Source organism: Equus caballus, chromosome 15, assembly GCF_041296265.1.
Source record: "Equus caballus isolate H_3958 breed thoroughbred chromosome 15, TB-T2T, whole genome shotgun sequence".
Classification (NCBI taxonomy): domain Eukaryota; kingdom Metazoa; phylum Chordata; class Mammalia; order Perissodactyla; family Equidae; genus Equus; species Equus caballus.
The window spans coordinates 27,479,547-27,550,608 of NC_091698.1; the positions used below are offsets into that span (position 1 = coordinate 27,479,547).

Here is a 71,062-nt window from a genome sequence, read left to right on the forward strand (position 1 = left end):
GCGTCACGTCTAGGAATAGCCTCGGAGTCAGGCCAAGTCATTATAGACGATGAGTAATCCGGTTAAGTCATTTCTCTAAACACCATTCCTTGTAAGAGAATTAAAATATCAGCTTACATCAGGGGCGAGGCGGGCTCCGGGGACCCGGCGGGCGCGCAGCCACGAGGGGGCGCGGCGGGCGCGCTCGGCCCTGCCGGGGGCGGGGCTGGGCCCTGGGATGGGGCCCGCCACAGCTCGCCTCAGTTTACCTCGTTGTTCAGGGCTCCGGGGACAGTTTGGGGCTGCCTCCTCTCCGGAGAATCGGTGTCCTCCGTGGGGGCGGCCTTGTGAGGTGAATGAGACAGAGGGGACTAGGCCAGGCGGGGCTGGGGTTCCCTTTTATTCAGTGTCCCCGCTTTCTCCCGTATTCCAGAGGCAGTATCTGGACAGCTGCGGGCCCGCTGTCAGAGCGAAGGGCTGGGGAACGGCCTGGGGACACTTAGAGAGGAGAGAGGGGCCCCAAACCTCCTGGGAGGTGCCGATTTCCCTCTAGACTTGCAGAAAAGTCGTCGGGGGACGGGTGGCCACCAGCGCAGCTTCGGTGTCCTGAGGGCAGGCCTGTGAGGAATCGGGGAGGGCGAGCTGATCAAGAAGCAGCCTGTCCGCCTCTGGAGCCTGCCCTCTTAGCCGCGAGATGGGTCCCAGCCCCAGCCGTGAGCTGGACACAGGTACCATCCCACTCCCGGTGGTCCTAACCTAGACCCTTGCCAGGTCGGTCCCCTGGGGCCCAGAGACTTCCCACTGGCTTCCCCCACTGGTCCCCTAGGCAGCAAAGGAAACAGTGACTAAGTGCTTGAGGTGGCCTTCGCAGCTCTAAGCTCTTTACACACATCCAATCTTGCAATGTTAGGTACATTTTAAATTCCCTTTTTACCAAAGGGCAGAGGCAAGCACAGATAGGTTCACAGCTTCCCCAGGAGGCAGTACTGGCCCTCAGCCAGTCCGCTGGAAGAAGACCCCCCACCCCGGAGCCAGGCCAGCTGCTTCCAACCCTGCACCCTCGCTGACAGGTGACCTTGCATGAGTTCCTCCCCATCTCTAATCCTCAATTTCCCCACGTGTAGAATGGGCTTAGCAATACCTATCTTGCAAAATTAGTGTGAGGGTTAGAAATAACACAGCCCTTCCACAACTGATCACTCTGTTGTGTCAGGGGTATCCTCTGGCAGCCTCCAACGGAGCAGACTTGGTGTGCTTCTGAGCCTGCGCAAGAAAAGAGGAAAGGCATAATACTTAAATAAACCCTCAGGGACCTGACCATCTCTTAGCACAGCAGGCATCCTCCTACACCACAGGACGGAGCCCTGGCTGCACAGCTGGCCCGTCTGCACAGCCCTGTCCTGTGTGTGCCCCAGGGGAGGCCAGGCTGAGGCCCCAGACCCTGGCCTTGGTGACCTAGGGTAGCTTTGAGACTCCCTGCCTGATCCAGTTTTCCAGGTTTTCAGGTCGTGGCTTCAAAGTCCCAGGGTCTTAGGGTCTGGCCAGGATGGCGAGAGGAATTGTGGGTAAGGTAAGTGATTCATCTCCAACCTGAGTGGGCCCCTCAACCCTTTCAATCCTGGAAACCCAGGCTTCGGGGGGGGGCAGTGCTCTAATTCCTGCTCCCCAGACGAACTCATGGGACTTTACTGACATCAAAACTAAAGCTTCCAGCCCAGGAGTTGTCTGGGGCCCCCTGGCTCCAAGAACTCAAGATCCCTTAGAGGTTTCACGCTCTCCCCACACCTGTCCCCACTCCCACTCCCTTACCTGAAGGCCAGGCCTCTGATTTCGTCATCTGGGTATTATCCACCGTGCGACTGCCACCGGGGGGCCTGCGCTCGCTTCCTGCCTTCCCCAACAATGTTTGTTTGAAACGGCACCTGGTAGGGAGGACCCCAGCGGAACTCGGGTCTAAATGGTCTTGTCTCCACCCCAGGCTCTCCTTCCTTCCTAGTCTGCCAACCAAGGGCTTGAATTCTCCCCACGCCCACTGCACATCCTTTCTGGAGCATGTCTGCAAATCTGTGTACACACACCTGTGCATTTGCATGTGCATCCTGCGTGCAGAGGAGCCCATATCTCACACTGGGAACACACATACATATGTACGTACTCAACTAGAACTCACTGGAGAGCCCGCAGCCCCTACGGCTTCCTTCTCCCCATCTGGGGCACCACCTTGGCCTACCTTGGACACCCTGAAGGGGATAGATGGTTGTCCAGCATCCCCTGCCTCTCCCCAACTGCCTACCTGTGCCTTGGTTTCTTCAGCCATAGGGCTGGCCTGCTTCTTTCTGGATTTTGGATTTTGCTTTGTTACAACTGCCTTCCCTCCCTGTGTTGGCCTCGGCAGGCTCTTCTGGACCTGCCTGGGTGGTACTGGACACAGCTGAAGGCAGAGGGCTGCATGCAGCTGGCCTCTCTGGGTGTTGGGCCTGGGGTAAGGACTGCTCTTGGGCATGGCGGTGGCTTGGCATCCACCCCTACCTGGAAAATCTGGCAATACAGCCACACTAGGAGGACTGTCTCCCCAGTGCCCCATGCCCTATTCCTGACATCAAATGTTTGCATGTGCTGTTCCCTCTCTGCCTGAGCCCCCTTCCCTAGCTCTGCAGGTCCCGCCATGTCCACCTAGCAAACTTCTGCTCATCCTTCAATGCTCCGCCTGAAGCAGGCATCCACATCCCCTCCAGCGCTCCCAGCATACACCTCTGCTGTGACATTTGTCACACTGGGGCTCCTATGGTCAGTCCCACGCCATCATGGGACAGGTCCTTCCTATTGGCCTGTACCATGCTGCTGGCAGGGCCACAGCACCCAGGCCACTGCCCTTCCAGAGAGGAGCCCAATGTTCAGAGGAGCCGGATGTCTGAGGTCCCACAGTAGGTTCAGGAGACCTGAGAGTTGGTGAATAAAGGAGTTGGGAAGGAAGAGGAGAAAGTGAGCCCCAGAGGGTGGATGCATGGCAGGTGCTCAATGACGATCCATGGAAGGGGAATGAAGGAGAGGAATGAAGGAAGAAGGGGCAGGATACCTATTTCCATCTCCTCCCATGCCTCCCCACATCACCACGGGGCATCTCGTCCTTCCCCAGGGCAGCGCTTCCTAATTTTTAAGGGCAGGATATTCTACGATATTTTAGCCTTGAGGTCACACGTGCTCCCTCCTTCCTGGACTCGCAGGGCTGGGTAACTGCAGAGGTGGTGGTCACTCCATCCCTCTGGCCCCAGGCTGGCAGCTCAGATCAGAGCGCCACCCTGGGTCACCTGCTGCTGGACCTAGATGGGGCCCGGGAGCAGGATCTGGGGCTGTGGACGTCACTCAGGGCAGTGGTCCTCAGCCCCCTCAGGAGCTCAGAGCCCCAAGCCTGACCCACTGGTCTCCACAAGAGGAGGTTCCAGGCACCCAGTAGCCTCACTCCAGTGAGTCTGAGGCCCGCTTGTGGCTGAGCAGAATCTGCCTTGGCAAAGCGGGCAAGTGACGGGCATCTTTCTCCATAAGAAGACAAGTGCCCCAAATCAGTTGCGTTCTTCACGTTCAGTTTCCTCATCTGTAAAGTGAGGATGGCATGATAACAGCCCTCACGCCTCTCAGTGCGGTTCTGCGCCCTCCATGAACCATTTCTCATAAAGGGCTTAGAACCGCGCCTGGCAGGAGAAAGCGCTCCGTCAACACCCGCTCTCATCCACAGCCCAGGGCAGAGCGAAGGCAGGCCCGGGGACAGCTTGACTGGGGGAGGGAGACAGGAAACCTGGGTCCCAGGTCCAGCTCCAACACTGCAGATGGGCCCCTTGGTCCTGGAAAGCAGCTGCCCACTCCATTTCCCTCCTTCTGTTCCTATGTGTCATATTTTATTGGCTTTGGGGGCTTTTTTTTTTTTTTCTTTATCAACAAGGGCTACATGAAACCCCTAATATTCTGGTTAAGTTTTGAAACAGCTCAGAAATCCCCTCCTCCCCTTGTGAGTCAGCGGCAGGAGCAATAAGCAGAACTGCTAGTGGGCTGCTGCGAGAGAAATTCTGCAAAATAACAGCTGGGCGGCCCTGTGGCCCCAGGGATTTGAAATGGGGGCTCGGAAATATTAGGGTGCGCTGGAGAAGCACTGAGGCCTGAGGGCCCCGCGGCCGGCGGGGGCGGGAGGGAGGCCACTAAACCCTGAAAAAGACCCCGGTGCCCGCCCCCTCGCGTAATTTGAGATAAAAACAACTTTGAACGATTAAATCAGGGTAAGGAAGTCCCACGAGACTGACTTTTCCCGTAACTGGCGATTTCGATGCTCGTTTGGAAACATCACATTCTTTCCAAGCATTTTTCTTTTTCTATTTTGGTGCGTTAAGCACGTGCTGCGTGCACTGAGCCGGCGCCCCGGTCCTCCACGATCCGGGAGGGCGCCCGGGCAAGGAGCGGCCCCGGCCCTGCGGGGAGGGAGCGGCCCGCTCCGGGCACCCGCTGCCACCTGGGCGCGGCCCGAGCCCCGGCTCCTGGGGGCGAGGTGCGCTCGCGGAGCCGGGGGAAGACGGGCGGGAGGGGGTTTCGGAAAGCGCTTTCCTTGCCCAGCCGGATCTGAGTCAAAGCGCGGAGCTGGTTCAAACCGAAAGAATAATTCGGTTAGCCGAGGCCGCCAATATTTCTCTGGGGCCCAAATTACTGCCAGGCAGGAGCGCCAGGGCCGCAGCGCTACTGGCCCCTCGGGCCTCGCTGAAAGCCCCGCGCCCCCACCTAGTTCCTCTTTTCTCCAGATAAGGGGCCAGGGAGGGCTGGGGGCTGAAAGGGCCGACTGGAGGGGAGGGTGTCTCCTCCAGCCCCAGCGGCTCTGCTGGGTGCCCAGGGTGGTCCCTGATCCTCCTTGAGCCCCAGATAATTGGGGCTCTCTGGCAGTGATGAATGAGACCTCTACCTGCCCCGATAGCGCCTGCCCTGCACCCACCCTTCTCACACTAGTCAACAAGTCCTTCATGCTTCTGTGCGTTTGCACCCTCTGTTCCCTCTACTTTTCCCACTCCCCCAGCTTGCAAATTCCTGAGTACCCTCCTGGGAGTAGAGGCATGAAGCTTTTCAGAAAATTTTCTCTGGGGCCACACTGTGGCCAAGTGGTGAAGTTTGCACGCTCAGCAGCTCAGAGTTCGCTGCTTTTGATCCTGGGTGTGGACTACACACCACTCATCAAGCCATGCTGAGGTGGTGTCCCACATAGAAGAACTAGAATGACTTACATCTAGGATATACAACTGTGTGCTGAGGCTTTGGGGGAAAAAAAAAAGAGGAAGACTGGCAACAGATATCCGCTCAGGGCCAATCTTCCTCACCAAAAAATACTTTTTTAAAAAAAGAAAATTTTCTGGAAGTCTCACATCAACACTCCTGGAGGTCTCTAGCCCTGCTTAGAACAGGCCTGGCTTCCCATCACAGAAACGAGCTAGAAACCAACTTGAAAAGAACCACTGAAGTAGGTTCAACATCCCTGACACCAGCCCCCTACCATCAATTTCGCTTCCAGGCCCCTTAGCTTGGCGAGGCTTGCCCTCTGGCCAGCATCCTAGTGGACACAGTGAGGCCCAAATTAACACGGTTTTTTTGAACTGACGTTAATCCAGAGAAACATTCATCTATATATAGTAGTTAATCATCTCTTTCAGGCTAGACTACCAGGGCACAGTGGGCCAGGTGGGGCCCAGGGGGCTCCCCTCATCGGCTTATCCAGCTTGACACCTGTGTGGATTCTGACCCTCCAGACTCAGCAGCCCCAGCCTTTGCAGTCACAGAAATTCCCTGGCTCAGGGACCCTGCTGGACTCAAGTTCGTTCTGACCTCAGGACAGGTGTGGAAAGGAGAGGCTGATGGCTCATCTTCCTGGGCCACCCAGAACACCTGGCCTGGGCCTGCTGCCCTGCCGTCTTGGCCCAGCTCGCTGACTCAGCGCAAAATTCGCCCTGTAAGCAGGACCATCGTGAGCTCCAGGCAGGGCCAGCCACATGGATGCTCTCATGCGGAAGAGTCCTGTAGACAGCGAGGTGGCTGTGGCATAGAGGGCCTGACTGGTGTACCTGACACACAAGGACAAACACAGAACATGGCCAAGCTCAGGGGCACGCAGGGTCAGCTGAGCGTCTGAGGAGAACACAGATGCCCTCCCGCCACCCCCACCCCCGGCCCTGTACAGGGCAGTGCTAGTGGCTGGGGGGGGGTGGTGTGCAGGGCTGGGTCAGCATAGCCACTGACTTATCAGAACACCTGGCATTGTCCCCGTGTGGTTGTCATATTGTGGGGAAGTCTGGGGAGGGGAAGGCACCAGGGTGGCCCTGTGGCCCCTGCTAATCCTGCTATCGAAGTACGTCAATATTATAATAAGTGGTTTAGAGCAGGGAGGTGACCAGTAATCCTCAGGAGAAAGCTGGGGGCATCTCTGCTTTAAGGAGCTGAAGGAGAACTGGGAGGCTGGACAGGGAGCAGAGGTGGTTCTGCCTTATTCTGGTACATTCTGGGAGGCCTCTCTGGCCTGGTTCCATTTTTTTTTTCTGCTTTTTCTCCCCAAAGCCCCCCAGTACATAGTTGTATATGTTTTAGTTGTGGGTCCTTCTAGTTGTGGCATGTAGGACGCCGCCTCAGCATGCCCTGATGAGCAGTGCCATGTCCGCACCCAGGATCTGAACCCGTGAAACCTTGGGCTGCCAAAGCACAGTGCGCGAACTTAACCACTCGGCCACGGGGCCAGCCCTTGGTTCCATTTTTTTTTTTTTATAGGGTTTTATATTTTTAAAGGGTTGTGAAAAAAAAAAAACAAAGAACATTTGACTGAGATCTTAATCCCAAAATATTCACTATCTGGCCCTTTACGTAAAAAGTGCTGACTGCTGATTTTACAGATGGGAAAGCTAAGCTCCAGAGAGGGAAAGTGACCCGCTCGAGGCCACACTGCAGGTTGGTGGCTGAGCGCTGTCTTGTGCCTGCCACCTCTGCTTTTCCTTCAGCATTGCATGACTTCAGGGAGGTGGCCTGTCAACCCTGGGTGAGCTGCTCGTGAGAGCAACAGGGTGGAGAGGGGACCCAAAGGGATGCTTGTGCCCCTAATGGCGGCAGATGCTTCATGCCACCTCCTTGGCAGTTACTTTGAATGAGGTATGTTTTGCTACCTTATACCTGGGGATCTCCAAGCACATGACTGAATTCAGAGAATGCAGTAGCTGGCTTCTGTACATTTTTTTCCCTGTGGTCTGGCCTGTTTATCAAGAGCTCTGTTGATCAGAATACTCGAGTACGTGCAGGCACACATATGCAGGCGTGTGCAGGGGCCTTCTGGGGAAGTGACTTTTCTGGGTAACTGAGGGTTAACTGGAAACCTGTGTTCTTAGCCCTTGTTGAAAATTTTTCTACAAATGATGAGCATTTCCCCAACTTAGTATTTTGAAAAGTTCCACCACTTTCTAAATATGTGACCTTGGTCAAGTTACCTAACCTCAGTAACCTCAGTTTCCTTATCTGTAAAACTCACAGAGCGATACCTCGCTAGGTTGTGAAAGGCACTAGAAAGAGGAGCGTGTGTTCTCTAGAAGCGGAGCCGCTCTCACTGCGGTTGTTATTGTTATCAGCTGGTCAGGGAGCTGCAGGGTCGGCTGAGGCTCTGTGCTCAGAGTTAGGATCACGGGTTGGATGCCATTGCACATTCTGCATGTGGCGACATGGAGATTGGCCAGAATTGGCATCCATCTGCAGTTTCTGTCCCAACTAAGTCCTCCCAAGGAGAGGGTTTTCTTATGATTTGCTGCTTTCTCATAAAAACCAATGCGGTCGGGACTGCCTGCAACAAACTGAGGACTCTTGGCCCGGAGCCTGACCGTTCTCTTCATTTGAGTTTGTTGTGCCTCCTCTGGGAAGGGGTCAGCAGATAAAGGGCAGGGCTGGGGCTCAGCCTTCCCGACGTTCCATCCCACCCCCACCCCGTCCCATCCTCCGTGCACACAGCCCAGGACCCACTGCCATGCCAGAGGCCAGCCAGGAAAGAGACAGGGAATGGGGAGCCTCCGAGAAGGCAGGAAGGTGCAGGGGTGAAGGGCACCCTGGTCCAGGGAGAAAGCTGAGCAGGTTCTGGATTCCCAGCAAGCACTGGGGGATCGGGAGAGGAGGCAGGGTTCGGGTCTTGGTCTTGGCCTGGTACGTTCTGGGAAGCTTTTTTTGACTGGCCCCCAGGTTGGGGAGTTAAGGGGGCTGCCTGAAGTGGGGAGCCCAAGCTCTGTGGAATGGCTCCTGTCAACCGGGGAGGGGGAGGAGGCAGCCACAGATGGGGAGGGTGGCCACCAGGCACCCCTCCCTGCAGGGCCCGCTGCCCTCTCGTCTTACCCCTTCTGCTCCAGCCACTCGTCCCCTGGGGGATGAGGCCGAGGGGGTTGCTGAGGCCAGGAGTCATGAGTCGGAGGCACAGTACCCATCTTTAGTCAAAGAGAATGGCTCAGAGCCACATCAACTCCCAGCCATGCCCCTTACTCTGTGGCCTTGGGCAGGCCCCTTAGCCTCTGGGCCTCACTCTCCTTATCTGTAAAATGGGAATACTTACCTCTTGGTATTGATGTGAAGACAGTGAGGTTAATGTGTGAAAAATCAGCCTCTTGTGGATCACTAGGCTTACAACCTGCATCCTGCCCTCTTCTCAGAGCTGGGCAGAGTTGCATCCGGCCCGGGGGTAGGCAGGGCCTTAAAGACCTGGGCGGAGAACCGTCGGCTTTCGTTTCTGGGCTGAGGGACAAGGGCTTTCCCTGGTCCTCATGTGTTTTCAGCTCCTCCTCAGTGCCCCTCCAGCTCAGTCTGCCCTAGCCTCTCCACTTCCCTCTCTCCCTCCACAGCCCACCTGCGGCCCCCAGCCTTCAAACAGAGGCCTGTGGGCTGGTCCAGGGCCTGCAGTGGACCTCAGGAAGAACTTGCTAGGGGGACCCACTCCCCTTAGACCTACTTTTCTCCGCCTGGAGAGGACATCCTGGCACTAGAGGTGCACCACCAAGCCTGAGCTCCTGCACACCCGCAGAAACTGGAGGGGTTGGTGAGGGGGGCAATGCACATACGGTGTATTGAACAGTAGAACGCACGCGTGCTGAGCACATACTCTGTGCAAAGACAGTGCCACTCTGAGGAGGGGGAGAGAGTGTGCAAAAAGTATTCTTGCTATGGATAATAAAAATACCACTTTGTATATGTATGGCCTGGAAAACTTCACAAGCACTTTCCTACACTAGCTCGTTTTCATCCTTGCCGTAATAGTCCCTGATTTCAAAAAACTGATAATTTAGTTCCTGGAGAAAGTTGTGAATAACTGCAATGCAATGCTGTGAAGGCAATGTGAGGGGGAAAAAGTCCCTAATCTTGAAGTACCTATAGGTAAGGACTTGAGTCATGGTCCTAAAGACAGTAGGCAATTAACAAATGTACGTTAATTTGTTGTTAATGGAGTTACGTGGAAGAATCCTGATTTTGATGGGGTCAGCAAAAAAAAAAAAAAAAAAAAAAGACATTTCCCAGCATCCCTTGCAGCTAGGGGTAGCCTTGAGATCCTGTGCTGGCCAATGACATGTAAGGAGAAGTCAGCTGGGGATTTCTACGAATTTGACTTTCCTGATATAGGCCCCGCCCCTTCCTCTTTGTCACTTCCTTTTTCTTCCTGCTTGGAAGGTGGAGAGGGGCTGAGGTGAAGTGGCTATCTTGAAACCATGAGGAAGAAAGCTGCTTGCCAAGGAAGCAGAACAGGAGGCTGAAAAGATGCTGGGTCTTTGATGATTTCCTTGAGCAGCTGCATCAGCCTGGACTTCCCACTTGGGTACTTCTTGTCCTTTGAACAAAAGGAACCCTGTCTGGTTAAGCTGCCGTCACTGGGTTTCTGTTATGTGAAGCTCAATGCAATTTGAAATGGAGTCAGAGGGCAGGTGCCGGTCCCCCCAGGCACCATGCTAGCTATGGGGCTCTTGGAAACTCATTTACCCTCTCCAGGTCTGTTTCCTTATCGGTAAACCAGATGTTGGATGATGTAACGTTTACATTTTTTTAAAGCCCTTTTCTTTGCTAATTTATAATATGCAAACATGCAATACCCATCCAAGCATCTATGAATGTGTTGGGGGATATGATTTAACTTACAAAAACTCAGATTACGGCAACCCGATGTCTTACGGAGCACAGCTGCCCTCAAAGTAAGGGACCACAGCTACTGTAGGTTTAAAGGAAATGCATCTAGGACAGCTGCCACCCCTTGGGCTCATGCATCTGTGGCAAGAAAAAAGTGGCTTTAATAAAAACATCTGGCTATGCACATTTCTGCTGCCTAACAAGTGTGCAATTATTCCCCCAGAGTGAGGGCACACTCTGTACCGCCTCCTTCAGTTTACAGGTGCTGGTGGGTGAAGGATTATGTCTAGAGTTAGACCATGTTAAAGGAAACATTGTAATCTCAAAGCTTCTGTGTTTCTGGCAATGGAGGCCTGGAGTCATAACTCTTTGTTTAACATCTCCCACTAAGATTGTGGCTTTGCCAGTTTTTCCTTGTAATTCTGTAAATATTTGCTGTATATATATTTTTTTTTCATGTTTTTTTTTTTGTTTGTTTGTTTGTTTGTTTGTTTGGAGGAAGATTAGCCCTCAGCTAACTACTGCCAGTCCTCCTCTTTTTGCTGAGGAAGCCTGGCTCTGAGCTAACATCCGTGCCCATCTTCCTCTAGTTTATACGTGGGACGCCTACCACAGCATGGCTGCCAAGCAGTGCCATGTCCGCACCCGGGATCCGAACCAGCGAACCCCGGGTCGCCGAGAAGCGGAACGTGCAAACTTAACTGCTGCGCCACCGTGCCGGCCCCAATATTTGCTGTATATATTTTAAAGTCATTAGGTGCAGTCAGGTTCAAGATTGTTTTATCCTATCGGTGAATTATTCCTTTTATCATTACATGGTGTCTCTTCTCCCTAGTAATGACTTTTGCCTTAAAGTCAATTTTGCCTGGTATTAATATTGCCACATCATCTTTCTTTTGATTAGTGTCTGCTTAGTGTAGAGATACTTCCAATATTTCTGTGTCATTATGTTTTAGGTATATCTCTTATAAACAGCATATAGCTAGAGTTTTAAAAATGTAATCTGAGAATCTGTTATTTAAGTGGCAAATTTAGTCTATTTACATTGATTCTTATTGGCGTATTTGGATTTAATCTGCTATTTTATTTCTCTTATATTTATCATGTTCTTGCCTTGCTTCTTTTTTCCTTTTGCTATCTTCTGTTAGATCAAATTTTGTTTATTCTCACCCCCTTCCCGTGGCTTGAATATTACACATTGTATTTTTTTTTAGTGGTTAACTTATATCTCTGTTATGCATATTTGACTTAACAAGAGATAAAATTAGTCACTATCTTTATGCTCTTCCCAAACGATCCCAAGGATCTTAAAAGCTTCAACTCCAATACCCAACTCCCATTTTCCATGTATTGTTATCTATATTTTATCTGCACCTTAAAGATTTTATTTTTCCTTTTTCTCCCCAAAGCCCCCCAGTACATAGTTGTGTATTTTTAGTTGTGGGTCCTTCTAGTTGTGGCATGTGGGACGCCGCCTCAGCCTGGCCTGATGAGCGGTGCCATGTCCACGCCCAGGATCCTAACCAGTGAAACCCAGGGCCGCTGAAGCGGAGCGCACGAACTTAACCACTCGGCCACGGGGCCGGCCCCTGCAGAAGATAAATGCCTTTTTTTTAATCTGAAGATTCATGCTTTTTTTTCCATTCTAGAAATTTTTCATCCATTATTTCTTTGAATATTGCAAATGTTATCTCTCTCCCCATTCATTCTGAGTTTTTCTTCTGGAACTCCTGTTAGTTGTATATTGGACCATTTTATTTTATCATCCATGTCTCCTAATCTCTCTTTCAAATGTTCCAGCCCTCTGCCAGGGTGCTGCATTCTGATGACTTTTCTCAGATCCGTCTTCCAGTCAGTTCAGCTGTCTCATCTGCTGCCTTCCTGTCCACTATGTTTACAAATTCAGTGTCTATATTTTTCATTTCCTTGGCTCCTTTTCAAATGTTTCCTCCTTTTTGACTCTTTTTACAGTATCCTGTTTCTTCATTATCCCTTTTATTCCTCCCTTTATATTTTTAATTATTTTTTTTAAAGATTTTATTTTTTCCTTTTTCTCCCCAAAGCCCCCCGGCACATAGTTGTATATTCTTCGCTGTGGGTCCCTCCAGCCGTGGCATGTGGGACGCTGCCCCAGCGTGGCTTGATGAGCAGTGTCATGTCCGCACCCAGGACTCGAACCAATGAAACACTGGGCCGCCTGCAGCGAAGCGCGCGAACCTAACCGCTCGGCCACGGGGCCAGCCCCAATATATTTTTAATTATTTTAACATGCTAGCTTGATATCTCTTTCAACTTGTCCTGGTCTCCCAAGTTCTTGGAGATGACAATTTTCCTATGGTCATACCTGCGGACTCTCCTTCCCAGTAGATGGAAGTTGATTCTTCGTGTGACTTCACTGGTGTTTGTGAGCTTGTCTTTGGTGAGGTGCTTCTGTTCTGGGGGAGTGCTGTGTGTCTCTGAGGTTGTGAAAATGGCCTCAGGGACGTTTTGTATTTTTTTAAGCCAACTGCTCCAAGGGCTCCTCAGGGGGATATTTCTGTGTTATTTTTCAGCTTGGGAATTCCTCACCCATGGAGAGCATAAGTTTGGATGCCACCTCCATGAATAGTTCAGGTTACGTGTTTTGACTTTTCCCAGGAATCTTTTCTCCCATCCGGAGTCATATGCCAAGCAAGCATTCACGGTCAGTTCCCTCGGTTCCTGACGGGCAGCCCTTCCAGGGTTCTAGCTCACACAGGGGGCTCAGGTCCGCTTCTTCTTAAGGCCACACCTCTTTTATGTGTGTGTACGTGTGTGTGTGTGTATGGGGCTTGCTTTTCTCTATTGAGGTAACACTGGTTTATAACATTATATAAGTTTCAGGTGTACATCATTATATTTCCACTTCTGTGTAGGATACATCATGGTCACAAAGACTAATTACCATCCATCCCCGTACACAAGGGCCACGCCTCTTGACCCCAGGTGGGCGTTGACTCTTCAGCCCCTGTGGTTAGGGCCCATATCCAGGGTCAAAGCTCAGCTCTGCCTCCAAGTTCTCTCTGTACACCCGACACCTGGGTGTGTCCCCACCCTTTTTTCAAGTTCCACTGTGATTCTAACATCTTTCAGTTATATTTTATTCTGAATTTCTCCGTGTTTACAGGGGGAGGGATGTCCGTGTTAGTTCAGCCCATGACATTGCCGGAATCTGAGAGCAGTGGTCTTGATGTTTGGCAGAGCACCCCAGGGAGCCTGGGGGCCTGCAGTGTTCAGCCCGGGGACGGCACTGGTTCAGAGAGGGGTGTGACATCTCTGCAGGAGAAATAAACAGGCACTGCAGGCTGAGGAGATGGAGCTGGCTCGACAGGGAAGGGTATGAGCCTTAGGTGGGTGAAGGACGTCCACAGCTTACAAAGAGTGGGCAGTGAGGAGTCCTGGGGGGCAGAACATCCCAGGATCTTGGAAACAGTGGTGGGGTGAGCTTCGGTTTCACTCTGTTCTCTGGGCTGAGCTGCACTACAGCGCCTTGGTCCCCTCAGACAGCACGACCCCACACCTTGAGTCAAAGTCGCTGCTCACAAATGCCCATATCAGTGGCGCTTGAGTAAAATCAGAGAAAAAGAGTCTATCTGGGGTGTGTTGGGCTGTGGGGAAGAAAGTGCCCACAGGAAAGGACATGGGGGAGGGGAATTCAGCAGAAGGAAGAAATGGGGCAAGGAGGAGCAGGGAGAAATGTGGGGCCTTAGCCGAACTGCCCACGCTGGAGTCCCTATGGCCTTTGAGGGGACGCAGTGGCTTCCCCTCTGGACCTAAAAGGAGGGCTCCGGCTTTTTCCCTCAGCCGTAAGAACAGCACATCCCCCAAAGCGAGAGGACTGGAGGAGCTTGCAAAGGGGCCCCACGCTCAGAGTGACTCCCACAGACACAGGCTCCCTCTGCAATTCCATCCTAATTATCTTTATTTCCAGAATTAGTAAAACGGGAGAGAACTTTGGGATCAGGCTTGGTTTAACCTTGACTAATTACTCAGCCTTCTCCCTCAGTTTCCTCATCTGTAACGTACCAGGGGCCCACAGTGGGTGGATGGCAGAGACATGCTGCCGACCACACTAAACTATTCCGTGGTACCTCTCGCAGGGCTGGCACATCATGGCCCCAGGAAATGTCTGCTGACTGACCAAAGGAATCAATGAGTTAATGAAGTCCCCAGTGAGGGCACACACCAGGGATTGGAAACGTGTCCACTCACAAACGGAGAGGATGAAGTGCACCGGGCAAACTGTCCGGGCGTGCACATGTGGTGCCCGAAGCGCACACCTGCATTTAGTGGCCTAGAGCCCCACGGTGAAATCAGCCCTCAGGACAACTTAGGCCACGGGGACAGAATTCGAGGACCCCTAGAGAGACAGAATGAGCTGGAGCCTACTCTGGTGATGGACATTTGGAGTCCCAGCTCTGCCACGGGGGCAGGGAGCTTCAGGGGACCCGGGGGAGGTCACTCCTCGCCTGGGGACTGTGCCATTGGCCCGGGCACTGGACACAATGACAATGGCCAAAATGAGCATTGACAATGGGCAAAAGCGCCAAGGAGCAGAAGGAAGATATTCTCTTCCCCTCTGTGCTATTTTGGCTTTGGGGAGGGGTCAGAAGGACCTCCAGGGAAACTTGAAAATTCTGCTGGAGACATGGGCGATCTGTCTTCTGGCCACAGAGCTGGTTCTCAGCGGCAGGAGCTCCCCTCCCCTCCATGCCCTCACAGCGGAGTTCACGCGGGCTTGGTGCCCAGGTGCTGCGCACACAGCATGCACGCGTGTGGCCATGCACACGGCCTTCTCATGCTCCAAGCCTTCCTTCCTTCACCCCGAGCCCCTCTGGCTGCCACCCCCACACCTCTCTGCCTGCATCCTACAACTGCTCGTTTTTCTCCGATATCCACGCCCTGGTTTCAGGCTGGGCGCAGGACCGTCCAGAATGAAGGCTACATTTCCGAGTCCTTGTAGCTCGGTGTGACCACATGACCAGGCTTTGACCGATGGGATGCGAGCTGAAGGAGGGGGCCGTGGGAAGCTTCCCGGCGCGCCCTGCCTTGGCCCCTTCCTCCTGCTGACTGTGGGGCAAGCACTGTGGGCCCGTGGGGAAGGGCAGCACCCAGTGAGGTAAGCAGAGGTCAGAAGCGGCCTGGACTTGATGGCTCTGTACAGCGGAGCCCCCACCCACCCGCCGTGCGCTGTGAAGGAAACGAACCTCTATCTTGAGCCATTTCGAGCCTCTGTCACTTGCAGCTGCCCTCACAGCCTCAGGCCCCATCACTCACACCCCCAGCTGCCCAGCACTGCCCCCTGGCTTGGCCCCCAGCCCTCCTATGGCGCTGTCTCGCAGACCACTGACCTCCCCCTGGACACCCCAGTGGCCTCTTCCTGGTTGTCATCTCACCTGGCACTGGGTTGAGCTTGGTCAGGCTGCCTCCCTCTCCTCCCTCTCGGCCCATCCTTAGCTTCAGGGAGGCCACACTCCTGGCACCTCCCGGGTCTCTGACGTGCCTTGCCAGTGTCCTTTGAGGGCCCCAATTGCTGTGCTTGCCCCTGTCATGTTGGTTCCCCCAAGGTCTGCCTGGGATCCTTATGGGGATAGAAGCTAGACTGGCCTTCTGGAGGCGAAGGGGGTGAGCTGGGTTTCTGGGCGAAGGTAGAGCTATTGTCTTCCCAGGCGCCAAGCCGGGCCTTGCCTCCTGGCTGGACATCTCCCAGGCCACATGGCTGGGCTCGTGTGGACGTGTGTAGGCCACTGCTCTGCTCTGGATGGCTGGCAAGACCCTCTTCCCCTGCCCCAGCAATCGCTGTCTTCCTTAGTTTCTGAAACAGCGCTGAGTCTCCCTAGACTCATGTCTGCGGAGCCGGGCCAGGGCTGGCCCTCACCCTCCTGCCCGCCGCCTCCTGGCAGACGCTAGCTCCTCCCCACCCCCCAGCGTGGGCTGCCGAGGCCCCTCCCGGGAGACTGGCTGAGCCAGGGCTGCCAGGCCGTGCTGGGTCAGAGGGCCGCAGTGCGTGATTCACTCCCCAGTGAGCCCACCGGGGCTCCAGGGGCCCCCGCCCTCCAGCGGGAAGACAGAGGGCACACCCAGCGCCCCAGGAAAGGCGCTGATGTCGCCTCCAGTAAGGGGAGGCTGCCCCCTTAATGGGAAGAGCTGGTGTTTACCTCTGAGCGCAGTTCCCTGTGCCAAACGTTCCCCTGTTCAGTCCTCTGAGCAGCCCTCAGGTAGGCCTCTCTGTGCCCATTTTGCAGATGAGAACGCCAAGGCTTAGAAAGGGCCATTAGCTGGCCCAGGGGTTTATGGCTGTTTGGTGGTGAAGGCAGGATTCGAACCCAGCTCTGTCTGGCTCCACAGTCTGTGCACTTACCTGTTCCATCGACCTCCTTCCTTGGTAACTCTGAAGGGTCCATCAGATTTCTCCAGCTCAACACCTGGGCTGATCTCATCCACCACTGTGTGACCGCGACTCTGGATCTGTATCCCCAGCCCGTCCAGTGGCCTGAGCGTCCGTTCAGATACTCAGGTGCCCTTGAGCCATCTAACTCGACTTACAGCTGCCTCGAACTCCGATATCCTGAGCTCGCTCTAGTCCTCCCAGACTTGCTCTCCGCAGGACTGTGTCCCTCCCCTGCTACCTGGCATCACCTCCTACTGTCGTTGGGGCTTAGCTTTGGCTCTCCTGTTGGGCCCTGTTCAACCCCCCTCGCCTCCCCCGGCTGTCCTCACCTGCACTCAGCCCTCTGTTGTTCTGCCTGATGGATCTTTCCACAGAGCACATTGCTCCAGGCCCCTCCACCTTCGGCTCCTGCTCAGAATCCTTCAGCAGTTCCCCATTCTCTGCAGAATAAAGTCCAAACCCTCCTTAGCATGGCCTTTGTGATCTCGCTCCTTGCTGTCACCTCTCCCCACACACTGAAGGACCACAGCTCCACTCTACTGCTGGGCTAGACAGTGCTAGCTACCCATCCAATATCCATTCTCTCCTCCTTTCTTAATATTAGGAACCCAATTTTTAGCTGTTCCTCCAATAAAGACTACATTTCTCAGCTTCCCTTGCAGCTATTTGTGGCCACATGACAAATTCTGGTCAATGAGATGTCAGTGAAAGTGTTACATACGCCCTCCAGTAAGTTGGCTTAAATAGTGAGCTGATTTAGCTGAGAGCAATGCCTTTGGGGTCTTTCTCCTTCCTGCTGTCTGGAATGCTGATGTGCTGGCTGGAGCTTCAGCAGCCCTTTTGGTTCATAAAGTGACCTTGAGTGTGGAGACCAGTATTAGAATGATGGAGCAGAAGAATAGAGAAACCTGAGTTCCCAATGGCCTAGACTGCCTACTTTCAATTTATTTCCTGTGAAAAAGAAATGAACATCTCTTGTTTAAGCCACTATTCTTTTGGATATTCTGTTATATGCAAGCAATCCTAATCTTAACTGATACAACCAGACAGCACTGTGCACAATTACGTTTCCATGCCTTTGCATAGGCGGTTCCTTCTCCCTGGAATGAATGCCTTTCTTTGCTTTCTCGCTGTTGAAAGCCTAATTATCTTTCATGGATCAGTTTTAATATCTATCGCTCCACAAAACCTTCACCTGTTCCCTGGGCATAACGACCCCCTGCTGCCCCCATGGTCTTCCCAGCCCTCAGCTTGGCCCTCCTGTCGCCCTTAATTACTAAGTACCAGGCCATACTTGATTGACTGGGGCACAAGGATTGGGTTTTCTTCAATCTCTGGTTACCCAGAAGTTGGACAATGCGTGGCACACAGTAGGTACTCAGTAAGTTTCTGTTGAACACACACCCACAGACACCCAGGCAGGTGCCGCAGTCTTCCCAGGACAGACCCCCTGATAGATATGTGTGGGATGAGGGGAGCACAGGAAGAAGGAAAAGGAACCAAAACAGGAGAGGGCATGCCTCTCCGCACCCCTTCCCCTACTTCTGAGCAGCCCCATCTGCCCAGCAGTGGCTCCATCCCCCAGTGCCTCTCTCTGGCAGGCTCCCGCCACGTTCCCACCGTGGAGGGTGCTCTGGAGCAGGTGGGGCAGGAACCAGGGGACTCAGGGCAGTGGAGGCACAGAGCAGAATCAGGGCCCAGGAACATCTGGATGGGGCGTCAGGGTGGAAGTCACAGCACAGGCCTACCTGGGGGCTGGCTGCTTTGCAGGCATACCCTGGCCTCCCTCTCCAGCCCTCTGGCCCCCAAGGCCCAGGGTGGGAGTCCAGCTATTGACCCAGAGGATTTGGTGGACCCCCAGAGTTGTTAGGGGGCTCATGGGCAGGAAGCAAGTGGGCAGGAAGGAGAGGTGTTGCCCAGGATGTAAGTGGGAGCCTTGTGGCCCCCGACCATTTCCCTCCAGGATGGCAGACCCACGGTCAGTTCCACTTCTCCCCACCAGGTGGCAGTGCTAGACAAGCCCGCTGGTTTCCTCGGGGAGTGTGGATGCTCCATCGTTCATCAGCTCGCTCAGAATCAGCATTTTAGGGCTGGAAGGGAATTCAGCCAATATATAATCAAGTTGGAACTGACGCGCGATTGGAGGGTCCTGCTGGGTGGATTTTTCCATACGTATACACACCATATGTATACACACCACCTGAGCAAGATGGAGGACGTTTCCAGCACCGCATTGGCTGCCTTGTGCCCCCTCCCAGTCATCGACTCCCGAAGGCGAGCACTAGCTTGACTTCTGACACCGCGCGTTCGATTAGCCCGTTTTTGAACTTCACATAAATGGAAACTGTGGCGAGCGCAGTCTGGATCTTCTCTTACATCCACGTCACATCGCTGAGGTCTAAGCGTGTTGTGGATAACAGTAATTTGTACGTTTTTATTGTCATGAGTATCCCACAGCATGTCTACGTGCAATTTATTTTCCATTCTCCTGTGGATGGACGTTGGCGTTGGGTTCCCCAGGAGCAGCCCCTGAGACGGGGATTACTGATGGGGCTTATGAGGGAGCGTCCTCGGGATCAACACCTGTGAAATAGGACGGGACGGCGGGAGAGGTGGATGGCGGGAGAGCCGCACTGCGGTGCAATTGCGACAAAAACCTCAGCTGACCACTTGAGGGCAGCACTGCAGGCCCTGGGGGAACAAGTCCTTCATCCCTCAAGCGGGGTCTCAGCGTTGCGTCAGAGAGTCCAGCACAGCGGCCATTTGGGTTTTCTAGTCTGGGGCTGTCATGAATAACACTACCCTGAACATTCGTGGACGTCTGCACCTCGGTCTGCTGGGCATTCACCGTGGGGTGGAATCGTTGGGTTATTAGGTAGGCAGGGGGGCAATTCTCAAAGACACTGCCACATTGTACTGTTTGGCATTGACAAATCCTTGCTGGCCACCTACTGTGCGCGTGGCCCTGATTGTTCTAGGGGCTGGTTTCCAAGTATGGGAGCCCCCTGCCCTCTGAGATTGCGGCCCAGTGAGGAACAGCTGAGCAAGGGCAAGTATAATACGGTAGGAATCCCAGGGCCTCGATGGCAGGAGGCAAAACGGGCTGGGCCGCTCAGCGCTGCCCCAGAGTGGGCTGGGTTCCCACTGGCTTCCCACTTCTACTTGGCTGCAGGCTGGCATGAACCCTGGGCAAGCCCCCAACTTCCTCAGCTGTCTGGTAGGGACTGAAATAGCTGACCAGCGGCTTCTCAGAGCACTTGAGGCACCTTAGGAGACACCGTGCATGAAAACCCCTTGTAGTGAGGGGGCCCGGGGAAAGCTGTTGACTGCCAGGGAGAGGAGGGAGGGAGAGACTGTAGGGAGCTGCGGGTGGGGGGAGGAGGTGCAGAGGCCTCAGAAGTCTCAGTCCCTTTGAGCGCCCCCTCCGCTGGGGGCACCTCTCCTAGCTTTGAGGGATCCCAGGGACTCAGGGCATCCTGCAGTACTGACTACAGCCAGCAGGGGCCGCCTCAATCTCTGTCCAGAGGCTGCCGTGGCAAAGGGCCCGTCCCTCTCTTCTCGGAAGGCACGTTTACAACAGCCTTACTGTCCTGGTGACCCGGTGGGGAGGGAAGGGTGCAGTCTCCATCGTGGGGTGGCCTCCACCTCACACTCAGACAACCAGTCAGCAGCTATCCATAAAGCTCCTGCTCGTGTCAGCACAGTTAAGTGAAAAGGTGACAGTTCTCAATTTAATGAGGAAGGAAAAAGAATCGAATGCTGAAGTTGCTAAGAGCTATGGTAAATTTTATTACAGTATATTGTTATAATTGTTCCATTTTATTTCTGTTGTTGTTAATCTCTTTCTGTGCCTAATTTATAAATTAAATGTTATCGTAGGTATGTATGTATAGGAAAAAATATAGTCTATACAGGGTTTGGTACTGTCTGTGGTTTCAGGCATGCACTGGGGGTCTTGGAACATATGCCCTGTGGATAAGGGAGGGCTAGTGTACAATCAATAGAATCTTTTTGAGAAGTTGCTATGAGGATTAGCAAGTGAATACAGTCATGGACTTAGACCAGTAGTGGATGTTAAATAAATAAAGGTGGAAGTGTGTGATGGGGTCTCGCCTGGGCAGCCCGGACTCCTAGACATCAGGCTGGAGGCAGGATTTCAGGTCTTCAGAAGCCCACCTCGCTGAGGTCCTGAAGATGGGACCCTCCACCCCAGCCTGCTGGTCGCGGGCAGCCTGATGTCTGCAGCTTGTCCAGTAATTTTCCACACAGGCTGAGGCTCATGCCCCGATTTCCCTGATAAGATTCTGCAGTTACCTCTTTTATAGGAATGTGGTTTATCAACAAGGTGCTCTTGGCTCCAGCCCTCTAGGCACCGCCCAAAGCAGCCAGCAGTACAGGTGGAGCCAGGGCAGGGGAGGCGGGAGAAGGACGGACCTCTGGGCCCCAGCACCTTCCAGAGACAAGGGGATGCCCTGAGCCTGGATCCCTCAGGCTGGGCCAGCAGGACGGTAAACCGTGGGGCCTCTCGCCTCAGGCTGGACCAGCTGGAACTATCAACCTTGGACTCGCTGAGATTGCTGTTGACTTCTCACCAGTTTGCCTTTGGCCTTTGGAAGACGGCTTCTAGAGAGAAACTGAGGGCGCCTGGCAGAAGGCGTGGTGTGAGAGAGAAAATTCAGGGTTTCAGCAACATCTGACGTCAACTGGGGCCAGGCTGCTGTTGCTTCTCCATCGTCAAGACCAGTCACTGCATGTTGGGGCTGGAAGGGACCGGCAGACCAGCTCATCCTGGCTTCCTGTTTTACGCATGGGGACACCAGGGCCCCGGGAGGGCAAGGTAACATGGGAGCCAGAACCTGAGGCTCCAAACCTCCATCCTCCCTTGCCCCCCCACTCCCCCGCAACCTCCTCAGTCCAGTCAATAGCACCACTCTGCCAGCTCCTCCAGGGGCATGCGTGGGGGATATCCATCCCTTCAGCCGAGTTCAGATTAGTCACTGATCACGGCCTTGACCCGTGGTCTTGGGAAGGGCTTAGCCCAGATGTGGAGTGCCAGGGTACTCTCCAGCCTCCAAACAAACTTCGGGCCTTGCCACCTACAGTGGGATCCACTTTGTTAGAAAAGTGCCTTGAGAGAAAAGCAGAATCCCAGACTTTGGGAATCACGCTGCATTTTAATAGGGTCCCCAGGACATTCATGTGCCTGTTGCAATGTGAGAAGCACTAGGTTAGAGCGAGGCACGTTCCCTCCACCAGCCCAGCTTCCCCAGGAAATGGAGGGGGCAGAACTCTGACTTCTCCGCCAGAGCCAACACCGGGAGCCAGGCCTTTGGGAGCCAGGCCTTTGGCGTGACCTGCCGTGGGACTTTTGCATTTTGTAGTGGATTCTGGAAAGTGGAATTCCAGCTCCAGCAGGGCTGGGGTAGCAATCCACACCACTCCCGTGCTGTCTGCCTCACCGGCCCGCTGGCCAGCGTCTCTGCTGGACACCCAGAGCTGGGGCAGCTCCACAGGTCCTGGGATGCAGCTAATTCAACTCAATCCACTTTGGCAATGTTGATTAAGTGCCTTCTGTAAGCGGGGGTCTGTTGCCCACCCTGGCTGCACATTAGAATCATCTGGAGTGCTTTTAAAAACTATTTATGTGGGCCCTACCGCAGGCCACTGGCGTCAGAGTCTCTGGGGGCAGGTCCAGGCATAGGTCCTCATTAACACGCCTTGGACCATTATAATGCACAGCCGGGTTGAGAGCTGGTGGTCAGAGGTCAGAGAGGTCTACCTGAAATCCTCCCCAGGCCATCTCTTCCGCCAGCTAGCTGCAGCGGGAGAGGCTTCCCCTACGAGCCAGGAGAAATCATCAGGAAATTCCCTGGATGTTATAACTCGTGACAGCAACGTCTAATTAATCATCAATCCTGTGACGCAACCTGGCCCATACCAAGGGGACCTGCTGAGTCTTTGCAAACCTATCCAGGGGAGTTCTGTGGACACTTCCTTCCAGACCTGTGCCCGAGGACCCAAGGCTGATGGGGGCCCAGCTCTCCTCCAAGACCGGTAAGAGGGAGCCCTGAGCTTGGTCCCTGGGGATGCAAGAAGCAGAGGGGGGCTCTGTGTCATTGCTGGGGTAGAAGTTCCAGGAGGCAGAGGTATGGTCAGTGTAGGCATTGCTCAGAAAGAGCTTCTGGTACAGGCTAGGCTGCCCCAGGTAGTGAGCCATGGCAGCAAGCCTCCCGTCCCTGCAGGAATCCAGCAGAGGCCGGTGACTCAGGTGCAGCATCCCTACAGTGATGGATGACCCACAGGACCCATCTGCCTTCGGTCCTGTTGTGCAGAGAGGAGACTGGCTGGGGTGGGAAAGAGGATAGAATTTAGGGGGCCTGCTGGAAGACGGGGGTCCCAGCTCTGCCAGGTCGAGCGGTGGATCTTGGGCAAGTCACTTTCCCCTTGGGCCTCAGTTTCCTTATCTGTAGGCCGGGGCCAATGCAACCGACCTTGCTGGCTTACAGAGCTGCCAGAAGCACAAACCAAAAGGTCATCAGGCACGATGGTTCTCTGCGAGCCTCACCCGAGGCCACAGTATTCCCTCAGTGTGCAGGGCGGGAGATGGAGAACTTGGGCTTCCACCACCAGATCTCTGTGCATCTCTGGACCCTGCTCCCTCCCAGGCAAAGAGCCTGGAGCCTTGGCCCTTGGCCCCCTAGCAGCACTGAAGGCTCACACATTAGCAGCAGGTGGCACCCAGAGCCTGGGGGCGGGGAGGGGGACCAAGCCACTGCTGCTGCTGCTGCTCCAGCAACTGTGTTTGGATTCCGGGCAAGGGTGCCATGAAGGAGGCAGTGCAGCAGTGCAGGGATGAGGAGGTGGGCCCAGGCTCCCCCACTTCTGGCTGCGAGATGGCAGCAACTTGCACAACCTCCCCAAGCTCAGTTCCCTGGGAGTGCTTCCCCATGGGATTGTGGGGACGGGAAAAGAGGATGTAAAGTGCCCAGTAGGTGCCTGGTACCCAGAAAGGCTTGATGGCTGGAGGGTAGTGATGAAGATGGTGACGATGACGATGTGGGAGGTCCTCGCTGAGCAGGGGGCTGACCCTCCGTCACTTAGACTCCAAGAGCCTTGCTGCAGAGACTCTGATTTGAATCCACCTGTGGGTGTTGGGGTGAAGGCGGGAGCATCCGAAAGGCCATGTGTTTCCTGAGCTCCTTGGCAGCCAGCAGTGGCGAGTCCGTCTTATCAAGCCCAGCACTTGATCTGGTCCCCTGCAGCAGTGGGGAGCAAGGGAGGCAGGCAGAGAAATTGGGGAAGGTTTTCCACGGGCAAGTCACTCTGCTTATGGGGCCTGAGGATTCTGCCTGAAAATGCACCTGACAATAAGAATGGCCACCTATGGGCTGAGGGTGCTCTGAAGCCCAGCCCAGCCGGCTGGGGACAGGCCCACTCAGAGAGTCACACTGGGCCTGTGCCCACCTCTCCCATTCCCCACCCTGGGGTGGGGTGTACCCGGTAGCCTGGGTCAAAGGATGGAGGAGCCCTGAAGGCCCTGGGGCAGGGATGGGTCAGGTGGAGGTGGGCGCCAACACCTTTCACACCACTGTGAGCCCGCTCCAGACTCAGGCGGCAGGGCCCTGTGCAGAGTAGAGGACGGGGCCCCTGTGGGCGGACGCACCCAGTCCTGCAGGCTTTCTGCCCAGCTGGCCGGACGAGACGGGGTTTCAGCCCTGCTCAGCCTCGGCTTTCTGCAGTGAACAACCAGCACGATCATACAGGAGGGTGCGTGTGCAGAGCCTGATGCCCAAGGAGCCCTTTGTTCCCCTCCTGGCGGTGGGGCATCTTTCAAGGACCACTCTCAGGGGCTTGCTGAGGGGCAGCTGCGGTAGAGAGTGGAGCCTGGGGGTGCGGCTGGGAGAAGGGTGCTCAAGTCCACTGGCCGTCTCCTGGCCTGTCAGCCAATTGTGTCCTCTCAGCCCCTCTCTTTTAACCGTGGTGACATAAGGACAATCTCCCATGTGCCACTGGGAAGCTCCTGAGACAGGGATGAGGCGAGCTTTGCAGACTGTCAAATGCCTGTCCAGGATGAGGCCTGCTTCTCCTTGGGTCCCCAGGGCCCCCCTGCCCAGCAGGGACTCCGGCACCCACCATGGTCATTCCAGGGTGTTCTTCCTCCTCCCTCACTGTCTTCCAGACAGCCAGTTCCCTGCTCTTCTCCTCCTCCGGACCCCTCTGCTGCCCCCAGAGCCAGGCCTGCCTGAGTCAGCCTCTGTCCAGGGCAGCTGCGCAGGGGATGGGCTGGAAACTCCATTCACGGACCGGGTCCTGAGGGAGGGGAGCCAGCTCTCAGCCACGACAGCTCATCTCTGCTGGTTATTGCCTAGGCCCAAGGAGCGGAGCATGATGGACGTTCCATTCCCCCAACCCAAGGGCGGCCGCCTTTCCCTGGAGGCTGGGGCAACCCTTGTCTGAACCCCAGCCCTGGCTCTGCTTGCAGTGGGCCCAGAGCCAGCTGCTTGCCCACCATCAGGAGACATCATCTCTGCCTTGCAGGGTGGTGGCAGGACTGGACGTGCTGGGGTGTGCAGAGGGTTTGCATGCTGCCCCCCACCCATACCAAGCCCCCTCCAGGCCTTCTCTCCAGGCCCCACCTCAGGGATGGAGAGTGACCCAGCCAAATGAGGGGGGTGCCTCCACCCCCCAGGGTGGGTTATGGCTGGTTATACCAGGAACCCCTACCTCCCCAACCCCCAGCCTGATCCTGCCCAGGTGGGCACTTAACTCCTCACATTCAGGATCCCCAGGCAAGTACATGGAGACTCCAGGCCTTGGCTGGCCAGGCATATCACTCCCATGGTAGATAAGGAGACCAAGACCCAGAGGAGCAGTGACCTGCCCAGGTCAGCAGCAGAGCCCCGACTAGAATCCGGTGTCTGACATGGCTGCCCTTCACAGAGCCTTCTGGATGCCCCAGCAACTCAGCAGTGGGTGCAAGGACAGGTCCTTCTGATGTCTGGGCTCTCAACTCTGCTCCGGGTCACTGTCTGTACCTGCTCTGGGACACCCCCTTGCTTCTGCGCCTAGCCTTGGGGAACCAGTGGTGGTGGGCAGACCCATCAGGAAGGGAGCGACGCACGAGGGCATCCCAGGAAGGGGCAGTGGCGTGGGCAAGGGCTCAGGTGAAGGAGGGGTGAGCGTGGACAGCAGGGCTCTGTGAGGGTGGGTCTAGAGGTCCCAAAAGCCAGGGTGAGCACTTGTCCCTAATGCGGGGGTGAGAGAACCATGGGAGGCTGGCCTTTGGCCTGTGGAGGTCAGGGACCAGTTCAATGTGACCTCAAGGGTGTCCTTGTGCCTGACCAGACTGGGCTTCCCCTCCTTGTGCACTGCTGGAATGTTGCAGGCATGTGAGTGATCCGAGGAGAGGGGGCCAGGGAACTGGGTAGATCTGGGAGGGGAGGGCCTTGCTCCTCCGGGCTGGGGTCTGGCTCAAGTTCTGACTGAATTCACCTCTTTTTACGTTCGACCTCCCTCCTCCCACCCAGAAAGCGCAGCGTGAGGAGGGGAGGAGGGGTGGAAGGGGAGAGATAAGGCCCAGGGAGTTGTAAGAACAATTCTGGGGCAGGAAGCTCGCCAGCTTCCTCCAGGCCAGCTTCCTCCAGGCCAGGAGAGGAAGTGCTGCCCAGGAGGGAACTTTCCCTGCCCGGCTGGGCTGCCAAGTGGAGTGAGTCAGGAAGTCCCCTGATTTTAAAGCCTAGCCCAGACCTTGGCTGGACCCAGCTCACCCTTCTGGAGGGCTTGATGTGGGCTCCATGAGTCAAGGAGTCGAAAGAAAGATTTCTTGGACTTTCGAGGTCTGGCAGTAGTGCTCCTTTATTCAGAGAATAGCATGGAGTAGCATGGGGACGGGACCCCTGGGCAGTAAGAGCTGCAGGCATGGGGACAGGACCCACGGGCAGTGAGGGGCTGCAATGTGTTGAGGGTTAGGGGTAAATTTATAAGGCATGGGTATGTGACTTATTTTTACTAGACAAAGGAAAGATGATGTAAAAAGTCATTAAATGGTATCAGTGAAGATGGGGTCTGGTTATTGTGTGGTCATATAACTTTAGATATGTATTGGGTCATATAGATTGGCATTTAGGCCAGGATGCCCTGGGCTTCTCTCTCTGGGGCAGCCCTAATCCACACCATAAAATCCATTGGATCACATAGATCAGCATCTGGCCAGGTCACCTTGGGCTTCTCTACCTGGGGTAGCCTTGATCCACATCAGGGCTGACCTTGGACCCCCCACCTCCAGCCTGGGCCCCCAACCCTGTGGGGAGCTGCCAGGCTCCTTTCTGTCCCAGGACAAGGAAGTCACCCTCACTGGGGCCATGGTCTTCACAAGTGACAGGTTCTCTGTGGGAAATAACAAAGTCAGACAAGCAGACAGGAAAACACAGCACCAACACCGGGACCATCTGCCAGAGCTGCCCACCAGGAGCATGCCAGCCCATCATCTCCCTTCAGCTTGTTTCTAGATACCGAAAGGACACATATGTATACAGGAAACATAAACATACGGTGTCCAACAAAACCAGGATCATATTACATCTACTGTTCCAAAATCTGCTCTGTTTAACGACAATAGTAACTGTTACCGGGTATTGAGAGCCAGCGCAGGCACCAGTTCCTTTCATTTTTATCGGATCCCCAGGGGAAGGGAACTGAGGCTTGGGGAGGCTCGTGGCGGGAACTCAGATCCAGGACAGGCAAAGCCGGCTCCTCACCTGGTTCTGAGGCGAGGGGACTGGGAAGGAGGGTGGGGGGAGGGGCATGGGGCCACCAGCGGGGTGGGCGTGGGCAGTGGCGGTGGGGAGGGGCTGCAGTCGGTCGGCCACCGCCCAGCCCCACCCTGACACCGCCCCCCACCGCCCCCACAGATGCCGCGGCACCCTGCAAGGCCCTGCGCTTCCACGCCAAGGCCAAGGGCGCGCAGGTGCGCCTGGACGCCGAGGGGAGCGTCGCGCGCCGGTGCGCCACCTTCTGCGACGGCATCGTGTTCAGCCAGCGGCCCGTGCGGCCCGGCGAGCGCGTGGTGCTGCGCGTGCTGGAGCACGAGGACCGCTGGCACGGCGGCCTCCGCGTGGGCTTCACGCGCCTGGACCCCGCGCGCGTGCCCGCGGCCAGCCTGCCGCCCTTCGTGTGCCCGGACCTGGAGGAGCAGAGCTCCACGTGGGCCGCCGTGCTGCCCGAGGGCTGCGCGCTCGCGGGGGACGTGGTCCGCTTCTGGGTGAGCCGCCACGGCCGGCTCTTCGCGGCCGTCAACGCGGGCCCCTGGTTCCTGCTGCGCACCGGCGTGCTCCTGGGCGCCCCGCTCTGGGCCGTGATGGACGTGTACGGGACCACCAAGACCATCCAGCTGCTGGGTGAGGCCACCCGCCAGTACCGGACCCGCCCCGGGGGGAGGGGGTGCTCCGCCCCTATCCTGAGCCACCGGGAGAACCATTCGTTCGCTTATATTCAGTCAGGTTTTCCATCAGCTTTTGCCCACTGTCATTTATGAGACTGGGCGCTGGGGACTCCAGATGGACAAGACTCAAAGAGAGGGCATCTGTGTCCCTAACGAATGATAAAAAGATAGGACTAGCACCCCAAACATCTATTAAGGGCTGATCACATTTCACAGAGGGAGAAATTTTGAGCTGGGCTTTGCGGTCTAAGTAGGAGTTCACTGAAATCAAGGGTGACAAGCAGAGGGATCATAAGTATGAGGGTTAGAGGTGAACGGGAAGACTGCCTGTGGGGGAGGGTGAGACAGTCAGGCAGTGGGTGGGGGAAGAGGAACCATCCATCTAGCCACCTGGAAGGAGAGCAGATTTCCAGCGAGCGAGTGGATAGATACAGGAACACCCATCAGAAGAAATATTGGCATTCCCGCGCTAGTGGTCCATGGGCCCGCACAAGCAGTCCACCCCCACGCCCCCGCGTATGTTTCTAAAGTCGCTTGTCACAGGTGCTGGAGCCTCACCCCTGGAACACCTGATTTGGTGTTCTGAAGTGGGGCCCAAGCCACTGTTTTCCTGCCGGGAATGGGGGGAGGGGGTTTATGCACATCCGGGGTTGGGAACCTGGGTCTCCGATCAGGCTGCAGAGTGGGGCGAAGAGGAGATGTCTAAAGGAAGGGTGGTCTAGGGAAAGAATCTCGCTGGGGGGTTAACCTGGGGAGGGGACGGCCAGGACAGCACTGTAAGATCCGCTGGGAGCTCCAGCACAGCCACCCAGGAAAGAAAGAAGAGGGACAGGTGCCTGCTTGCTTTCCTTGGGCTCTTAGTGTCCCTCTCTGCCTCAGATCCCACAGCCAGCGCCCTCCCGCCTGCCACGCCGTGGGTCCCCAGGGAGGAGACTCTGTCTGAGCCTGAAGGTAAGTGGCTTTCTGGCACCAGGCACTCCCGGGGCTGCAGCACCAGGGGAGCTGGGCGAGGCCGGGGCCCCACCTAGCAGCTCAGTCAGGTCTTTCCAAGTCGGTCAAGTCTCCCACAGACTTTAGACCAAAAGATTTGCTCTGCCTCCTGCAAACCTAAAAGCAATTTAACAGCTCTGCTTTCTAGAACACTGGCTGACTTTACAAGTTACAAGAGCACATTCATGAATAGATAATGTTATTTTGTCCCCGCTTTAAAAAAGCAATCCATGTTCATAGTAAAAACTTTGTCAAACAGAAATAAATATTAAAGGATAAAGAAGGAAGTAAAAAAAGCCACCCGTTACCTCTTGGGTGGACTCCCTCCCAGTGCTTTGTGGTCGTATATATATATGTGGGGAATTGTTTCTGTTTGGTTTCCTTTTTCCTAAATCGAGATTTTATAATATATATGTATGTACATTATGGTTTTCTTCCTAATTTTTTTCGGTTGATTACATTGTGAGCATTTTCTCACGAGATGAAAGTTTTCAAAATATGACTGCGTAGGTGTCTGTCCTGTGGTTCTATCGTGAGTAGGCTGCCCCCCTTGCCCCCAAGTACCCCCAACCTATGTTGTCCCCTTTCCCAGCCGCGGCAGGAGAGGAGTGCACCATCTGCTTCCAGCATGCGGCCAACACCTGCCTCATCCCCTGCGGCCACACACACTTCTGCAGCGACTGTGCCTGGCGGGTCTTCAGCGACACGGCCAAGTGCCCAGTGTGTCGCTGGGAGATGGAGGCAGTGGCCCCCCTGGTGTGGGGCTCCTGCTCTGAGAACTGAAGAAGACCTCCTGGAGCCCGAGGCAGATGACGCCTACCTCTGAGCCCGGCCCCTGCGGAGGGACGAGGCGGCCCACCTCTTCATGGAGAAGAGTCAGAAAGGCTGGTCAGCAACAGGCGTGCAGAGCGGGAGGCCGGGGAGCCATGGCTCTTCCCCTCCGACAACAGACGGGGGCCAGTGGAGCAAGGTGGAGCCCCTCTTTCTGTCCACACGGGGACTGTCTCCCTGATGGGGTGCCTGGCTGTGGAACTGGCTCCGCCATGGGCCAGCGGACTTCTGATCCGTCAGCTTAGCTTCGCGTTCATTTGTGCCCAGAGCCCTTGGCTGGCTGCCTGGTACGGATGTCATAGATTTAGCAATCCCTGGCACATGTAAGTCCCGGGATTCTCAAGAACCCACACGTGTCAGTGAGAAGGTCCTTTATTCAGAGAGCCGGCAGCCTGATCCCTGACTGTATCGCAGAGGAAGTGAAGGTATCTGTGTGTGTCTGGGGAAGCCCCACCCACCCTGGGGAATGAAGAGCCTGGCCCAGATGCAGGGGAGCATCTGGGTAGAATGTTTATGGTCCCATGTAGAATCTGGGTCACCTCTGACAAGCCCTCCATAAAGTGGGTCAGTAGTCACCCACCCTGCCTACGTTGCAGGGTGACTGTGAGGTCCCAATGAGATCATGCATCTGAAGATGATTCAACATGTTGCAGTGCGCTGTTTTCACTGTGCTTATTTCCTTGCCAATTTCTGAGATGTAGAAATAAAGTTTGTTTTTTATGAATGTTTTTGTAATGACCGTGTCCCCTTTGTTGCCTTCAGTGGGAGTGGGTGGAGCCGTGGGCTGGTCAGGATGCCGGGGCATTTCGGGGCATGCTCTCTTGTCCTCCACAGACACACCCTGGGCTCGCAGTGGACTGAGTGGGCTCTGGGCGCTCAGGCCCGTGGACTGAATTCTGCTGAGCACGTGAAGGAGATAGTCCTGCACTCCCAGCCCTTAAGTCACAGCCAGGCTTTGCCCTTGCCACCCTTGATTTGGGGGGACTGCCTAGAGGCTCTGGCTCCTGATTGAAGAGAGGAGTTGACCCAGGAGCCCACCTCAGCAGGTGTTTGCAGCAGGGGCAAGCCATACCTATTCCTTTGCTGTTGTTCCCTGGTCCTTGACTCGTGGGGAGGCAGCTCCAGAGGGAGAGGGCTAAAAGGGGGCAGTTCCAGCCTATTGTTCTCAAATTTGTAATGATGGACACCTCCACAAACTGTCTTCCTGCCCTCACCATAGCCAGCCAGAGGGTCCGGACATTAAGTTTGATGACACTGGAGTAGCTCTCACTCAAGTGGGATCTCTTCTCCACCACCCATGAGTGTTCTAACCTTGGGCATGTGACTTGACTTCTGTGAGCTCAGTTTCTTCATCTGTAAAGTGGAAATAATGTAATACTCTTGGCTGGTAAGCTGTAAGGATAATGCGTATGAAACATGTAGGTAGAGGAAGTACTCAAAATATGGCAGCTCCCTTCCCCTGGAAAAGGCATCTCTCAGGGGAAGCAGCCAAGAGTACACTGGGCTAGGTGACGGGCCCGGGGCGAGTCCTGGCAGCCCACTGGCTTTTACAAAGGGCCCCCACATCACCCCAATATTTTGGAATAATTCCTATGGATCCTAAAACAAGGTTTTTCATCCTTTGTGCCTTTTTTTTTTTTCTTTAAACGATCCCTCCAGGGTGAAGGCAGTACTTTAATCCTATTTCCAGTGATTACCTCCGTCTTAGTTAACACTCGGGCAAGCCTGATCTTAGAAATGATCTCTAACCAGAGGTGGGACTTCTGGAATGTGGATAAGGACTTCTGTACATCCATTCCTCCATCAAAACAACAAAAATATTGGCAACATTATAAAAATCAGCTTTCGCAGAACTCTGGAAATTAACCAAAGGCCAGCAACAATCTGAAGAGGGTTTATGCGAGAGAAACTACTCAACTTTGGGGATTTTCCATGTTGTAATTTGGCCTACTCCCAGCCCTCTAACCCCAGCTGCACAGTAGCCTTGAAAACCAGCAGGCTTGCAGCCACTGGAGGGGATGGATTGGGTTGGGAGCTCCTTAGAAAGCTCTATCACCAGAGCATTGTCACTATTTGACTTGTGCTGTAGTTTGTGGAAAAGCTTTATTTACAGAGTGTTGTCATTATTTAACCCGACTTGGAGCTCTCTTCATGGGAAAACCCCTGACCCCAAGGCATTATTCATCCTACTCAGGACTCTGTCCATGGGAAAATCCCGGGGCATTTATCAACCTTAATCAGCTTCAATTGTTTAACATTGCAGCTGTTTAAGACTGATATCAGTTGAGGCAAACAAACCCCTGGCCAGAAATTTGAAAGGAAGATTTGAGAAATGAGATGTTCACAGAGGACTTTGGAAAGCTCTGGCATATTCCTGGGGATCTAAAAGACTGTGTGCATGGTCAAGAAAGACCTGGGAGGGCCCCAGTTCTCACTTCTGACTGACCTTGAGGCCTGTGCAAGTGGAATTGAAGGCTGAGACAGAGCTGTAAGCTGCCTGAGCGTTCAAGTCATGCCTCAACCCACAGGGAGCTCCTTGGCAAAGGGTGGAAGATTTTCTAGCTCAAGGCATTTAAGGAAATCTCTGTCCAATTGTTAGCTGATCATTGAGCTAACTGAACAGAGACATCAGTGGTTGCACACTACATGGAATGTAGACTTTACAGAATTAGTCTAGGAAAGTCACTAAACAAACAGCAGTAACAATAAACCTTGGGGGCATGTGTGCCTGATATTCAGAGTTGCCACATTATATTATCTAAAAAATACAATTTTCAAAAAAATTATGAGACCTGCAAAGAAACAGGAAAGTATGACCCATGCGCAGGAAAAAACAGTCACTAGAAAGTGTCCCTGAGCGAGGCCAGATGTTGGACTTACTAGACAAAGACTCTAAATCAGCTGGTATAAATATGCTCAAAGTACTAAAGGGAACTGTGTCTAAATAGTTAAAGGAAAGCATGTCATGATGTTTCACCAAATAGAGAATATCAAAAGAGAGAGAGAAATTATAAAAATTACCAAATAGAAATTCTGGAGTTGAAAAGCACAACACTTGAAATGAAAAATTTACTAGAGGGGCTCAACAGCAGATTTGAGCTGTAGGAGAAAGGATCAGTGAACTTGAAAATAAACTAGTTGAGATTATCTAGTCTGAGGAATAGGGGGCAAAAATGAACAAAGCCTTAGAGACTTGTGGGACATCATCAATTGCTCCAACAGACACATACTGGGAATACCAGAAGGAGAAGAGAGAGAGAGAAAGGGGAAGAAAAAAACATTTATGGAAGTAAAGTCCAAAGAGTTTCTAAATCTGAGGAAAAATATTAATCTACACATCCAAGAAGATCCACAAACTCTGAGAAGGATAAACTCAAAGAAATCCACACTGAGACATGTCACAGCTAAACTGTCAAAAACCAAATACTAAGAATCTCAATGGCAACAAGCAAAAAATCATTACATATAAAGGATCCTTAGTAACAGCTGGCTTCTCATCAGAAATTATAGAGGCCAGAGAGTAGTGGGATGATATATTGAAAGTGCCGAAAGATAAAAGACTGTCAACCAAGAATTCTTTATCTAGCAAAAGTATCCTTCAAAACTGAAGAAGAAATTGATACATTCCCACGTAAATGGAAACAGGTCATTGCTAGCAGACCTGGCCTACAAGAAATACTAAAGGAATTCCTTCAGATTAAAATGAAAGGATTGATCTCTAGCCTCTCCTCTAACTTTATAGATAGGAAAACTGAGGCCCAGAGAGGAGGAATGATCTTATAAATGATGGGACAAGAATTGAAATCTTCATTGTAACCACACTCACTCAGCCATTTCTTCGTTCATTCATCAAATTAATTTCAAAAAATATGAAGCACCAGGCACTAGAAGATATTCTCGTATGAGCACAGCCTTATCTGTGTCCCATATCCACACCAGGGAATAAATAGTTATACTACAAAACAATAAGTGTTAAAATAGTCTATACAAAGAGCTTTTCAACTTCCAGTTCAAGATAGCAAACGGAGCACGTGCAGTTGTTTCTTTTTACTCCTAGTCTTTACAAATTGTTCATAGAAGATCTATGTAAATTCATATCCTAACTTGAAAACAATATAGGGAACACCAAGTGAAACAATAACCATAATTAAAGATGAAAAACAGATAAGATCAGACTGAAGATGGAAACCACGGCCCAAAGTTCCACAGAGGAGAGGGCTCCTGCAAGCCGTGGTAGCAGCTCCAGGGGTACTGCAAACCCAGAACTGGTGACCTGGGAGCAGGAGGTGGCCCATGCTTGACTGGCCATGAATGGTTAGGGCATCACAGAATGGACAGGCAAGAATGTTCATCTCGGGCTGGGAGTGAGACACAGAGATGTCTGCCCATGGACAGGAGCAGCGGGGGTGGATGTCTGGGTCAGAGGGGCAAGGTAAAGCCCCAGACACTGACAGCTCCCTAGGGGAATAGAAGCCTCTATATCTAGAAGGCTAACTGCTGAGCCGTCCTGCCCAGTAGCACGTCCCATCCATTTCTCACTATCACTTTAGCCAGGTGCAGTGCAACCCAAGCTGTATATCCTACTCCTTGCAAGCAAGCCCCTCAAGCTAACAAGGAATCTCAGTTTCAAGGGAAGCTCATACCCAAGAAAGGCCAGGTATTTGAGGAAAGCTAATATCCTGGAGGAAAATGTACCCAACTCAACAGAAGGAGGAGTTCATACCTGAAAAAAATGGAGTTAATAGAGCAGACAGACATGGCTTTAGAATAAATATACTTAGATGCAAAAGGATATTGCATCAAAAAATCTAGATACCTTGGAAATTAAAAACTTAATCATTAAAATAAAAACTCATTAGGTGGTCTGAGTAGCAGAAAGATTAAGCTGAGAAATGAATTCAAGATCTGGAATCAAACAGAATGCACTGTAAAATTACAAAGAGATGAAATGTTTGAAAGAGGTGAGAATAGATACAGGAGTCCAAATATCAAAATTCCAGGAGAAAATAGAGAAAATGGAAGAAAGAGAATACTCAAAGAAAGAATAGAGAAAATTTTATGTGGAAGACAGACCTGACTCTCCAGATTGAAAAAGCCCATCAGTTACCGTGCAGAATACATGAAAAAAGACCTTCATCTTGACATGTACTGATGAAATTTCAGAGCACTGGGGATAAAGAGCAGACCCAAGCAGAAAAAAATAGATCTCACACAAAAGAGTGTGAATCACATTAACAGCAGACTTTTCCTCAACAACACTGGATGCTGAAAGAAAATGGAATAATATCGTCAAAAATCAGAGGGATTTTTTATTTTATTGAGGGATAATTTACATGCAGTAAAATGCACAGATCTTAAGCCTCCATTTTGATGAGGGAATAATTTTGAAATACGAAATTCTACAGGCAGCTGCTCTCTCTCTCTCTTTTTTTTTTTTGCTTTTCCTCCCCCAATCCCCCCAGTATATAGTTGTATATTTTAGTTGTGGGTCCTTCTAGCTGTGGCATGTGGGACACCACCTCAACATGGCCTGGTGATTGGTGCCATGTCCTCACCCAGGATCCAAACCGGCCAAACCCTGGGCCACCAAAGTGGAGCATGCGAATATAACCGCTCGGCCACAGGGCTGGCCCTGGGCAGCTTCTCTCTCATTCAAACACACGAGGAAAATGAAATTTTCATATATAAAAAGATGGTTTCCCGTTCACAGATACGTTACCAAAGAATTATTAGAGGAACTGCTTCATTAAGAAGAAAAAGAAAAATTAATGCAATGGTGATCAATGAAAGCAAAAAAGTTGAGGATAAATAAATGTTAATTGTAAAAAAAAATTAATAACAATCTAGAATGAAAACTACAGATGATACCAAGGTGGGTGGAGTGGAGTGAAGAAGACCATGCTAAGGTTCTTTTCTCATTAGGAAGAGGTGATTATTAACAATAAAAATGAGGAAAAGATGAGTTTTAATTGTTATGTTGAAGAACATACAAACAGGAAGTAGAAGACTACAAACAGAATATATAAATTCTGAAACGAAAAACTCAGTCAACTTGAAGATGAAACAATAGAAACTGCCCAGTATGAGCAACAGATTCAAAAAGAGACTGAGGAAAAGTGAGCAGAACCTCGGGGACGTGTGGAACTGTAAAGATCTAGCATCCATGTCATCAGAATCCCAGGAGGAGAGGAGGGGGCAGTCTTGAAGATGATTTTGAAGAACTAATGGCTGAAAATTCTCCAAATTTGGCAAAAAGACATAAATCTGTAGATTCAAGAAGCTGAGCAAACCCCAAACAGGATAGACGCAAAGAAACCCAGGCCAAGACACATCATAATCAAACTTCTAAAAACTAAAGACAAAACATCTTGAAAGTTACCGCAGAAAAACAGCACCTTACCTTTAGGGAAAAAGCAATCAGATGACAGCTGATTTCTCATCAGAAACCATGGAGGCCAGAAGGAAGTGTCACAACACTTTTCAAGGACAGGGGAACAAAAGAACTATCAATTCAGAATTCTGGGGGCCGGCTGCGTGGCCGAGTAGTTAAGTTCGCGTGCTCCGCTGCGGCAGCCCAGGGTTCGGATCCTGGGTGCGGACATGGCACTGCTCATCAGGCCACGTTGAGGTGGCGTCCCACATCCCACAACTAGAAGGACCTGCAAGTAAGATATACAACTGTGTACAGGGCGGGGGTTTGAGGAAATAAAGCAGAAAAAGAAAAAAAAAAAAGGTTGGCAGCAGTTGTTAGCCCAGGTGCCAATCCTTAAAAAAAAAAAAGAATAAAGGAAAAAGATTGGCAACCATTGTTAATCCAGGTGCCAATCTTAAAAAAAAAAAAAGAATTCTATGTCCAGAGAACTGATCTTTCGAGAATGAAGAAGACATAAAGATCTTCACAGATGAAGGAAAACTAAGAGAATTTGTCAACGCAGGCCTAAAGGAGCAGAGAAAGGAGGGTCTCCAAACAGAAAATCAATGATAAAAGAAGGAATCCTGGAACATCAGAAAGGAAGAAAGAACAAGGGACACAACACACACAAATGCGGTGCAGTCCAGTAGGACAATGAGCAGGCAGTGAGCGGGGGAGATACCTGCAGTATGCGTGGCCACTATTCCCAGCTGCTCCATTCGCATAAGCTCCGTTCATCCTGATGCCATGAGGATGGAAGTCTGTTGGATCCACGATGCATGGGTATTCCGCAAGACTCAAAGCGAGTACAGAAATGTTGCTGGGAAGCAGCTGCCGGCCTGGGAATACATTTCTAAACCTTCACCAAAGGCGTGTGAGAGAAAGTGATATGTGCTATTTGTGGGCTGAGGTTCCTCCCTTTCTTCCCATCTCCCTTCTGGATGCAGAGGACGCTGAGGTCCTAGGGAGGGTGAAAACGTAAGACAGGAGGTGCCAACAACCGGGAATCAGGGCACTGGACTGTAACGTGGGTGAGAAATGAAGCTCTGTCGTGCCAAGCTGCTGAAATGGTGGGGTCTACTTGTTACTGAAGTCTGTCTTTCCTTAGAGCTTACTTTACATCTTTGCAGAATTATAGCACATGACTTCTCCATTTAAGAGCTAGTATTGAAACCTCAAATAATTCATTTTCATATAATTTGCTGAGCAAATGTCTCATATGTGTCTCGATACAATTTATTTTATTTAACTGGTAGCATGATTCTTTATGATTATGTTATGTACTTATGAACGTAGAGTACATTTGATGTGTTCAAGATGTTTTGCAGTATACACGGGAAGAACAGACTCATATTTCTACAAAAAAGTTAGAAAACTATATAGGAGAATATTTGACCGCAGCATAGTGATGGCCTTTTAAAACAAGGTACAAAAAGCATAAGTTATAAACGGGAGACTGATAAGTTTAGTTATGTACAAATTTTTAAAAGGCTTCTGTATGCCAAAAGATATCATAAATGAAACTAAATCCAAGTTAATAGACAGGACATAGATTCTTTCAACATACATAACAGAGACTGGGTTGATGTGCAAACGTATAAAGCCTTCACTCCTACAATCAATGGGAGAAGCACAGAGAGCTCCCTGTGGAAGTGGCTGAGATCACCTCCAGGAAATCAGTCCACATGCCCAAAACGCATGTGAATAGATGACCTCATTCACCAGGATCTGGGTAATGCAAATCAAGGCAGCAATGAGCTACCAACAGAATGAAAATTGATTTGAAAAAAACCTCTAGACATTATCCACTAAAATTCAAAGTATTCGTACTATTGCCCCAGCAATATCTGCTCTTGAAAGTTACTCATACGGGAGCGATGGAAGTTACTGGATTAAACAAATGGAGGGAGTGCGTGAGTGAGCACGTGCAAGGATGTTCCTGGCAATAGTACATGTGACAGAAGAAAACTTAGGAGCATGCTCTATATACTCACCAACAGGTGAATGGTTATATCAACTTGGGTTTATCCATGTGTGGAACACGGTGCCATAGTTACGAAGAATAAGTTATCACATATTTCTGACATACACAATGTGATATATGATAAATCTCATGTATGTAAAAATATATAAAGTACTGTGTGTGTGTTGGTAAATGCATAGTGAAGGGTCTGGAAGGATAAGAGAGGTTACCTTGGGAAAGGACTGGGAAGGAGATGTGATTGAGAGTAAATTTAAATTTAACTGTGATGTTTGAACTTTGTTTTCAATGAGAATGAGTTTCTATATTGGTTAAAAAAAACAAAAATACCTCCTTTGGAAAACAGTCTGGGGGTTCCTCAAAAAGTTAAACATAAAGTTACCATATGAACCAGCAATTCCCCTCCTAAGTACATACCCAAGAGAATTGAAAACATATATCGGTACAAAAATTTGTACATGAATGTTCTTAGCAGAATAATGCATAATAGCCCCAAAGTCGAAAACAACCCAAATCGCCATCAACCGATGATGGATAAACAAAATGTTGTATATCCACACAATGGGATGTTTTTGGCCATGAAAAAGGAACGAAGTGTTGATTCATGCTACAACATCGATGAACCTTGAAAACGTGGTAAAGGAAGGAAGCCAGTCACAAAGGCCGTGTATAGTCATGTGCCACATAATGACGTTTCGGTCAATGATGGACCACATATACGACAGCTGTCCCATAAGATTAGTACCATACAGCCTAGGCGTGTAGTAGGCTATACCATTTAGGTTTGTGTAAGGACACTTTGCGATGTTTACACAATGACAAAATCGCCTAACGATGCATTTCTCAGAACATATCCCTGTCATTAAGCGATACATAACTCTATCGTATGATTCCATATGAAATGCCCAGAATAGGAAAATCCATAAAGACAGAAAATAGATCAGTGAGTGCCAGGGGTGGGGAGAGGGAGGAATGGGGAGTGACAACTAAGGTGTCTGGAGTTTCTTTTTGGGATGAAGAAATGTTCTAAATTGGATTGTGCTGACGGTTGCACAACTTTGTGAATATACTAAAAACCACTGAAGTGAACATTTTAAAGGAATAGATATTGTGGTATGTGAATTATATCTCAATTTAAAACTTATGTAATAAACACTCCAAAATGGATGAATAAGGAAGTGCTAGTGAGAGGAGAAGAGAAAGGCAATGTTAGCCCTGGGAGCAGGAAGCTGACATTTGACCTTGTCTTACAGGGCGATTGGCTATCTTGACAAAGGAGGAGAAAATGGCGTATTCCGTTGAGTGGGCACAGCACATGCAAAGATGGACAAGTGCAGGACGTGTCAGGGATCTATAAGGAGGTCACAATGGCCGAAGCAAAAGCAGCAGGAAGCGGCAGAGGAGCCCAATGGGAAGGTGGCTGGAGCTGGCTGTGGAGCGTTCTGATGACCATGGGGTGGCTGAGGCAAGCCCTTGTCCTCCGAGCTGGCCGCAGGAGGGCTAGTCTGTCGGGAGACCATAGGTCAATTGGCCTGTCTCACCCTGGCCAACTGTCCTCTGCTTGTAAGACACCTTTGGAGAGAAGCAGGCTGCTATTAAGTTTCACTTTCCTAGAAGTCAAGATTTCTAGGCTGTGGTGACAGTTCACTGGACCAGAGTAAAGGAAGGGAGTAAGTAATGACTCATTATCATGAGGACAATGTACACAGTAAAAGGAAAGTGAAAGTGCAGCAAAGGAACGTCAGTGTTGGTTCTAAGCAGGAAGTCCACCTGGGCTGGGTCCAGGGACCTGCTGTGGGGCTTTCCTGGAGGCTGGAGAAAAATTCCCTTGTTCAGGTGACTTTTAGATAAGGCTTCCTGTCACACCGATTGGGATGTGAGACATCGGTCCAGGGGGTAACATACTCCCTCTCTGCCCCCATCCCCCCTTCCCCCCACACACACTGCCACAGCCCCAGCACGCTGTCTTCAGTGGGGTCTCCACCAGCATTATCACCTAACACCCCCCTTGCTCCCCAGCACCGCCTGCAGAGCCCTCCTGCCTGCCCATGAGCTGTTCAGGAAATTCCACTTGGAAGAAGTCCACAGGCAGAGGCTGGGGAGGCAGGGGAGGGGACATTCCTGAGGCTGGTGGCAGGGTGAAGAGAACAAGGTGCTGTCCCTTTCCTCTATGGACCTGCACACCAGATCTGTGTCCTGTCTGCCAGCTCTTCTGCCTCCCTCTTCCTTTGAAGGAGGAAGAAGCAGGGGTCCCCTCAGGAATCTGGAGGTGGTGACTCTGTGATGCTCTGGTATAGCCAGCCTGTCCGTATCGGACGGGTCTGCATGAAGTAGGTGGGCCACAGCTCATGGTAGCATTCCCATTTACAGCCAAGAAAACTGAGGCCCAGAGACTATGTCTGACTTGCCCAAGGCCTCTCAGCAGTCCATGGTGTTGTCAGGACTAGAGCCTGAATCCCTGAATCAGCCAAGGAACTGTTCTGCCTCAAGCTGTGCCATTTCTGGTTTGACACGGATGCAGATCACCTGGTAGTTATCACCTCTCCCCATTCCCCCAAAGTTCCTGTCGATGAAAATAATCCATAAACAATCTATAAATCACAATTGGGGTGGGTTTATTATGAGCCAGATCTGAGGGCTAGCCCGCGGCCACCAAAGAAGTGGGTATACAGAGTGGTTATATACTGTCTTGGAGCAAAGAGCGTACATCACATATGACAGGAATGCCTTTTTTACGTACGTTTTTAGGTAGCTCACGAGGCTACCTAGCCAGCACAGTGATTCACACAGCAGGTAGCAGGCCTGTTACCTCAAGCTGGGTGGTCACATGTGAGCACAGCAATCAGTTCCTAGTCTAGGGAGAGATGTTTATCCTTAAGGAAATGCCAGTGTGGGGGAAGTTGCATCTTTATCCTAAGGGCATTTGTTCTTGTCTTTGGACCATAGCAAATGCTTGAAGATATACGATGCATACTCAGTGGCCACATCAGGCCCTTTTGGAAAAACAAGGTCAGGCCAAATTAGATTTACACCAAATGGCCTCCTCATATACTCCCGTATCGCCTATTACTTGCCATTTGTTTATCATTCCCAACAAAAAAGGGATTAATTTGGATGCAAATGGTGATTGAGATGGGAGGGCTGACAGTGAAAGCCCCTCCTGATCTCCCTCCCGGGCCCTGCCATCCTTCTGGCTTCCTCTCCAGGACCTCTCCTGACTCCCTCTGCTCCTTTTGGGTCCTGCTGGTGAAGAGAAGATCAAATACATCTTGGTTCCTCACCTGTTCCCTCAAAGTGTGTGTGGCCCTGGGGTTGGCCACCCCAAGACCCTGAGCCCCCTAAAAGGAAGAGCCAAAGCATTACATTGGAGAGACTAGATGTCCCTTTCCTTCCCCAAATGGAGACTGAAGAGGACACAACCCTTGGATAAAAGAGGGGAAGCAGACCCTTGGGTTACCCTAAGGTAGAACCCTTTGTTAATATTTGTGAGGGCGGGGGGCCCTTGTGGTCAAGGGCCCCATATCTGTGTAGTGAATAGGTGCTCTGCCAGCCACAAGTGATATGGAACCTGAAGTGGGTTTGCTCACCCATTACACAGCAAGCCAATCTCTGACACTGGGTGTAGTGGAAGAAAGCAGGAATTTTATTATTGCACAGTGCTCAGCAAGGAGAGAGGGCAGCTAACGCTGAAATCCCAAACTCTCCAAAAGGCTAAAATTAAGGAGTTTTATTTGGGGTTTTAGGTAGGGGAGGGGGAGCATATGGCCTCGCTGGTTGGAGCTGTTCCACCAGCCTGTGTTTGGCCTTGAGACTACTTGCAGAGAGGAGGGGGAGGAGATAATGAATCCAGGTGGTTGTCCTTGGCCATTTGTGTCCATGGCGGATAGTGGATTCTGGAGCCAGGGAGCCAGGGAGTAAGCAGGGAGTGAGTGCGTTGGTTTTAACCCCATATTTGCTGGGTTTAATGTAAGGAAACTGATATTATGGCCGGTATCAATTCCCCCCTATTTTATGTTCATCTCTCATTCTTGAGGGATTTGGGGCAGCAACCAGTCTAGCTACTTCCTGCTGAATTGGGGCCTAGGTTGTTCCAGCTCACTGAACCAGTCTTTTAATAAGGCAGTGATGCAGGTAGGCTCCCAAATTTAGGCCTGTATCATGTAAGTAAGTAACTAGGTATTTAACAAGAAGTTTTTCTAGAGAAACAAAAAGAGAAAAACAGGTCAATGGTTGGAGCAAATTATAAACCAGTTCCTGAACCCAGGGGGCAGCCAATCAAGATTCCTAGAAATCAAAGTGGAAGCATCTTTTGCAGTTTGCAATGTCTCTGATGGTGTCATCAGGGACGCAGGTAGCTTTCTGAGTGGCTTACCCAGCAGCAGACGTGACTGTCTCTTACATTTATATTAAGTCCTCCAGCTTCCACTTAGCAAGGCTTCAGGAAAAAAAAAGGCTGGTTTAGTTTTCAAAGATTCTGAATGAAAATGATGGGGAGAAAACTGAAAATGTTAGTTTGGAGGTTTCTAGCCAGATATTTCAGGAGACTAGAAGAATTCAGGATCCAGTCCCATTAACAGATGTAACAAAAATCTTAAAGACAATTGACAGAACCAAAATCCAATATCCACAAACGCATATTGTAGTTTTTATTGAAACATAATTTTTCTCTCTCTAAAGTCACCCTCGATTTCACTAGACATAGCCAAATTAAGACTAACTGGTTTGCAAAATACGTCTAGTTTTAATAAATTTGGCATAATTATTTACATAAGTACAGCAAGAATAGTAATTGATTATATAGGCTCTTTCAAATCTGCTCTGCTGGAACCTCTTATAAGGAGTTTCAGATTGAACTTTAAAGGCCTCCCAAGGCCAGGAAAGCCAAGCCAAGGACTTGTCATCAGAGTCCGCCTGTAGTACCTACACATTTGGGTGATTTCCTTTCTTCGTGAGGCTCCCCGAAATATTGAGGTTTCTTGCACCTGCCAGAGGGAGGGACATTCTTTACTCAACATTACCAGGTTCCTGGGAACCCATAAGCAAGGTACCAGGCCCATATTTCCAACTGGCATTATTCCAGAAAGTCAACCTTCATTTCTCAAAATCTGTCTGGTCATACCTGAACCTGCATGTTTTTCTCAAACATGATGTTCCAATCAAGGCCTTGGTATTATAACCAGTGTTTCCAATTGTGTCCTGTTATAAGAAGAACAGATTCTTATTGGACTTATGCAAATAACCATTTTGCCATAAGAATAAGAATACTTACTCATCAGGAGATTTTTACATTTTGGAGGGCTCAGATAGGGAGAAAAAGATAAATGCCTCAATTTTGTTTACAAATTGCTGTAAAGCATAGTTCCTTAAGAGAATAGAGAAAAAGCTTTTCTTAAATCTGAAAAAAACCAAAACATAAAAAATCAGCAGTATCTCAAGCAAAAACCCATAAAAATTATAATCATCACTGTCGGTGTATTTAGTCCTCTGTAACTGGTTCTTGATCTTAATCTTCTGTCAGCAGTTTTATGAGGTCATCAATTTCTCTGTTAGAGCTCTGTAATTTCTACCCAGTTTAGTTTTACAATCTGAACATTTATCAGAAACCTGTATTCTAGAGTAAGCACCAGAGTCCTTTCCATGAATTTCTCTGAACATGAAACCTATTTGCAAAAACATCAGAGTAAAACAGCCACTGTCTGCAAAGAACAAAACATTCAAAAATGGTAATTGACAAAGACACTTGACCATTCTTCTGACATATAATACTTTGAGATAATAACCAGAATCAAGGCTGACAATCAGAACAGATCAGAATTTTAGATACTTTTTAAAATACTTATATCAATAATATGCATTTACATAATACCATTTAAGAAAGTTTATTATTACTTATTTGACAACGCTTCCCCTATTTAACATATCAAATAAACCTAATTAGTTTAATATTTTTTCTTAGAGGAAGAGAGCAAATTTCTCTGAGAAGTCCCAGGGGCCCTCTGAAAATCCCCAGAGAAACTCTCCCTCCTCTTCCAGGTCAAAAGAAAGCTTTTATTCAGGGCTTGAATATTTTGTATGTGGTGGGGGGGAGCTTGTCAAAAATATTAAAAGTTTTAAAACATCTGTTCAGATAGGAAACAAAGCTCACTGTGAAACCACGTTCAGGTATCTATTCAAAGTGACAACAGAAACAGTCAAGGGGAAACAGAGTTAAAATAGTAAAAAAAAAAAAAAACCCAAAAAACTTTTTATAATCTTTTAATCAAGAGCAGATTAAAAGTTTAGGAAAATTACCCTTTTAAGAAAGAGGAGACCAAGTTTTAATTTTGTACCAGTTTCCTCTTGATATTGAAACTCATTTATTTGGTAAATTCATTTTAACCTCAGTCAACTTGATCATAAACAAAATTCCTCAGGGTTTTACTTCCATAAACCTTCTGTCACTTACTTCTTACATTCAGAATTCATACTATGTTTTTTTTTTTTTTACTTTTTTTACCTTCTTTACTGAAAACATACATTTTACTTTTCTTGTATACAAACATTTCAGAAATATGTGTTTTCTCATAGAAAATTCCTCAGCATACATAAAATATGTTTATCAATAAACCTAAGTATCTTTTCAGTTTCTTTGATATAAGAAACCAAAGACAGACAAATCTATGCTTGGTAGTTAACCATCATTTTAAGTTGTTTTAAGTACATACACCATAACACATATAATTATTGTTAAAAAGTTTTTCCAAAAACTTTTATCCTTTTACGTTTATTAAGTTTACCTGTTCTCAACAATTATATTTAGATTATCTACAAAAACCTCATGAAACATCAAACAACATTAGCTATTATACTGAGTTATTAGTTTTGCTGATAAATTTTGTAACAGAGATGACATGAGCTCATTCGACCAGTAAACCCAGGCTGTATGTCAGCATCATATCCAATGCTGATAACTCTAAGGGCATGTCTATTTTAAATCAAACCAGCAAACTTACACAATCTTTTATTTACCAAAGTTCATTCTATACCATGTTGAATAACTTTGTCTTTTAGAAGTTTTGGCATATTATTCAAAAACTGCATCCCATTATGAGAGATTTTGAATCCTCTCTTTTCTGAAACAGAGGTTTCCCAGAATGGCCATTACAATTTCAAATTATCTCAAAACTTTACTTATTCTTACTTGCTTAATTTTAGATTGGGGATTTCGGGGGAGTTGAAGGGAGGCTCAGCAAGGGAGGAGACAACAGTAGTAGATGTGGCTTCAGCCACTGGCATGTTTAATTATTATTTATTTGTTTAAAAGAGGCAATGAAGTATTTCTGATTTTATTTAGAAGCCTCAAAAGATTAAAATGGGCTTCCCATTGTTGTAGCTGGCTTTTTCCAATTACTTACATCAGTTTGGGTAAACTGAAATTGGCCCATTTTGGCCATTTTAAAGTGAGATCTCCTCTAGCATGTTTAATTAACACCCTGAAAAGTGGATTTATATGCTCTTACGATATCAGGCAGGGGAAACGTTCCCAGTGAGACATAATGTTTATCCCTACAACGTAATCTATAGTATTATAGATCAGGCAAAAAAGATGCAATCATTTTACAGAAAGCCCATTTAAATATACCAATTTTTACAAACCTTTATCTTAATTTTTTGACTCTTATACCCCTAATTATAACTTACATTAGAATTCCATTAACAAGTTTCCATATTACAATATTGTGTAGGGGAAGCATTCTCAGCTAGACATAACACTTATTCCTAAAAAAACATTCAGGCAAAGTTGACATAACCTCTTTATATAATATTAGCTTAAACACTTTAATTTTTATAGTCTTATCAACCTTAGTAGCCTAACTGTTTCCCCAAACAATTGTTGGTCAGGTTTTTTTATTGTGATTTCTGCCTCCAGACCTTTTAAAATTTTTCAAACTGGGATGAATAGAACAGGTTTGTCTGGTGTCCTTTAATGTTGGGGGGCCAATAGGGGGGTCCCTTTAGCCCTCCACTCTTAGGTGGTGTTTTATTAAAACCTTTGTTTTAACTTTATTTATATCTGTTCCATTTATCCCATTTTTCTCTTTAATAACTAGTTAAAGATTTTCATCCTGTTGGGATGAGTCCTGTGACTCTTCCACTTTTGATTTCTCTTTGTTTACTTAATTTTTTCATTAGCATCTGTAAAACCACAAGAAGCAGCTGAGACCCTAAATTTGATTAAGTTTTTAAGACTAGTCATTGTATTTTCCTTTTAATTTGGTCTTCTCATACGTACCAATAAAACAGCTGTTTGTCATGAGAGCTCTCTAAAAAGTTTCCCAACTGAAGGATCCATCGTTTGGCCATTTTTTTTCCTCCAGAGTCTAAAGAACACTGTGGCCATGTGGTGTTACAAAAGAAAATCATCCCTATTTAGACATCGGCTTATAACTGTAGGTCGACCAGTCAGCCTAAGTTTTTCCCAAGGGGCTCTTAGGTGGAATAGATGCAGCACCTCCCATGTTAACACTTTTTAAAAGACAAACAAACAACAATAAATATCAAATGAGTGTGCTTTCACAAAAAGCCTCCCCCACAAATGGAAGCCAAAACAAAGACCAAAACCAAAAACCAAAGTGCTTCCAGTCCCAGCTTACTCCATGTCCTACACTCGGTGGGTGCCCAACAAATGAAGATTCGCTATGCAGATGTTCCCAAATGAGCAAGGACCGGGGACCTCAGTGAACACACCAGGAGACTTACCAAAATCTGGACAGGGCATCGCGACTTCAAAACAAATGGAGCCCAGAGGGCTGCCAGGTATCCATTATTTCTGGCCCGTCCTGTTGGAAAAGATTAGCACAAGGACAAAAACAAAAACTACCAGCTACTTACAAGAGACATCTTCCTAAGTCCTGAACCTAGTTTCTTCCACCACGAAAGCAAAAGTACTGCAGGCCAATAACTTCTGGCTAGCAGCCAGTCACTTCAGGCTGTCCCTGAGACAAGGAGCTCAGGCAGCTGTAGGACTGCTTCCAAGAGAGGCCTTTAGCCAGAGGCCGGTGTGCCACAGACGAGACATCTACTTGGGACATTGTCCCATCTGGGTCGCCAAATTGATATCGAACCTGAAGTGGGTTTGCTCACCCATTGCAATCTCTGACACTGGGTGTAGTGGAAGAAAGCAGGAATTTTATTATTGCACAGTGCTGAGCAAGGAGAGAAGGCAGCTAATGCTGAAATCTCAAAGGCCCCAACAAGCTAAAAGGAAGGGTTTTTATTTGGGGTTTTAGGTAGGGGATGGGGAGCATATGGCCTTGCTGGTCAGAGCTTTTCCACCAGCCTGTGTTTGGCCTTGAGACTACTTGCAGAGAGGAGGGGGAGGAGATAACGAATCCAGATGGTTGTCCTTGGCCATTTGTCTCCATGGCTGACAGTAGATTCTGGAGCCAGGGAGTAAGCAGGGAGTGAGTGCTTTGGTTTTACCCCACATATGCTGGGTTTAATGGAGGGGAACTGATAACAGGGCCACTGTCACAAGGACCTGTCAGGACAGTGTGTGTCCTCTTAAGGGGATGCACTGAGAGGCCTGAGGCTGGCCTTTTCACTTCAGTGAATTTATGTGGCCCAGAAATCTGATTCTGTCAGCACCCAGTGGATACAGCATCTGGGCGGGCTGGGTCCACTGTCACCACTACATCTCAGGTAAAACCAGTTGAGGGAAATATAAACCAACCCAAATGCCTGTGGCTGCCACAGAGATGCCCTGCTCAGACCTCTGCTGGAGTAGTGTGGTGACCGCAGCCTGTCTTCCCCCAGGCTGCTGCCAGCCTCCGACTGACATGCCAAGGCACTAGGGCAGGCCCACTCCTGCAGGGTGGGGCTCCTGTAATGGTGCCTTTGGCTTGAGGACGCCTCATCGCCAGGGCACACCTTTCTCGGAGCTGTCCCACACAGTCCCAGATTCTCCCATCCAGCCTTCCTTCCCCTCCTTTCACAGGCATCAGACTTGCGTTACGCTGGAAGGGTCTCCCCTCCTGCTCCAGCTCACTCCCCTTTATCCTTCATGGATGTTCCCCCCGATAAATGCCTTGTATGTCTAATTGTGTCTGGCATCTGCTCCTGGGAGGACACAAGTACCACAGTGTCCATCAACAGGAGAATGGCTGGATTCAGTGTGAGCAGACAGTGGAGGAGCCAGAGCTCTGAGTGTCACTTCGACAAAGCTCCAACACGTCATGTTGACTGGAAAAGGCATGGTGCAGAAGAATGCTGCAAATCAGCCCGGCCCCAGCCCACTGGCGGTTGTAAGCATCTTATAGGTATTTCTGTATGTGATGCTCACACCAACATCCTGAAGGAGGGCCTAACAGCACCCCCATTTTACACATGAGGAAACAGGGAAGTCTCCTCCCTTCTCCACACCTCCATTTCCTCATCTTAAAAAGGGGGTGATCACATTGCCTCCTCCATACGATTCTGTGAGCGCTGAACAGGTGTGTGAAACCTTGAGTACTGTGCCCGCCATTTGGTTAGCTCCTATGATTGCCTTTCTTTTTGTTTATTTTAATTCTATTTAATTCTGTCTAGGGGATCACACCTCCCTTACGTATTTAATTGATGGTGTCTTGGTGTCAGCATCTCTCTCATGGTTTTCTCTGGTTCTAGGGTCTTCATGCCAACAAAAGCTGGGAAAGGGTAATGGGAGAAAGGGGCACCTGGGAGGCAGCATGACCTGGTCATGAATTCTACAGCTGAATCCATATCAGAGGCATCAGTCCTCTGAAAGAAAACAAGGAGTAAAGCTTGTTTGCATGTTTGCAGGGTGAGGAAAGCAGAGAATGTCCAGGGCTGGGAGGTGTGGTAGCAGGTGTGCTGGGGACCTCCTGTACCTGTCCCCAGGGTTGGGAGCCCACAGGAGGGAAGCAATGGAGCACAGCACCCACTGTGCACCCAGCACCATGCCAGGCCCTTTCCACTGTGCTCTCATTTCATCCTCACAACCATCCCCTTTCCTGGAGGAACACCAAAGTCACTGGAAAGGGAGGAGCCATGATGGAACTCAGGCATCGGGCTCCAAATGAAGAGTTTTTAACAAATTTTTATTGAGGTCACATTGGTCTATAACATTATATAAATTTCAAGTGTACATCACTATATTTTGACTTCTATATAGACTACATCGTGTTCACCAACCAAAGTGATGGATGGTCTAGTTGCCATCCATCACTATACACATGTGCCCCTTTACCCTTTTCATCCCCCCCACCCCCTTCCCCTCTGGTAACCACCAATCTGTACTCTGTATCTATGTGTTTGTTTATTTGTTTATCTTCTACATATGGTAATTGTCTTTCTCCATCTGACTTATTTCACTTAGCATAATACCCTCAAGGTCCATCCATGTTCTTATAAATAACATGATTTCATCTTTTTTATGACTGAGTAGTATTCCATTGTATATATATATACACCACATCTTCTTTATCCGAGCAATCTAAGTGCTCAGCAATGGATCAAGTGAAGTTTTGATTCCTGCCCAGTGACTGGAGACTGGGCCACCTGACTTTGAGGCTGCAGCTGGGGACACACAGCATAGCCTTTTGATCTAATCTGCCATATTGATGGAAGGACCAGACAAAAGGCAGTATTCTGGAAAACAGTCAGGTCATTTCTATAGAGTTTCCTGGGTGTGTGTGTTCACTCCGGAATAGAAGAATTTCAGGACAACTATTTTAAGAATAAAAACATCATTTGTTTGGGGCTGGCCCTGTGGCCGAGTGGTTAAGTTCGCGTGCTCTGCTGCAGGCGGCCCAGTGTTTCGTTGGTTCGAATCCTGGGCGCAGACATGGCACTGCTCATCAAACCATGCTGAGGCACGTCCCACATGCCACAACTAGAAGGACCCACAACGAAGAATATACAACTATGTACTGGGGGGGCTTTGGGGAGAAAAAGGAAAAAAGTAAAATCTTAAAAAAAAAAATCATTTGTTTTATGTCCTTATCTCTAGGAATTTCCAGATCCAATTTTGATTGAGTTCTGATAAAATATAAACAACGACAAAGTGGAAGCTCGCTGGGGAAGTAGAGGAGACATTTATCCTAAATGACGACAGGCACATCTGTATTGTGTGCAATTTCCGTACAATTTCCCTCAGGTAACCTCTGTTTTTGCTTCACACCTACTTTGAAGTAGTATTTGTCACTTCTTGAGATTCTTTCAGAAGAAAATCTACCCCTAAAGCATTGGTGAGAGATGTGGTTTTGGCTGAAGATGCCAGAGCACGTCAAGGGGTGAGTGAACTGAATGATGATGAAACAGTCGGTTACTCAGGATTTGTGGACGGAGCTAAAGCTATATAGAGAGGGAAGTTATAACTGTGTATCACATTCATCAGGAAACAAGAAAGGTCAGAAATAAACGAGGTAGAAAAAACTTAAAAAGACAAAATGACTCAAGAAGAAACAGCGAGCTTGAGTAGAACAATGCCTTTTTAAAACAGAAACATTAGACAAAGACGCCTCTTCCAAAAAAGGCCCAGTTGATTTTATTGTTGAATGCTTCCCAAATTTCAAGAAACAGTAAAATCTTCTTATAAAAGTAGTCCTAGAAAGCATAAAAATAGTCAAACTTTCCAAGTTAATTTTATGAGGCTAATATAATCTCCACTCCAAAACTAAATAAGGACAAGACAAGAAAATTATGTGATTATTTCCTTAAAGCTTAATGTAAAAATATAAAATAAAATATTATCTAACTGAATCCAAAAGTGCATGTTTTAAAAGATACATGATAACCCAGTAGGGTTTGTCCCAGAAACACAAAGATGGTTCAACGTCAGAAAGTCTGCCCATGTAATTCACCACATTAACAACTAAAGCAGAAGGTGATAGGATTATCTCCATGTGGAAAAAAATCATTTAATAAAGTTCAACACAGTTTATGATTAAAAACACTGAGAAAACCAGGAGTGAAAAAGGAACTTCATAAACTGATTAAAGGTTATACTAATATCAAAAGACTTGAATGTAAGACCTGAAACCATAAAACTCCTAGAAGAAAACCTAAGCAGTATGTTCTTTGATATCAGTCTTAGCAGTATCTTTTTGAATACAGTGTCTCCTCAGGCAAGGGAAACAAAAGAAAAAATAAACAAATGGGACCACATCAGACTAAGGAGCTTGTGCAATGCAAAGGAAAGCATCCACAAAATGAAAAATGAAAAGACAGCCCACCAACTAGGAGAAAATATTTTCGAATTACCTATCTGACAAGGAGTTTATTTCCAAAATATATAAAGAACTCGTACAACTCAACAACAAAAAAACGAACAACCCAATCAAAAAATGGGCAGAGGATATGAACAGACATTTTTCCAAAGAAAATATACAGATGGTCAACAGGCACATGAAAAGATGTTCAACATCGCTAATCATCAGGGAAATGCAAATCAAAACTACAATGAGATGCCACCTCACACCTGTCAGAATGGCTATAATTAACAAGACAGGAAATAACTGGTGTTGGAGAGGATGTGGAGAGAAGGGAACCCTCAGTCACTGCTGGTGGGAATGCAACTGGTGCAGCCACTATGGAAAACAGTATGGAGAGTCCTCAAAAAATTAAAAATAGAAATACCATGTGATGCAGCTATTCCACTTCTCAGTATTTATCCAAAGAACACAAAAACACTAATTCAAAAAGATATATGCACCCCTGTGTTCACTGCAGCATTACTTACAATAGACAAGACTTGGAAGTAACCCAAGCGCCCATGAATGGATGAATGAATAAAGATGTGGTATATACACTGGAATACTACTCAATCATAAAAAAAGGCAAAATCGTGCCATTTGCAACAACGTGGATGGACCTTGAGGATATTATGCCAAGCGAAATAAGACAGATGGAAAAAGACAAATACTGTATGATTTCACTCATATATGGAGGATAAACAAACAAAAAAATAACCAAACACATAGATACGGAGAACAGATTGGTGGTTACCAGAGGGGAAAGGGGTGGGAGGGAGGGTGAAGGGGTAAAGGGTCACATATATACGGTAATGAATGGAAACTAGACTTTTTGGTTGTAAATACGATGCAGTCTATACAGAAGCTGAAACATAATAATGTACATCTAAAATTTACACAATGTTAGAAATCAATGTGACCTCAATAAAATAATTTTAAAAAAGAAAGAAAAATGCATATCATTTTTAAAAATCCTACAGCATATAATATACTTAGAGAAATTTTACATGGATTTCCTTGAAGATCATAAACAATTTTGACTAAAGGCATTAAAAGAAGAAAAAGCATGTTCTGCTTCGGTGGCCTGGGTTCACAGGTTCAGATCCTGGGCGCAGAACTATACCACTCATCAGCCACGCTGTGGCAGTGAGTAGAGTATAAAGTAGAGAAAGATCGGCACAGATGTTAGCTCAGGGCTAATCTTCCTCAAGTGAAAAAAGAAAAACAAGGAAGATTGGCAACAGATGTTAGCTCAAGGCTAATCTTCCTCAGCAAAAAAAAAAAAAAAAAAAAAAAGGCGAGACAAAATCTCAAAAGCAGAAGTTAGAAAGAAAAAATCAGTAATTTTGGTTACATCAAATTTAAAGATTTCTGTTCAACAAAAGACTCAGTAGACAAATTTAAAAGATGAGTGCAAACTAGGGGAAGACATTTGCAATTTCTAGGGCCTCACGTCTAGAACATTAGCTAGAACAGCACTGTCTCTCCGCCATGATGTAGGCGTTCTATTCCTATCCTATCCAATAGGATAGCCACTAGCCACATGTGGCTATTGAGCACTTGAAATGTTGTTAATGTGAACCAGGAACTGAATTTTAAATTTAATTTAACGTTAATTTAAATTTAAACAGCTCTATTTGGCTAGTGATTACCCTATGGGACAGTGCAAGTCTAGAATATGCATGGAACTCCTACGCATCATCAAGAACAAGATAGAAACCATGACAGAAAAATAGGCAAAGGATCTATCCAATTCTCCAAACAGTAAACCCAAAGGCTGGCAAACCTAAGAAGGGCTGCTCAAACTCATTAGTAGCTAGAAAAAGGCAAATTAAGACAGCAATGAGGAAGTTACACCTCCAAACTGGCAAAAATTAACTGGAGAACGCGATCTTTGTTGGGGTTGCGAGGATGCAGGAACTCTCCGGCATTGCCGGGGGGGTGTCAACTGAGGCCGCCATTCTGGAGACCACCTGGCCGTGCTTAGTCAAAGTAAGTCTATACATACCCCAAGATCCAGCAGTTCTGCTCCTGAGTGACTATTCCAAAGATATTCCCGAGCAGTCCGTAAGGAGACACGTAAGGATGGTCACTGCAGCCAGAGCCAGCTCCGTCGGGGTACAACCTGCCCACGTGCCGAGGGCCCTGCGCTGGGTTTAATGCTTTGTGTTGCCATTTGAAATTCTCAATAAGTTTTGGACAAAGAGCCTTGCACCTCCTTTTGCACTGGGCCCTGCAAATGATGTAGCTGGTTCTGATGTAGCATTACTCATGCTGGCAGAAAGTTGGTACCAATCAGGGAGCACACCCCTGGAAGTGTGCAAGATAACATGGTGGGGGAGTGTAAACCTTGGAGGACTTAGAGCTCTCGGGAGCAGCAGGTTAGATACACACAGAGCAACACACACGGATCTTAGAAATAGATTGCTGCAGGAAAAAGTAAGAAGCAGAGTTAAATATATAATGCAATATTGTTTACATAAATCAAAATACACGCACACCAAACGCGCTGGAGAGAAGACATGCAAAAAGCCACACATTAAACACACAGGAGTGGCTGCCTATGGAGAGAGTGGAAAAGGGAGCTGGGGACAAGTGTGAACAAATATATTAATAAAACAGGACAGGGACAGTCCATTGACCAACCACAATGGCACATCAATCAAGCCATAGATTTCTTATTAATCTCTTATCAAATGTAACACTTAACCCAAGACAGTAATTTCAATGTGTTTTGCAACGTAGGTTTATTATTGGAAATGGCGTGTTAAAATCAAAAACAGCAGAGACCAGCCTTGAAAATTCCCTGGGCAGACACAACCAGTTTAGTCATACAAAAAAAGCTGAACTTAGCTTATTTTGCAAGACTAACTTGGTCTGGGTCATTTCTTGCTTACGCCTCTGAAAATCATCAGCTTGAACTGTTGCTCAAGGTTGCTAATGAGGCAACCACTGAAAACTAATATTATAACCGATTGTCGTGGAGGACAGTCACTGCCTTCCTGCCGTGCGGCTGCTTCAGAACAATAGACTCCTGGGCCTCACTGTGTGTTTTGGTTTGAGTGCTCCTGGTTTGCAGACTTTTTGGTGTGTGCCACAAGAAACTTGTACTAATTACCACTTTGGTGATTCACTGGTTTTACTTCCGCTATTTTTGAACTTTTGACAATATGTTATAGAAAATTGCATTTGTATTTAAGAGTTGACGACGTTTGTTGTAGTTCATAATATTTGACCTACTCACTACGACATCACTGACTTTAATATAATTAACCCAACCAATACAAAAATTGCATAGAATCTCCAGGAATAGGTAAAGCATTTCTTCTTTGCAGAGTTTTCTGCAAATTTTAGGAATAAGTAATTTGACCCACACCACCAAATCTGTTTTGTGACACTATGAACACACAGTTCAAGGAAAAGGCAATACAAATGGCTTTTTTTCATTGTTAATATTTTTATTTAAATGGTCAATTATCTTTTTTATTGCGGCAAAATAGACATAATGTAAAATTTACCATTTTAACTATTTTTCAGTGTACAGTTTATAGCATTAAGTACATTCACACAGCCGTGCAACCATCACCACTATCCATCTCCAGAACTTTCTCATCTCCCCAAATTGAAGCTCTATACCCATTAAACACTAACTCCCCATTCCCCCCTCCTCCCAGCCCCCGGCAACCCCCATTCTCCTTTCTGTCTCTATGAATTTGCCTGTCTAGACATTTCATATAAGTGGAATCAAACGGTATTTGTCTTTTTGCTACTGGTCTCCTCACCGAGCATAATGTCCTCAAGGGTCATCCACGTTGTAGCGTGTGTCAGAATTTCTTTCCTTTTTAAGGCTGAATAATACTCCATTGGACATATATACCACATTCTGTTATCTATTCATCTGTCGATGGACACTTGGGTTGTTTCCCTCTTTTGGCTGTTGTGAATAATGCTAAGAACGTTGGTATACAAATATCTGCTCAAGTCTCCCTTGCAATTCTTTTGGATATATACCCAAAAATATATATCTTTTGGATATATACCTAAAGCTACTTCCTTTAGAGTTTTAATTCTCGTTTCTCTTGAGTCGAGTACCATTTCATATGTTAAAGCCATTTGTGATTATCATATGAGCCAGCAATTCCACTTCTGGGTGTATACACCACACGCTTTCACTCATATGTGGAAGATAAAGAAACACATGCATAAGGAGAACAGATTGGCAGGTAACAGAGGGGACGGGGGTGGGGGGAGAGTGAAATGGGTAAAGGGACACATATGTATGGTGACCGATAAAAACTAGACTAGTCGGGGTGAGTGCAATGCAGTCTACACAGAAACTGATGTATAATAATGTACACCTGCAATTATGCAATGTTATAAACCAATATGACCTCAATAAAATAATTTTAAAGGTGAAGTAAAACGAAGGAAGTAGCTTTCATCCATAAGACGGACAAAGGTCAGAAAGGTCGTCAAGTCCTGTTGATGAAGGGGTGCTGGGGCAGGTTGCGGGGAGTCTCACTTTTTCATCTTGCACCCTTTTGACTTACGTCCTGTGTGCACGTTTACACCTATCCACGCAATCTGTGGTGTGACTTTAGCTGTGCAGTGGGAGCCTTTTGGGTCCAGACCTCATCCATGGATTCCTGGGCACCCCAGTGATGCAGAGGAAGGACTCCCGCCAACCTGGACTTGGTCCCTGGGGTGCCCCAGTGGCTGGAGCTGCAGGGGGTCCTCATTGCCCTCCTGCGCCTGGGCGTGAAGGGAGCGGAGCCCTGTCCCGGCCCTCAGCCTGGAGGGGCCCCAGGCCATCCTCGCCCCCTCCTCAAAGTGGGACCAGGACTAGGAGGCCCACAGGGACCCTCCTGAGCACTGCTCTCTGCCACCGGGTCACCCTCTCTCTCCTGCAGCCCTGAGGGCGGCCCAGACGGTGCATCAATAAAGAACATTAAAAAAATAAGGGAGGTACTGGGGAACGCCACTGGAAAACAGCTCCCTTCTCATCAGGTGGCTGGGCACAGGGGAGCGGCCCAATCCAGAGGTTCTTACAGGCCACGGCAGCCACCGCAGTCAGGGCTGACCTCAGGACCAGGGGAGGGGGGAGGGCTCCGAGAGGCTCTGCCGCTGGCCCTCGGCCACAAAACCTTTACAGAACAGAGCCGGAGCTCGAAGCCAAATCTTCCACCTCTCCACCCAAAAGTCAGGCCAGGAGAAGAACCCTCCCATTTAACACCTCTCCCCTTGAACCAGGGTTTTTTGTCATAAGCATATGGGAAAGTTCTGACCCAACTCTCAGAGGACACTTTCAGGAAAATTTTTAATAAAACACTTTATTTTGTTTAAATTATAAAAATGATGTAAGATCCTAGTTAAAAAAAGAAATCAAAGAGAATAGAAGGGCATGTAATGAAAGGAACATTCCCCTCCCAGACCTGTTCTTTCCCCTGTGAGGAAGTGACGCTCTGGAACTGGGCCTTCCATAAACAATTAGATGAGACGTAGGAAACAACTGCTTTCAGACACCCCTAGTTTTCTGCCTGTGAGTGTTTTCCAGAATGTGGTGTAGGAAAGGGAATCCCTGGCAGAGCACAGGAGTCTTACTGAGTAAGGAGACAGAGATCAGAGCGTGAGGGCTCTCTCCTGGCAGCCCTCGCAGCAGCTAGAGGAACAAGCCCTTCAAGCCTAAGGGGAGTCTGGGCAGCGCGTCAGAGCACCCAGCGCAGAGCCTCCAGCCTGAAAGATATGACTAAAACATGACAATGAGTCCTTTATCTTAAGTCTTTAACCAATTTAAGTTACGTTTCAACAAGGTGCTAATTCTTTAGAAACAATGAGTCAAGGAATTGTGTTTTAGCAATGTTCTTTCAACAAAATCGTACAATAGCACGATGTGACACGCTATTCTATTCGCTATTAGTGTTTTCTTTTGCAACGGGACCCCAAATAGCCATTTTATCAGTTTTCTCCAAAGTCTTTCATGATCTCTTGCTATTCATTTAACTCTCTTTTAAAGCCCTGATGATGCCACCATCTTGTCAAAGCTTTTCTTCTCTTCAGGGGTTGATTTTTCTAACTCCAACGGACCCTCGTTTACCAATGGCTTTGTACTGGTTTGGGCAGTTCTCCATCGCTCTCATCCGCTTCGTGAATTTCCAGCATCTCTTGCAGGATTTCCAATTTCATTCCGCACGCCTTTGCTTCATTTTTTCACAGCATCCCCACATCCAATCGTGAGGGAGAGACTGGCCATTAAAGCAGCCAGGGTGTGGGGGGTGGGGGCTGCATGGAGACATCTATTGGGGTCCTCAGGGTGGGGGATAGAGCGGTCAGTTCATTGGTGAATGGCTTGGGCATGCTGGCTGTTGCTGTCCTGTGTGTCTTCATGACCAGAAGAAGTCAGATGATGAGCGCCGGGTTGGGACATGGACCATTCCTCTCATGGGGGGCCAGCACTTCCCACGTTCCGTTACAGCACTGTTCTCAACCTTGGCTTCCCACGAGAATGAACTGGGGAACTTTCAAATAATCCCCATGCAAGGGCTCCACGTAAGACATTACAACATAGTGGATCCAGAGTTGGGCCCAGGCGGAGGTCTTTTTCAAGAGTATTCCAGATGATTCTAACATGCAGCTGAAGTTGAGAGTCGGTGGTGGCTGTGTGGGGCTGTCCCTCCTACTGGCAAGGGATCCTCCAGCAGAGAGCACAGCATCTCATCTTTGCTTTGCCCCCACTGCCCCAGTGTGTAGCTCACCGAGTACAATTGAATTGTGTACATCCCAGGCCCAGGACAAGTAGACAGAAGTCCTGCTGCTGTCAAGGTGGTCGACTGAGGAGGAGCTGGAGGACCACATGATGGAGATAGACATGGCCAGTAGTGACCATGTGCACATCATTTGCCTGCTGGCTGCCCACTTCTTGGGAGGCCGTATTAGTTTGCTAGGGCTGCCATAATAAATGCCACAGGCTAAGGGTGAATAACAGAAATTTATTTCCCACAATTCTGGAGGCTGGAAGTCTGAGATCAAGATGTCAGCAGAGGGGCTGGCCCAGTGTCGCATTGGTTAATTTCGCACGTTCTGCTTCTCTGCAGCCCAAGGTTTGCTGGCTCGGATCCCAGGTGCAGACATGGCAGTGCTTGGCACACCATGCTGTGGCAGGCATCCCACGTATAAAGTAGAGGAAGATGGGCATGGATGTTAGCTCAGGGCTAGTCTTCCTCGGCAAAAAGAGGAGGATTCGCGGTAGTTAGCTCAGGGCTAATCGTCCTCAAAAAAAAAAAAAGATGTCAGCAGAGTTGGTTTCTTCTGAACCTCTCTCCTTGGCTTGTAGCCGGCCGTCTCCCCCTGTGTCTTCACGTGGTCTTCCCTCTGCGTGCGTCTGTGTCCTGATCTCCTCTTCTTATCAGGACTCAGTAATACTGGATTAGGGTCCACCCTAATGACCTCATTTTACCTTAATTACCTCTTTAAAGGCGCTATGTCCAAATACAGTCACATTCTGTGGTACTCAGGGTTAGGATTGCAACATATGAATTCTGGGGGACACAATTTTAGCCCAGAACAGAAAGAAAACTCTTGGTGGGTCTAGGACAGGCCCCAGAAGTGCTGCCCTGCTGGGGCACCTCAGAACATCTCGTGTACCTTACCAGGATGGGGGTCTCATGTGTACTCAGAAAGCAGGTGCTCAGACGGAGGCCCATAAGCACCCAGGTGTGGGCCCAGGGCTGCATGCGATGGAGCGGGGTCAGCTGGCTTCCTCCCTGAGAGCTCTGGGAGGACGGGGCCTTGGCAAAGTTCTGTCCACGTGGCCCAGTCAGCACAGGACGAGAGTGCGTGGGGGGCCACTTCCAGGGGCTTCTGAGGAGCATCGGTGCTTGTTGCTGGGCTTTCTGGTCCCTCCTCTATCTGGCAGGTCCTTCCTGATGTGAGGCCTTTGCTCAGTGTGCCGATGTCACCGGCTGAGGTGTGGGAACCAGAGAGAGGCAGAGTGGAGCTTCCTCGTGTGGCGGTAAAGCGCTCAGGTGCCCGAGAGGGATGGAGGGAGGCGGGTAGAGCCTTGTGCCAGTGGCTCTCAAACATAGTAGACCTTGGAATTGCTGGAGGGTGTCTGTGCAAACCCAGAGTCCCAGGCCTCACCCCTAGAAGTCTTCCCCAGAGAAAGTGAGCTCCAAGAGGGTAAGGATTCTTGTCTGTTTGATTTGTGGCGGGATCCACAGCCCTAGGACAATGCATGGCACAGAAAGCACTTGGGTCTGTGGAATGATTTGGTAGGCCATGGTGTGGCCTGTGAATCTGAATTTTTAAATCTTCTCATCTGGTTCTAATGTAGGGGGTCCCCCACCTATACTTTGAGTAACCCAGCCCCAGATTCTGCCTCTGGGAGCTGAGGTGCCCCCTTCCTGAATGATCCCTTCCAACCAGTGTTCTAGAGAGCTGGAAAGGAGGGAGGTTTCGAGAGCCCCCGCCCACGGCAGAGCTGTTGAGACTAGCCTGGCTGGCCGCCAGCCGGGCTTACTCAGTAGCCTAGCTGTGTGTGGCCACAGCCGGACATGCAACTTGTCTGAAAGGGGTGATGTGCAATCTTGGAAAAAGGACAAAGCTGACGCAACACACTTCCTGATTTCCAACTACATTACAAAGCTATGGTAATCAAAACAGTATGGAACTGGCATAAAGTACCGTGTATAAAGAAGATACACTATATACCGTTCTACTATATACAGATATAATGGAATATTATTCAGCCACAAGAAAGAAGGACATCCTGCCATTTGTGACAACACGGATGGAGCTTGAGGGCACTATGCTAAGTGAGATGAGTCAGACGGAGAAAGACAAGTACTGTGTGATCTCACTTACATGTAGAATCTAAAAAAGCCGAACTCATAGAAACAGAGAGTAGAGCGGTGGGCCTGGGACTGAGGGGTGGGGGAAATGGGGAGATGGAGGTCAAAGGGTACAAACTTCCAGTTATCAGATGAATAAGCTTTGAGGATCCAATGTATAGCATGGTTATTATAGTTAATAATACTGTATTATATGCTTGGAAGTTGCTAAAAGACTAGATCTTAAATGTTCTCACCAGGCTGGCCCGGTGAAGCAGCGGTTAAGTGCGCACGTTCGACTTCAGTGGCCCGGGGTTCGCTGGTTTGGATCCTGGTTGCGGACATGGCACCACTTGGCACGCCATGCTGTGGTAGGCGTCCCACATGTGGAGTGGAGGAAGATGGGCATGGATGTTGGCTCGGGGCCAGGCTTCCTCAGCAAGAAGAGGAGGACTGGCGGTAGTTAGTTCAGGGCTAATCTTCCCCCCCCCCAAAAAAAAAAGTTCTCACCACAAAGCAGAAATGGTAGTTATGTGATGAGGCAGGTGTTAGCTAACACCATGGTGGTAATCATTTTGCAACTACAAGTACATCAAATCAACACATGGTACACCTTAAACTTCCACAATGCTACATGGCAATTATACCTCAATAAAGCTGGGAGAAAAAAATAAAACCCCCAAGGGAGGGAGGTAAGAGCTGACCGAGGCCTAAATGCAGCAACGCATCGATTGCATTGTTTCCCATCACTCTCCATTAATTTCCTCAGTAAATTTATTGCTTTTGGGCCCAGCCCTGTGGCTCAGTGGTTAAGTTCACGTACTCCGCTTCAGTGGCCCGGGGTTCACCGGTTCGGATCCTCCCTGCAGACCTAGCACCAGTCATCAAGCTGTGCTGAGGCAGCGTCCCACACAGAGGAACTAGGAGAACCTACAACTAGGATATACAACTAGGTACTGGGGGGCTTTGGGGAGAAAAAAATGGAGGAAGATTGGCAACATATGTTAGCTCAGGGCCAATCTTCCACAAAAAGAAGGAAAGAAAGAAAGAAATGCTTAAAAAAAAATTATTGCTGTCTTGCCCTTGAATGAAACCTTGGGTAGGTCCCATCGCTGTTCTGGTAACTCTTAAATAATGAACAAATAATCCCTTTGTATTGGAAATGTTTTAAATGCAGTTTCTGGTAATAATAAAAAATTCGACTTCATTCAAAACTAAAACTTCTGGAAGCCTGAAGTAGAGCAAGCTTCCTTATTTCCATGTCTTGCTCCTCTGCTCTTCCTAAAACTAGAAATTCCATTTGGAAATTTCAAAATTCTCTATTAATTCTTGGGATGAAAAGGGAAAAATTTAAGTTGTGGAATTTCTAAAAAAGAATTGTAATGAAAACACAAAATCAATAGAGTATAGTTAAACCAGTGATTACAAAAAATCCATACCCTTAAATTCGTGCAGCAACAAAAAAATTAAAGACTGAAAATAAATAAATTGTGCTCCCATCTTAAAAATTAGAAAAGAGCAACAAAGTAAAAGAAAGCAGAAGGAAATAAATAATACAGTTAAAAGCCAAAGGAATGAGGTAGAGAGCAGAAAAGTGGTAGAAACTAACAAATCAAAATGCAGGTTCTTTGTAAAAAAAAATCAACAAAATAGATAAGCGACTAGCTAACCTAATAAAGGAAGAAAGGTAGAAAGCACAAATAAGAAATAAACACAAAGGATTACCAATGAAACTGAGGAAATTTTAAAAATTAAAAGAAACTCACAACTAGAAGGACCCACAATGAAAAATATACAACTATGTACTGGGGGGCTTTGGGGAGAAAAAGAAAAAAAAATAAAATCTTTAAAAATTAAAAGAAACTACTTTGTACAACTCAATACAAATCAAACAGAAAATCTAGATGAATTGGATTATATTCTAGGAAAATACAAAACCCAAACCAACAAAAAACCAGACACATGGACTAATGGAACAGAATCAAGAGCCCGGAAATAAACCCACATGTCTACAGTCAACTAATACTTGAGAAGAGAGCAAAGAATATTCAATGGGGAAAGGACCATCTCTTCAATAAATGGCATTGGGAAAGCTGGATAACCACATGCAGAAGAATGAAATTAGACCTTTATCTCAAACCACTCACAAAAATTAACTCAAAATGGATTAAGGACTAAATGTAAGATCTGAAACCATAAGACTCCTAGAAGAAAACATATGGAAAAAGCTCCTTGAAATCCATCTTGGCAACGATCTTTAAGATATGACACCAAAAGCACAAGCAACAAAGGCAAAAATCAACAAAGGAAACTATATCAAACTAAAAAGCTTCTTCACAGAAAGAGAAATGGTCAACACAAAGGAAAGTCTACCTACCAGATGGGAGAAAATATTTGCAAACCATTTATCTGATAAGGACTAATATCCAAAATATATAAATAACTCATACAACTCAATAGCAAAAACCAAAACAAAACAAAACAAAAGTACGATTAAATAATGGGCAAAGAACTTGAATAGATATTTTTCCAAAGAAGACACACAAATGGCCAAAAAATCCATGAAAAGTTGTTCAACATCACTAATCATCACGGAAATGCAAATCAAAACCACAATGAGATATCACCTCACACCTGTCAGAATGGCTATTATCACAAAGACAAGAGATAACAAGTTGGTGAGGATGTGGAGAGAAGAGTTCCCAGCGGCATTCTTGGTGGGGATGTAAATTGTTGCTACCACTATGGAAAACAGCATGGAGGTTCCTCAAAAAGTTAAAAATAGGACTACCATATGATTCAGCAATCCCACTTCTGGGTACATATCTGAAGGAGATGAAATCACGATCTTGAAGAGATGTTCTGCTCACTCATGATCACTGCAGCCTTGTTTACAACAGCCAAGACATGGAAACAACCCAAGCGTCCATCAACAGATGAATGGATAAAGAAAATGTGCTGTATATACACAATGGAATATTATTCAGCCATACAAAAGAAGGAAATCCTGCAATTCGCAAGAATATGGATGGAGCTTGAGAGCATTATACTAAAAGAGAGCATTTTGAGCATTATGCTTAAAAAGAGAAAGACAAACATTGTATAAACTCACTTATATATGGAATCTAAAACTGAACTCAAAGAAATAGAGAGTAGAACGGTGGTTGCCAGGGGCTGGGGGTGGGGGAATGAGAGATGTTGGTCAAAGCATATAAACTTTCAGTTACGATTCGAATAAGTTCTGGGATCAAATGTTCAGCATGGTGACTATAGTTAACGACACTGTATTGTATGCTTGAAAGTTGCTAAGAGAGTAGAGCTTAAATGTTCTCACCGAAAAACAACCACAACAAAATGGTAATTGTGTGAGGTAAAGGATGTGTTAACTAACCTTATTGTGGCAAATATTTCCCAATTATATACATGTATCAAATTATCACACTGTGTGCCTCAAACTTACATAATGTTATATGTCAGTTATATCTTCATAAAGCTGCCGGGAAATGGGTTGTGTGTGTGTGTGTCTAACTGTGTACGAGCATGAGAATGTGACTGTGTGTGAGCACTGTGTAAATGTGAGTGTGTGAGCATGGATGAGTGTGAGCATGTGTCCATATTTGAGTGTGTATGAGGGTGAGTGTGGGTGTATGTGTGCGAGCATGTGTGAGCATATGCGGGTTTCATTCCCAGAGCAGAGGTCCAGGTTGCACACCTCCTTGAGGGTCTGGAAGCCAAGCCGTGGGACCAGGAGGGCCTCAGAGGTCCCTCATGCAGGTGGCAGAGTCAGAATCGAGGCCCAAGCTTCCAGCCCCTCCATCTGCTTTTCCTGGAGCAGCGCTCCTCAGAGCACACCCCCTGGAAAGCTGGCCTTGATTCTGGGCAGGGTCTGGCCTTAGTGGGTTTTGAAGCACCTCCTCAGAGGTTCCTTCCCAGGTGTGAGTTTCCAGGGCTGCCAGGTGGAGGAGGGACATAGCCCAGGGCGCCCTTGGCTGGGAAGAGGGAGAGGAGAGCTGAGGTCCAGGCAGAGGGGTCCCCCCACTGGGCTTGCAGAGATTTTCACAGAACAGCACGAAGCTCCAGAACTGTCTACGGAAAGATGGCATGAATTAATGCATGGATGGCAGACTGAATGAGTGATTAAATGATTGAATAGATGTAGCGAATGAGCTCTAATCTCACGTATGCCTCTGGGTCACAGGTAGCTCTCCTTGCTCCCTCACACTCGTCAACTTACCTCCTATATAGACTTAAGCCTCAGAGTGCATCCTCTACACACTCCTGCCCCACGAATCCATGCCCAGCGGATGCCCACCTGTCCACGCTCTGCCCTGAAGAATCAGTGGCCGCTGCTCAGGAGGGTGGGAGGATAGGGAGGAAAAGGGATTCTGGCTCCTCCATGGACACTAGTTCTTACCCAGCTGCCCCGAGGCCCAGGCTTGACCCAAACTCCTGCCCATTGCCTGTGGAGACTCCGGGCTTCTCACTCCACAGAGGTAGGTGGCCACACCCACCTTCTGGTCTCCTTGGGATCTCTGACCCAAGATTTGTGCAGGGAAATGCCAGCTGACCCCTTCCCGGCCTCCTCCCACCCCACGCTCATCTGAAACTCTGGTACCTGGGCCCTCTCAGGCCTGAGAAGAGAGCAGACCCCATTGGCCCCAGCCCAGCCCATCGCTGGGGGCCAGAGTCGTGGCGGGAGGGCAGAGGCAGCTCTCCACATCCTGCCCCGCCCCCAGTGTCAGGGAATCACATTGGCTTGACCTTGAATTTGAGATTCAGGGGATGAGGGAACCCTGGGATGGATGGACCAGTGATGTCCGCAGTAGGTGAGAGCAGGTATAACTGGGAGGTTTGCTGACCTTGAGCTAAAAGAACAGTGGTCTGGGTACTTCCAGTAATCCTCCCCAAATACCTGTTGAAGCCTTAGGCTGTTGTCAATTTTGCAGCATTTCAACTTGCATCGCAATGAGCAGTTGCCTACAATTCTCGCAATTTTTTCAGTTTGAGGATTTGCTTCCTTAGGATGCACTCTGGGTGGGGGGAGGGGTATTTGATCAGTGCCTCCAGCCTCCCCACAATCAGCTTTTAGGAACATTCCCTGTTCAATGGGCGTGGGCGTCCGCCAAAGTGTCCTTGTCACTGTGAGATAGACATTTTGTCTCTACTTCCTTTACCTTGAGCTGAGAAGAGGGAGATAAGACCAGCATCAGAAGGTCTGAAACGTGTGTTTACACACAAGAAAATGTCTCTTCCAATGTGTAGAACAGAGCAAAAGGGGAAAAGGCTCTATTTTTGTATTTGTTTATGTGCATTAAAAAGGTCAAAAAGTTATGTCTTCCCGATTCCTCAGTTTCCCCAGTCAGCTCTGGAGCCTAGAGTTCAGAGACTTAAAAGTGTCGACGTGAGTCCATTCCCCAGCAGGCTCCACACTGATGTCCTTCACATCTACCCACCCACTGGGCAGGAGCGTCCCCAGAGGGCCATCGGGGGTGGTGGGGAAAGCTCTGTCTGACCCTGGTCTTGTGACTCAGAGCCTCATGCCCCATCTATCAAAGGGAGGGGTGACAGCACCGACGGGTGTGTAAGGGACCCTCTGCTTTAGAGTTCTTTCATTCCAAGCTGGGGTTGTGAAAGCTAGGATCTGCGCCTTCCTCTCCCCAGGAGGCAAGGGTGGGGACAATTTGGGGCTCAGCTTCGGAGCCTCGGCCATTTGCTAGATGAGGAAACTGAAGTCCAGAGGGGAGAGGGGCTTGCCCAAGGCCATATGGCTATTTAGGAGGAAGTTGGATTGCAGCCCTGGTCTCTCTGCCCCTCAGCAGGGCCCCTGCCACCCCGACCCAGCTGGCTCCCGGCCCCCCAAAACAAAGGCAAGATCTCATGTGTCCCCTCTTTGTCCCCCCGTTCTTAAACCCTCTACTCCTCAGCCCCCAGGGAGCTCCTCCAGCCCTGGGTGAAAGGGCCCCAGCCCCTATAGGAGGGAACGTCCTCCACCAGGTGCCTGCAAAGGCCCAGAGGTGACCCCAGGATGGACTTCTGAGTGCCAGGCCGGCAGCCTGGGTGAGAGCTGCAGATGGAGCTCTCCCAGTGCCTTGCAGTTGGCAGAGTTCAAAGACTTTTGAGCTCCACTCCTGCAGGTGAGCACGCTCTCCCCTGGCCCCGCCTTGGGGCCCCACGCGCCCCCCAGCCCATGGCCTCTCTGGTTGCCCATGGTCAACTGGGGCAGGAATCCAGGCTGACCAGTCATGCAGGGACTGAGGTCTGGAAGCCGCCTGGCCAGGCTGTTAATGTTCAGGGGCAGAGAATTTCTTTCTACGCTTGTCCCCCACCTGGGAACCCCTTTGGAAAATCTTTTGGTTTCAGAGTTTTTTAGATTTCAGAATCCTGGATAAGAGATTGTGGACCTGTATTTTATTTAGGACTTATTATCTATGTTCATAAGTGAGATAGGCCTATAATTTTCTATTTCTATAATGTCCTCATCTGCTTTTAGAATCTAGGTAATAATAATCTTATAAAATGAATAAAAAGGTGTTACTTCCTTGTCTGTTGTGGCCACAGCTGTAAATTCAACAGCCAAAGGCGTGCCATGCTACATACGGAGGAGCTCTCAGGTCCTTCCCTACGCCACAAACCTGCCCCGGGCAAGGCCCTGTCTGCAGCGAGAGAGCTGGGGAGAGCAGCAGACCACAGCCTTCTTCACAGAGACCCTCCTGCCCCGGAGCCACCCGCACTGCTGGGTGGGTACCTCCGAGGGAGACTGCTTGCCCCTGGAGATGAGCGCATTTCCCACCCCAGGGAGCTGGGGGGAGGCGTGGCTGGAAGTGAAACCCCATCCCCTCCCGTTCTCAGCACCCGTTTGTGTCCACGGTGCAGATGCCCCAGCTCCTGGCAGAAGTTAAGGCAGAGGCCCCAGGGGAGTTGGAGGAAGCAGTGCAGGTGGTGGCAGCCAGGCCAGGGCATTTTCCTTTCTTTAACTGGGTTCCCTCCCCAACCCTGCCTTCACCACAAGGTCAGACTATGGTGAAATATAATAAGTACATCTGAAAGGTACACAAGGTTATAAGCCAATAAGACCTCAATAAAATGATTTTAAAAAGAAAGTCCTTTGTACACCTGGCACTCCTCCTTAGCAGTCCCCTCCTGGAGTATGACAGCCCAGAGCCAGTCTCCTGGCAATGCCACCGGGAATCCCCGGCTCAGCGGGCTGCTCTGCAAACAACTTCCCAGAAGTTCAAGGGGGCGTGTGCTTTCTGGGATCCGATTTCATTCCCGTCTCTGCAGCATACACCTATTGAGTGCCTACTGTGCTCACAGCATTGTGTTCGTGAGGGCGCGGGGTCCCTGCCCTCAAGCTATGCTAAGCCAAGCACTCCAGGCTACAGGGGAAGTGTCCAGCTGGAGGTTAGGGGCCTCAGGGAGCCGGGCCGAGCTCCTGAGACTTAACCGGGCAGTGACAGCGGGAGGGCCTGACTTCTCAGTGCATATGCCCCCACTGACTCATTCAACAAGGTTGTTATTTAGTCCACTGCTGTGCCAGGGGCTGGGCAGCCAAGACGCCTGAGACTGAAACTCTGCCAATGGGAGGCTAGCCAGGGAAGAGATGAAGTGAGGCGGGAACCCTGGGCCGAAGCTGCTCTGGAAGGGCAGGCCACAGCTCTCAGGCCCAGGAGCAAGGGACTCAGATGGTGGAGGAGAAGCATAGGGGAGTTCTGGACTGGGGATGGGGTGCTGAGCCCCAAGGGTCATGAGGACAGAATGGGAGTGAAAAGGTACAAAGAGAAGGTGGTTCTGATGTCCTGGAGGGAGGTCCCCAGAGGAAGGGTGACTTGCTGAAGGTTGCAAGGCTCAGTGGTACTCCTTGAAACAGACAGTCCAAAAGCCCCCTCAGTCCAACAGTCCACCTAATGGGCTTGATCCTGCAGCCACACGTACTAATAAGATAACCAGCATTTCCTGAGCACGTACCATGAGCCGGACACTGAATTAGCCGTGTCCTCACAGTCCCATGATGTGTGTATCATTGTTATTATCCCCCTGTTGCAGCTGAGGGCACTGAGGTCAGTGAGGAACGTGTCAAGGTTACGCAGCCAGGAAGTGGCAGATCTGGGATTGTGAGCCTTGTACCATCGGCCATGTTACTTAGCCTCTCTGAGGCTCAGTGTCCTCAAATGAAAATAAAGATCATAGCAGTACCTACATCTTGGGGATGTTGTGCAGGTCTGTGAGTTAATACATGTGAAAATTCTCAGAACAGGCATCGAATCAAGCCAAACCAGGACTAGCTATTGTTAGCTAGTATGCGGATTCATTTCTGAATCTGGAACACTGACGTCACTGAGACCTTGAAATGGAGCTTCAGGGAGGCAGTGGCTGGAGACTGAGCAGAGAAGGCCCTCTTGGAGGCACTGTTTTTCAGCACAGGAGGCCTCCGTGAGCAACAGGACTATTCGTTTGCGCTTGGAATCATTTCCTAACAAGTCTAGTTGGCTTGGTTGAAATCTATCAGTGGAGATATATGCTTCCAAGACAGAGTAACAAGGACTAGCTTACCCTCCTGGCTGAAGCAACTGCAAAAAACAGACAAAATGTATAAAATAATGGTTTTCTAGATGTTGGACAGAGCCAGCCCTGATGGTCTAGCGGTTAAAGTTCAGTGCTCACTGTTTCAGAGGTCCAGGTTCACTTCCTGGTCACGGAACCACACCACGCGTCTGTCAGCAGCCATACTGTGGCAGTGGCTCACACAGAAGAACTGAAATGACTTAAACCTATGATATACAACCGGGTGATATTGAACCTGCAGTGAGTTCGCTCACGTGTTGCACAGCAAGCCAATCTCTGATACCAGTGGTGGTGGAAGAAAGTAGGAATTTTGTTATTACACAGCGCTGAGCAAGGAGAGAGGGCAGCTAACACTGAAATCCCAAACTCCCTGAAAAGCTAAAAGGAAGAGTTTTTATTTGGGGTTTTAGGTAGGGGAGGGGGAGCACATGGCCTTGCTGGTCGGAGCTTTCCCACCAGCCTGTCTTGGGCCTTGAGACTACTTGCAGAGAGGAGGGAACACCAGTGACCTTGCTAGTCAGCAGCTTTCCCACCAGCCTGTATCTCTTTGTGGGGAGGAGATAATGAATCCAGGTGCTTGTCCTTGGTGGTGTCTGTGTCCATGGAGGATAGTGGATTCTGGAACCAGGAAGCCAGGGAGTAAGCAGGGAATGAGTGTTTTGGTTTTAACCCCATATATGCTGGGTTTAATGTGGGGAAACTGATATCAGGGTCAGTATCACGTGTACTGGGGCTTCAGGGAGGAGAAAAAAAAAAGAGGAAGATTGGCAACAGACTAGCTCAGGGCGAATCTTTTCCTGGAAAAAAAAAAAAGGATATTGGACAGCAGACAATGGAAGACAATCATTCCTGAGAAATGAAAAATAAAAGATATGAGCCCCGTGACTGACAAGTTTCCTGTCTGGAGTTTCCAGGCCATTATGCAGGGAAGGGGAACCCAACAGAGCCCGGGGGTCTCTGAGAATTGAGAAGACAGAGCTGGGAGTCCAGGTGGGATGGAGTTTGTGAGGTACAGCAGGGAGAGCTTCACATAGAGCTCTAGAAAGCTGAGTTCTGATCAGAGCACATGGGTAAGAAAATTACCAAGTTCTGCAAAAGAACTACCGGAAAGGATTAGCAGAAACGATGCTCAAGGTAACACAGAGAGAGAAAAATGTCCAGATCCCATCAGCGAGAATGGAGAACTTCATAATTCATGGGGCACCGGGTAAATTACTGAGAAGAGTTTTGACTCAGTAAGATGGCAAAATTAGACCCAGAAAAGAGCTGCTCTGTCCTTGCCCAACAAAGCATAAAGGAAACAATCAAAAGTATCAAACTGTTTCCAAGTTACTTGTGTGCATCCCAAAACACAGTGCAAAAGTATTTATAGGAATAGGAAAATATCCAGCTCCCAGAAACATAAAATTCAAAATGTCGACATCCAATCAAAATCTGTCAAGCAGGCAAAGAAGTAGGAAAATATGACTCCTAATGAGGAGAAAAATTACTCAAAACTGACCTAGAAATGACATCAGTGACAGAATTAGTAGATAGTAGCATTAAAACAGTTATAACTGTCTTCCATATCTTCAAAAAAATAGAGAGATTAGTTATGTTAAGGAGAGATATGGAAAACATAACCACAATCCAAATCAAACATATAGAAGTGAAAGTTACAATGTTTGATCTGAGAAATACACTGGGTGGAAATAAAAGCAGCTTAGATACTGCAAATTAAAAGACTGATGAACTTGGAGACATAGAAACAGAAACTACCCAAAATGATACACAGAGAGAAAAAAGACTGAAAAATAAAAATGAGCAGAGCAGCAATGAGGTGTGAAACAATGTCAAGTGGCCTAATGTACCTGTTATTGGAATCCTCAGATTGGAGGACAGAAAAAAATATTAGATGAAATAATGGCCAAAAATTTCCAAATTTGATGAAAACTATAAACCCACAGGTCCAAGAAACAAAATTAATATAAAACACAAGAAACATTAAAAAAAAGACACCAAGACACATCATACACAAACTGCTTAAAATGTCATAAAGAAAAAGTCTTAAAAGGAGCCAAAGAAGAAAGATACATTACTTAGAAACAAAGATAAAAGTAACAGCCAACTTTGCTTCATATACAGTGTACCAGAAAACGATGGAGAAGCATCTTTACAGTACTGAAAGAAAAAAATCTATCAGCCTAGAATTCTATACCAGCAACAATATCTTTCAAAAGGGAAGATAATTTTTTTCAAACATACATAACCAGGAG

The 71,062-nt window shown here is 48.7% G+C and overlaps 1 protein-coding gene and 1 long non-coding RNA gene across 4 annotated transcripts; one reads left to right on the top strand and one right to left on the bottom strand.

Moving 5' to 3' along the window:
• Positions 1 to 248: 248 nt before the first annotated feature.
• On the bottom strand, positions 249 to 2,010 carry LOC111768191 (uncharacterized). The gene is made up of 3 exons (XR_002800367.2): positions 1,789 to 2,010; positions 1,121 to 1,242; positions 249 to 597 (listed from the first exon to the last, which is right to left on the bottom strand). It is a non-coding gene; the product is annotated as an uncharacterized lncRNA (long non-coding RNA).
• Positions 2,011 to 18,727: 16,717 nt separating this feature from the next.
• On the top strand, positions 18,728 to 30,519 carry NEURL3 (neuralized E3 ubiquitin protein ligase 3). Of its 3 annotated transcripts, XM_070236135.1 has the most exons (6): positions 20,119 to 20,314; positions 21,069 to 21,371; positions 22,347 to 22,588; positions 27,445 to 27,930; positions 28,854 to 28,925; positions 29,557 to 30,519. In XM_070236135.1, exons 3-6 carry the CDS (start codon positions 22,561 to 22,563, stop codon positions 29,745 to 29,747), a joined length of 777 nt encoding a protein of 258 aa, XP_070092236.1. In that variant the 5' UTR covers positions 20,119 to 20,314; positions 21,069 to 21,371; positions 22,347 to 22,560; the 3' UTR covers positions 29,748 to 30,519. The 3 variants fall into 3 exon arrangements, with proteins under 3 accessions (XP_070092234.1, XP_070092235.1, XP_070092236.1); XM_070236133.1 differs by having other exon boundaries at positions 18,728 to 21,371; positions 22,274 to 22,588; XM_070236134.1 differs by having other exon boundaries at positions 19,044 to 21,371; positions 22,330 to 22,588.
• The last annotated feature ends 40,543 nt before the right edge of the window (positions 30,520 to 71,062 follow it).

Excerpts from the sequence above, each read along its gene's own strand:
- NEURL3 (XM_070236133.1), top strand. The coding sequence starts at position 22,561 with ATGGGGGCCCAGCTCTCCTCCAAGACCG. Across the intron at positions 22,589-27,444 it reads CCAGCTCTCCTCCAAGACCG|ATGCCGCGGCACCCTGCAAG; the intron begins GTAAGAGGGAGC and ends CCGCCCCCACAG. Across the intron at positions 27,931-28,853 it reads CAAGACCATCCAGCTGCTGG|ATCCCACAGCCAGCGCCCTC; the intron begins GTGAGGCCACCC and ends TCTCTGCCTCAG.